The sequence below is a fragment of the Anarrhichthys ocellatus genome, unplaced genomic scaffold, assembly GCF_004355925.1.
Source record: "Anarrhichthys ocellatus isolate YVR2014 unplaced genomic scaffold, GSC_Weel_1.0 scaffold111, whole genome shotgun sequence".
In the NCBI taxonomy this organism is placed as follows: domain Eukaryota; kingdom Metazoa; phylum Chordata; class Actinopteri; order Perciformes; family Anarhichadidae; genus Anarrhichthys; species Anarrhichthys ocellatus.
Genome location: NW_022280141.1, coordinates 648197 through 719058, shown reverse-complemented (window position 1 = coordinate 719058; position 70862 = coordinate 648197). Strand labels below are relative to the sequence as shown.

The following is a 70862-nucleotide window of genomic DNA, read 5'->3' as shown; positions in this document are numbered from 1 at the left end:
TTGTAGATCAATCAAAGTTTACAGCAGTGATTCTCAAAGACTGGGTCAGGACCCACATGCTGGGTCGCAGGAGAATTTATTAGGGTCGCCAAATATATCTGCACAATTTCTTCCACAGTCTTTTAATTGAACATTTATATCTGCGGTTCACCTTTTGAGCCACACGGGGGAGCCTGAATGTTCATATTGTCCGTTTTAAGACACTTCTGTATGGCTTCATTTGGCAGAACCGGAGGTTGCTTCCTGCTTGGTGTCCTTGAGCAAAACACTGAACCCTAGAGGCTCCCCGGGGCGCTTCAGCCCACTGCTCCTAAAGGTTATGGGTTAAATGCTGAGGTCAGATGTCTATGTACCTGTACGTATATGACCATTGTCATAAGGTTTATGTTTTTTTACATTTTAATCAGGAGGAGACCATTGATGTGTGAAGGGATTTTGGCGACACTACAATGCATAATAATTAAGTTAGGGAATGCTTATCCCAATACAAAAAAAAAAAAAAAAAAATATGCAAAGCACATTTTTTTCTGAAATAAGTGTTTTAGTATAACCAGGAGGAGTTCATTGATGCAAGGAGTGATTTTGGTCACACCAAAGTTATTGAACATGTTTACCGTGTGTCTTTTCAGCGTTGCTCTTTGTGGACGGTCCCTACTCACTCCGCTCACCGCTGACAGAAACCAGTATTATTAGCTCCTTCTGAGGAAACATTAGGGTGGAGTTCATTAGGGCATCGTTAGTGTTTTAACAACATGTCGTTTATGAGTTATTATTATGAGCAAACTACGGCTGGATAGGCCCACAGCTAGATCCCTAACAATTCGCATACACACATCAGAGAGGCACTGATGATGATGCAACCAACAGTATAGTGCATAGTGACTAAACACCTCGAGAATCCAAAGGCCTTTGCTAGACTGTTGTTTGTAGACTTCAGTTCAGTGATATCTACACCTGAAGCTGCTGGAGGGGATGGCTGCTGTGGACCACCTGCTGATCGGAGGTCTGCTTTACCTGGACCACCATCGTGGAGGTAAGAGAACTAAATCCATGTTTCCTTACTTTCTTTCCTGAACCTCCCTGAGAACTGTGAAAGCTTCCTCAGCACAGAAATGAACACACTTGTTGAATCTAAAGGTGAAAAAGTATCAGAATATGTGATGGCCTGTTGGGTGAATCTCTGCGTTTTCTTGGTGTAAAATTAATATAAGTGTGTTTTAATGTATAAAAAGTTGTGGGACACGTGCATGTGTAATACATAAACAATGCATGGTGCAGGGATTTGAAAAAAATAAGATGGCGACCGGGCCGATTTTCATAAAATGAAACTATTGGGAGCCCAACGCAAGAACGTGCAGGTGAGGGGCCCCGTTCCTCTGTGTGGATGGAGCATCGGGTCCTTTTAGTTATTAAATATATAATCTGTTCATAACGTTTGAACTAAAAACAGCTTTTCTTTGATTATTGCTTGTTTTGTCACTAATATTTAAATGTAACAAGAAGCACTCGGGTCTTTCCGTGCGTTAACTTTTTGTTTCCTCACAGGTGTCTCGTACATCGTTGAACGTCCCGCAGCCGAAGGGATCCCCGAGGTGCTCAGGATCATCGGCGATGACGACAAAGGTAAGTACGAAGGTACGACGGCGAGCCAGCGGAGATCGTCTTTTACATCGAAGACAGCGAAGAAGCAGCCATCGGTGTTCCTGAGGTAGATGAGGAACAAGAGGATGAAGGTCAGGGCATCCACCATCTCCCCTTAGATGATGTAGGCAGCGATAAAGAGGATGGAGGTGATGAAGACTCAGAAGTCACAGATGACAGCGCTGATTGGTCTGGCAGGTCTGAAGCTTCTGACTGGATCAGCGAGATTCTGGGTTCGACAGCATGTCGTCTGAGGAGGAAGAGGACGCTGGCTATCGGGAGGATGGTTTTTGGAGTGATGAAGAGGAGTTTGAGTTTGAAGACAACGGCGACATCTTCAGAGCTCCTCGCTGTGGAGGTCTCCTGCGGGAACCTGACCAGCTTCAGCAACCACCTCAGCATCCAGGATGCTTTGAGGAAGAAGAGGACAGGTCCAAAAAGCCGACTCCCTCAACCTCCGGCCCTAGCTCCTCCACAAGGAGGAGCAGGGAGGAGGGCGACGAGGAGAGGGATCCCCCCCAAGAGACAGAAGACGAGTTCCGAGCATTGCTACGGCGATGCCCCTCCTTCGACGTCTGGCCTCGGATGCTCCGCAAACGGGAGATGGGCGCGATGCTGGGGGGTCGTTGCTAGGAGCCCGAACTGGTACGATGACAGCGACTCAGATTAGGATTTTAGCTCTGTATGCAGCAGGACTGACAATCCATCTGGAGACAGTCGCAGTCGCGTATTTTGCGTCCGGCATTACTGGTAGCACCCTGGGTCGCATCTTCCACCCCGGGTTTGGTTTGGTTTAATTTAATATTATTATTACTGGTTTGCTAATAATATAAAATATATATAATATTTACTTTACGGTCACATGGTAGTTATTCTTCCTATTCATTGGTTTCAGAATGTCAAGGAGGCGGGTCTTATCTAACAAAAGCCTGTCAGGGAAGACGATCTGTGACCCAAGAGGAGTGAGGAGACACAGCGCGGGATGAGTCCAACTCACCTTCCATCCTTCTGGCTGCGGCTCAGTGTAGAGCAGGTCGGCTTTTAACCACAAGGTTGGCGGTGCGATTCCCAACTCCTGCATGCAGGGAGACACCGAAGCACAACTGGCTCCCCGACCGCTTTACAGCATCCCACAACAATACTTAGGATGGGTTAGATATGGAACAATATGGAACCCATCGGTGTCAGGGGACAATGGGACTTCCATTATATTAATGGGACTACCTGTGCCGTGTCAATAATATAACTATACATATAGCAGATAGATGGGACCCTCCTCTCAGGTCTGGTCGTAAGAGGAGACCGCTCTTCCTGATCCAGGCCTGATTACATCCGTATCACTGCTCTTTTTTGTTGATAGGAGCCAGTAGAAGTATTAGATTGAAATATCTCCACTGGCTCCTATGTGTGCCATGTTGCTCTGAGGTTCAGTGGGTTTCCTGCTGATCCCAGATCATTTGGGGAAAATGGTGAGGACAAAATTCTGACTTGGATAGAAAGTGACCTTACATGTGATATACCTGTTTATTCATTTAATAGAACTCATAAGTTAAAGATCACTCACTCTTTTGTTCTTTGATTTCTTTGTTTGTTTTTTTACTGAGGTGAAGATATCTTGAGATACAGGTATGGAGATCATTAATAACATTATTAAACGAGTCTAATTATTAGTAGTTAATGCATTATTCATTATTTATCTTTCAATTCGTAATATTTTGATGTCAGGCCAGGATTCCTGTGTCTCCTGAGGGTGGATGTCAACCAACCAATCATCCCAGGAAGCTGTGGCAGCCCACTGAACACCAAACTGTCTTCCAGACCCCCATCAGCTGGATCCCTAAACTGCCAGCCCCACCAACACCCTACCTCCCCCCAGCAGTCAAGAGGATGAGCAGGGCAAACTGGACAGCAGAGATGTTTCAGTCCACCAAGTAAGTCATTTGAACTACACATGATGACATAACTGTCAGTCCCTGCTGCAGTAAAATGAGAGGTTTTTTAAAGGCGCTCAGACACACTACCGCTTTAGTCCACAGGGACCGCCAGAATCACAGACAATGAATGTTCTTCATAGTAGCTCATTACATCCTGTTTGTAGATTAAATATTCTACATATCATCATGTTATTGAATCACATATGTATCAATATTCATGATCTGTTTTTGGGTGTCAGGGCAGGACTCTTTTCCTGATGCACTCGACAGTCGATGTCAGCCAGCCGAACATCTCAGGAAGCTGCAGAAACCACAGCAGTCTACCGAACACACCCCCAAAACCAGTGTGTCACCATTGAGATGAAGAAGACGGCAGCCCTGGTCAGTAGGATGAGGAGTGCCACTGAGCTTCCTTTGTGGTGGCGAGTTTGTGAAGCTGCTCACACGCACCGAAGAAGCTCTCCGCATCGGCGCACATCGAGACGGTCAAGAAAGAGACACTAACAGACCAACATGTTCTTTGGGGCTGTGCAGTGCCTTCCTACGCATAATTACTTGCATCTTTGTTTGGTGTTGAATTCAATAAAAAGGTCAAAATGTAACATGATCCAGCGTTCTGTGAGATCCTTTACCCCCGGGTCGGGTTAACATGAAGCTTCTTAAAGCTACTACCAGGAACTTTAAAAGTTAGGCTTGATGGATCAGACTTTCACATCTTCACCCTGCTGATGATCAGCACTCTTTGTTTGTGAAATATCTTCTTTGGCCAAGTATGTCATGGATACATATTTGATGATCCAGAGAACACTTTGTTTTATTAGATACATGATAACAAATCTATATATCCATATATAGATTAAACTACAGAACAGCTCACTTTTATCCTTGCATAAGCATAAAGTAAAATAAATATGACTTAATAATCCATTCCTAAGTATATGAGCGATGCACATGGATAAATAAACAACAGCCAAGACTTTAACTATGCACATATTAAACAATGTGTACTTCAAGGCACACGTTATCACAGAAGAACTTCAATAACTTGTGTATGAGATAGTTAATAGTAAGTACAGTTAATATATATATACACATGACAATGCTTATATTATAAATATACTTATTTTTACATGACATAGTAAGAAAACAGAGGAAATGTCCACCAAGTACATCGATAAGACTTATTTTGGAGATTTACTTCATTTACCATTACACACATAACACTGCTCTTATTTTACAAATCCTTCCAGTACGCACACATGTGGCATGTAAACGCACTTTGGAGGTCAAAGTGCACAGCTGAGGCAGAGGTTATCAGTTAGTTAATTGCTTAAGGGCACATTAGCAGGGACTGTAGAAGTATGACTCTCACAGCTTCGATTTGTACGGACTTGCAGCCAATCACTGCAAGCACTCCTTCATTTAATGCGACGTGTGATTGGTCCACCACCGCAGCAGCTACTACCCATACAGCGGGCTCTGAACACCGAGACGTCAGAGTAGCTAACGGTGCTAAAGGCGCTAATATCAGTGCTGACAGAGCTGACTTGGGAGGTTGGGAACCGTTAACGGTGGGCGTTGAGTGTGACTCATGCTTGCCGCATTTCGAGGATCACGAGTGTTGGTGCGGCCAGAGTGCCGTCACACCATCAGACGCGGCCCCCTTTGATTTCTAGCTACGCGGGAGGGCGGGGAAAATGGAGAAGTCTTGAGAATGCGTGGTGTATAAGAGATCTAAACGTTTCCTCGTCACGATTCCACGTCAGCTCATGTCCGCAAGATCGTCCCAGCGGAAAAGTATAACCGAGGTTTTACGCTTCCGCTCCGATGCGGTCTGGGAATGCAGTTAACAGCAGTAACCTCTGTATGATCGCTGTGCAGGGCCGCGGCAATATGCTAGCCAGTGGGACACGCACACAGCATCCATTCATATGTTGGGTATCGAATAAGGTATTGGTATCGGTATCACTTTAACGGTATTGGTACAAGCGTCCTAATTTTCTAAATGACACCCAGCCCTGCCACAGAGTGATGCCTCTTTGCCGTCATTGCCAGCCGAGCCTCACAGATAGCACACTGCAGAGCTTCTCCGGCTGGCAACTCAGTATACCCTTCCTCTGAGATATGGTTGATCTTCAGGTAATGCCCCGGCCCGTGCAGAGCCACTGTATGGAGGTGTGAGAAGAGCAGTTGCAAGTCCCTTGTCAGCTTGTAGTGAGACACCAGCCTCAGCTCAGTGGGGATGTCCGCTTCCTCTGAGTAATCAAAAATGGCCGCCATGTACTTGGACAGGTCCTGGCCCCCGGCTTTGGCTCGGCCCACCTCCTCTCCGATAAGCTGGACGGCTGCGTTGGAGCTGAAGGCGTCGGACCCGAAGCAGAGCCCTCCGTCTGCCTCCTCGTCTACGCCGCCGCCATCGCCACCACCTGGAGGCTTCGGCCTATGGTTGAGGCCCGGTGAGCAGATCACCAAGATGAAGTCGCTGTCCCGGATCTGCCGGCAGTGCCAGGCCATGCTGCCCTCCTCAGCAACGCTCAAAGACTCCCAAAGGTCCAGGCACACCTGGGGAGCAAAATAAAAGAACATGGTCACAACAAAATAATCTAATAACATTTACATCATATTAAAGAAACAAAGAATTGAACAATATAGTAATTAGCTTAGTAAGATCTGTTTCTGTAGCACAATGCATCATGACACATCACGTCCGCTACCTGAGTGGCCATGTGCTGTTGTATGAAGGCCCCCAACTGCATGACGGCTTTGACGTGTGCGGGGCCATCGTAGCTGCTGTAGCAAATCAGAAGACGAGGAGGGGTCAGCCTCTTCCTGGTCAATGACATCACTTCCTCCTGAGTCCCGCTCTCCTGATGCTGCTTGATAACATCTGAATGGATGACAAACAGAAATTTGGTTGCTCGGTGATGACGAAGAGGAAAACACAGTCGTAAAAAGAACGGGTTTACAATTAATAACAATTACTTATTCAGTTAGCTTTCATGAGATGCAAACAGTGATTTTACACGAAGCACTTGGTTTGTCTTGGCACCTGGTTTGATGTCAAGTTTCTTCATCCAGAACTTGGGCCTCCTGGTGAGAGCAGCAAATAAGACTACAAACATGGCTACCACGGCCAGGGATAGTGGAAGAATCAGAGCCAATGAGGGAGTGACCGAGAGTGGCAGGGAGCCTCCTGAGGATGGGGGAGTTGAGATTACATGACAATTCAGTAACAGAGACATTTTGGGTAATGTGCTTATCTGATGGGACCGATCATACTCGTGTTAAAAAATAATGTTTTATATTTTTCGTTGCGAATGGCGCTCTTTATATCTCCACAACAAAAAGATTTATACATCGTGAGGATCAGCAGCAACCAAAACAACCTCCCCTACCTTTTTGAATGTGCAAGACTCGAACATTGAATGTTTTCCTCACGGCATCCACTTCATTCGCTGCAATCTGTGACATGAGAAATGTTATTCCTAACGTTGGACACCTTGTAGTTTGACAAAATAATCTTAAACCTGCATTCATTGATTATTTTAGGCCACTTAGCTGGAACACAATACTGACTTTAGAATCACCTTAAGTTGAGGTGGTGAACGTGTTAGCAAACAGTGAGAATTGGCGACTGCTTGTGACATTACACTTGTCATTTCATCGATAGTTAATACAAACATATTGAACAGTGCAGCTTTAACTCAAGGTCCACTTCTGGCGTCGTCAACCATATCTCATAAAAGGTGACATAATGTGAACTGGGCCATCTCCACGACACTTGAGGAAACTCCATCTACTGATGAAGTTCATCAAATGTGGTGGAAAGCTCCAGAAAAAAGTGGACCCTTGAGTTAAGATTATTTGTTTCGCAACGAGAAAGAAAGAAAGAATAAAAATGTATGACGTAGCATAGCCCATATAAAACATATATATGACACAAGTATTTTAATATCACATGTTTAATAGAAGGCCCCCTGAGGTTTTTATATAATATGCAAATATTGTCAAGCATAGCATTCATTTTACCTCGCAGGAGTAATTGGTTCCTTCTTCGAGGTCACTCAGCTGATAGCTGTGGTGAGTTTGGTTTTTGCTGGAATTCTAAGGAAATAAAATTCATAGCAAATGATTAGGTTCAAGTGGTAATCAAATATTTCTACAACACAAATAACAGACGCAAGGTATTCATTTAAAGTTGAAACCACTGACAGGTGTGATGTCTGTGTATTTCTTCAAGCCGTTCGCGTAACACAGTGAGAAGTAGCCTCTGATGCCCAGGTTTGGGGGAGCCAGGTTAAAGGTCACAGTGATGGCACTCCCTTCCTGCTGGACCTCGATGTTTTTGGGGTACCAGTCTACAACAACCAGGCCGTGAAATAATGACAGATGCAAAGGTGATCATCACAAGATGGCATTGTTGTACCAGTTTATTTGGGAACAATGAGAAACATATTCACCCTTTTTGCACTGCTCAAGACCATTCTTCTCTGCACATGCTGCGGAACCACAATGTACACATTGTTATAGATTCAACATTGTTTTGACAATAGTCTTAGAGCTAAAAGTTGCCTTACAGCGGGTGGAGAAGAACTCGCTGCGGTAGAACTTCTCCCACTCCTCAGGCACTGGCAGAGCCATGACGGTAACAGCATACTGGGACCCAAGGGAAAGGCCGGGGAAAGGGTCCGACTTGTACACCTGCAGAATGCAGCGGCAACCGTGACCTTGGTTTCAATTCAAACTTTTATCTGATAAGGAGAGTTATTGACACGTGCTTTATTAATGTTTTAGAACGGCATTAATGTGATAGGTCCCCTATCTTCAACTTTTAGGGCCACCCCCTGGTAGTCTATAAGTCGACTAATTGGTCAATTTGGTCTCAGTCATCTAAGATTTCTTTAGTCAATTAGTCGTTTTTTATGATGTTTAGTTGTTTTCAAGGTATTCAACATGAACTCAAGTGGACGTTTGTGACAAATTTGAAGAAATTCCCTCAAGGCGTCCGCGAGATATCATGAGCATGAGGCGGACGTTAGGCCACAGTGACCTTGACCTTTGACCTCCAAAATCGAATGAGATCATCCTTGAGTCTAAGTGGATGTTTGTGTGAAAATGTAATAAATGCCCTCCTGGGAATTTGCGTCCACAAGAATGGACGGTACGGATGGACAAACGTACGCGTGGACAGAGATGTAAAAAAACGTAAGGCAACAGAAAGGAAGTAAGTGGACAGCTAACTGTTGCCCAGTAACGGGCAAATACACCGCAACAATATAACCACAAGAAAAATCCAAGGCACTCTCTTTTAAGCACTTACAATTTCTCTATTGTAATGGCATAGTCATGTGAAACAAAAAGTTTTGACTCCCTGACGTAGGCCTGCTGCTGACACGCATTCCAGGTTTATTTTTAGATCTGACATGACGGCGTCTCTACGTCTCTCCCCTGCATTCCAAATATGATAACTTCCTTAATCCAAGATGGTGACGGTAAAGTCGCCGAACTCAAGGCTTCAAAATGCCGGTCCACATACCAATGGGTGACATCACGATGACTACGTCCACTTCTTACATACATTCTCCGGCTCCTACCGAAACATTTTTTGACAGCGCAACAATGTGTTTCTTTCATTGTCAAAGCTGGGATAAACTAATAATGTGTAATAATACTTGTACATAAAATACATTGAATTTCCATTATCATCACTATCACCTGTTAATATTGAGCGTGCATGTCTACCTTTGCCCTAGTTGGGATCTTATCCAATGGTGCATGACGTAGTACAGGACGTGGGACGTAATGTAAGGCAGTGGGAAAGATTAAGGATCCACTCTGAATAGAAATATATTTATTTGAAAAGTACGGTTTTCGAAACTTTGTTTGTAGCAAGAATTTGTGTCAAAAACAACATGCCAGACGGGGCCCTACCTACCCTTTGAGCATGTGAAGCAGGGAGGGAGAGGTTTCGGTGGAAGAGAAAGAGCTGGCAGGCAACACTGGTCCCTCCCAGGGCCTGGAGGGAAACCTGAAAGCCTCGCAAGAAGGCGATCCCTGCGCAAAAACACCAAACGGACAAAGTGAAATTGGCATCACAGACGTCTGCGGCAATTGAACATCCAAGTTGCAGATATATACTGATAATAATGTCAAATACGTAGGTGCGCTATATGTGCTTCAAACAGTTCAGTTCATGGTCTATTAAGCTTTTGACTTGACAGTCTGTTACAATGTCACCTGTCAAAGACCCAGTCATACACTGAATAATCAATGGAGCTGTCTCTCACACGTTGAAGCATTCTCACTGTGCGAGTCATACTTTTGTTACCTTTCAGTAATAACTCACTGTGTTTCACCTGAAATAAATCTTGTTTATGTCACCCTAATATGAGAAATTACTTCTGGTGAGGCAACTCGTCCCCGACATTATGAATGTGTTTTAAAACTGCCTAGACCAGGGGTGTCAAACTCATTTTCACTCTGGGCCACATCAGCATCACGGTCGCCCTCAAAGGGCCGGTTGTAAATGTAAGACGGTGTAAATGTAACTACTCGTAACATATTGGTAAATAACTGTCTCTGCATTTGATTATTGTTTATTCAAGTGTAAAAATATTGTACATGCAGTTATATAAATGTAAAAATATATTTAAGCACATTTCTGTTATTATAACTTAAATCCTTTTAATTTAGGGTTAAGAAACCCACATTACTCTATCAAAGATCAAACTATTAAAGAAAATAACAAAGACAAATATCAAACACAAGTTATTACAATAACTTTGTTCAAAGCTTAAAATCCTTTCAAGGGTGCGTTTGCACAATCCCACTTGAAGTATTTCATGTGTTTTAAAGTCACATTTAAAGTATCTTCAATGTACTCACAATACATTTACATGTCACGTGTAGGGTAACCAGTCAAAGAGCTGCTTCTATGACTGTGTTTAAGTATCTCATCATTTTGACTTTCTATCTCAGAATTATGACTTTCTATCATAGTTATGACTTTCTATCTCATAATTTCGACTATGGGGATATTTTTATTATCAAGTCTAACTTAATTAATTTTTTTACTTTTTTTTTTTTTGCTGGCGGATTTGCGGATTCACATAAAATGACGTGGCGGGCCGGATTCGGCCCGCGGGCCTTGAGTTTGAGACCCCTGGCCTAGAGACTTTAAAACCAACCGAACCACTTCATGACGTGCGTGCGTGAAACTGTCTTTGTCGATCCATAACAACATACCATAGTAGCTGGGCTTCCAGGAGACAACAACGGTGTCTGATTTGGGGTCTAGCTCATTTACTAACTCGACCTTCACATCATTCGGCGCTTGGACGTAGTGCTGACAGAGTTTACGGTCTTCTCTTCCAAGTAACTCAAAACACGGCCAGGGAATGCAACCTGAGGAGGAAAAAGCAATGGATACATTCAATGTCAAACTGTTTGCCATTCAATGTCTCAGTATATCAAAGCAAGAGTAGTCTGCAACCATGCTAGCTGCTCGGTGAGGCTGTACTTAATTGCTACGCCCACAATCACAATGTTAACATGCTAATGTTTAAACAGGAAACATTTACCTTGTTCATTTACATTTACCTAGCGACTTAGCATGCTAACCTTAGCTATTTGGCACCGAGCACAAAGTACAGCTGAGGCTGATGGGAATGTCAGTAGTTTTGCAGACCTTATTCTTAAAATACGTAAATATAAAAGTGAATATTTTGACCTGATTTTGGCTAGCTAGCGTAGCGTTAAACCATTCATCCTTTGAAATGTTAAAGTCTGAACTGAATTTCTTGGTAATACATCTAATAGTTGTTGTAATACATCTAATATTTTAGTTTGAACCAAAGTGGTGGACCGACCAACTAATGGAACCCAGAGAGCTACACAGCTAGCTTGGCTAAAAATAATCATGGGGTTGGTTAACGTGACTCCAGTTGGACCAAATGTTGTTGATCTTTGCATAAAAATAAAATATTAGCAGCATGGTTGCCAATGCCAGCAGCAGGCGGCAACCTCCAGGTCTGAAAAGTGAAGCTGATGCCGAAATGACTTAACCTTGCATTCTCTCTACTGGCCACCAGGGGGCGACTCCTCTGGTTGCAAAAAGAAGTCTTTTTCTTTTTACTTTTAGTACATACTGCAGCTACTCTTACAAATTCACTTGGGACATACTACTTCGTGATGCACTTTGAACTTTGACCCTCTTGCTGCGCACAAGATTGTGGGTCAGAATAGCCAGAAAAGCATGCTGGCTTACCATCCTGGTATTTTTCCTATACTGCATTTGACATACTATGTTTTGGGACACACTAAATATTTTTCTGGCATACTAAATAGTATTGTGGTACGGGTATTGGCACGTACAAAAAGGCTTCCAAGTTGTAGTCAAGAAGCTAATGGGTGGGGTCACGGTGACTGCATCCACTGCTTATTTCAGTCTATGGCCGGCAGCAACACACAAATATCTCACCTATAACTACCAGCAATTCATTTGTTTCTGTCGCTAGATGTAATACGTCATAGGCACAATCCAGCTGGCATTTGTTTATTATGACCTCAGGGATAACAAGAACTGGTTCTACCCTTTCTGTGTTTGCTATGGAGGTTAGCCTATCCAATCCTGGTATGAACTTGTGCAAACAACGTGGCATCTGCTCATTATGATGCAGTGAAGTGTCACTTCAGGTTATGGACAAAAAAGACTCGATAGAGAACATCTCACCACTGCCAAAATATGTTTACGCAATAAAGGATTCAGTGCATTGAAGGCTTGACAAAGCTGTGCAGTTCCAGTGCAGCCCGTCGGAATCAGACTTACTTCCAAACCCTTTGATGGAGTTAATGCCCAGAGCCCTCTTGAGATCAGCTCTGGTTATTCTGCAGTATTCACAACCAGGTCCTCCCTGCAGAGGCGAAAACAATAATTAATTCAGACTTAGCACTTTCAACTGCATTTTTTACCAATGCATATTGTATGTTGTTTGCAAATCGTGTCAGTTTCACGCCAGGTGAACAGCCTGGATGAACGAAGGTCAACACTAATGGAAACACAGCACAAAAACAGATATGCACACAGTCGTACGCCCCAAGAAAAACAGACACAATAATTGTGTTGAATTTTAACATCACCTTAATTAAACTCACATCAACACTATTCCAGGACTGAGCACATTCTTGTTCAGCTGCCAAGAGTAAGGAGGATTGGATCAGAGGCAAGATAGGAAAGGAACTCTGTTTATCCAAATGGGAAATTACGAATTCACAGCAGAAAAAAAAGAAATGAACAAAACCATATATTATGAAACATTGTTATAGATGTTATATTAGATTGATAAATAGCACTACAGGTAAGTGAAAAAATAAGAACCTTTAAGACGTGATCGGATGCCAAAAACATTAGCTGTCTCGGATCACAACAATCTCATAAACTGTGACGTCAGTGGATACACTACATGCACTGCAGCATCGGTAGGAACCGTGAATCAAGGTCTCTCCCGACTCCGGGTGGCTTGCTATCAGCTGGCTCCAGCCATCTCGGAATTCATTTAACAAAACATCTGAGAGGGACAGACACACACTGATCTGAGCTTTCGGTTTGCATTCGTCAATAAGACCTCATGATTAATAGAGGTGAAGCCTCAGGAGACCACAATCACAATGCCAGAAAACATTTACCTTGTTCATTTGCACTTACCTAGTCTATTAGCAAGCTAACATTTGCTGCTTAGCACCAATCAGATTATGGCTGAGGCTGATGGGAATGACTTGTAGTTTTGCAAACCATATTCTTGAAATGTGGTATTGGACAAACAAAACATTTTGATCTGAGCGTAGCTAGCAAAGTTAAATTATACCATTCATCCTTTGGAACATGAATGTCTGAACCAAAAAACAAAGGGTCTGTTTCTGAATGTTTCAGAAACAGACCCTTTGTTGTTCTAATTCACAGTATCGGGTTTCTGTTTTGGAACAAATTACATAACCTGAACTAATTCATAAACCAAAATATGATTCAGTAATGTCAGAATGTGCGAGTCAAACTGTTTCAAGAAGGAAACCTTTGTTCTAACAGAGTAAATATTATTAAAAGTACACTCGTGCATATTGCCGACTTGCCCTGCAAGTTTAGAGACGCCATAGCATATCATTACCATACCATTGACCTTAAATAGACTGACAGGTAGAGAAGATTAAAGAGGTGACAGAGAAAGTGTGCGTGTGCGTGTGTGTGTGTGTATGCGTGGTGGTTTACACAATGGCAGTTAACCTGTCAGGCTGGGTACTAACCGTCAACCTTTAAGTAGCCTAACTAAGTGCTTGCACGCAAGCCGACATCATTATAAATGTTCCTAGCGTGAGAGGCCCTCAACAGTCACACTCACAATGTGGGTGTTGCTCTCAATTAACAGGACACACATGGACGAGTGTGTCTCAAGAGTTGTCTGCCAAAGTAAATCTCATCACGTATCTGCGCCCTCTAAGGGGAAACAGGTTTTTTTTTAAAAAAACTCTTACACAGATGAATTAAATTTGATGTGCTTCCAACATCAGATTTGAACCTTGCGTACTTTTTTTCGTCTATTTTCTCCTCACTGAGGCAAACAGCTCTGTGCTGAAGGATCCAGCCCATGATGGTTGCTAACCTATAATAGCTAACCTATTCAAAACCATGTGTCCAACATGTCACAGAGAGGAGACCCGTTCTGGCCATACCATGTTTACAAGAAGAGGGGCATCTTGTCTGATCTTTAGTAAAGGGGGAGGTTTCGTCCTTGTAGATATTAGAAAATGACAAACACAAAATTGTTTAGTATCTGAGATGCTGGGAGATACAGTATCTATAACAATTGAAGTAGAAAAAAACTTTGGAAAGCACCTTTCTTCAGTGAAAAGAGATCTTTTAGACGTGTGAGTAAGATGTAGATAACACACCAGTCCCGAGCACATTTGAGATGTTTTCTGCAGAAACGTGCTTGCAATTCGAGATTTTGTTCTTCCTAAGCTTTCTGAGGACATGTGGCAATACATTAAAGATGATACAATCCTCTTTAGTTTCCTTTACAACATAAAGTAACACCATTTGAATTGGCCAAATTTAAACCTAAATACCAAATTAAATGATAAATTAACAGATTTTTTGGGCGATCTATATAGTTCAACTTATTTTCTGACATGTTAAAAATATCCGAAGAAGCTCCATTTGGTGCGGTACTGTGGCGTCTCCCAAAACACGATCATCTTTGATGAGCTCCTGGCTGGAGATTTATATCTTATATAGACGTATACAGCAGACTATCTGCGGAGGTCCTCAGGAGTGCTTCTTCAACTCTGTGCATCGGCATCAGCCATTTGTTATAGAGTGGTCTGCTGGGGCAGCAGCATCTCGACAGCTGACAGGAAGAGACTAAACAAACTTGTCAAGAAGGCCAACAGTGTCCTGGGGTGTCCACTGGATATGGCGGAGGTGGTGGGAGACAGGAGGATGCTGGCTAAGCTCTCATCACTGATGGACAACACCTCCCACCCCATGCAGGACGCCCTGGCAGCTCTGTGCAGCCACCCTGATTCACCCCCGGTGTGTGAAGGAGAGGTACCGCAGGTCCTTCCTGCCTGCCGCTGTCAGGCTGCACAACCAGCTGTACTCCCAGTGGACCACACAACACAAAAACATCTGTGCAATATTTAAAAAAAATACCGTGCAATAAAAGAATATTCTGTCTGTATATATAATATTTTTAGTTATAGGTTTTTACTCTTTTACTTATTTAATATTGTTTACCGTTTTATTACTTATTTATAATACTTGTTTTACTCTTGTTTCTTTTCTTACTGTCTCTTGTTTGCACTGTCCACTGTGCTGCTGTAATCCTGTAAATGTCACCGCTGAGGGACTAATAAAGGATTATCTTATTTTATACAACTGTCAATGTATGGATTAGAGATTTTATGCATAATCTAACCATAGAAACAATGATCTACCAGTCACATAGAGATGCCTCAGACATTATATAGAATTATATTCTATTATTATATTATATATAGATTTAATGTTTTGGTAAATTTGGTTCAGGGTTACTTGTGGGAAAGGATTTTGTTCAAATGTATGAGTCTGCATTTCATTGTATTTTGCACCACCTAGAAAGCTTGCATAGGATTACAGTACCCGTCTTCTAGGTTAGTAGGTCTGAACCATTTTTCTCTTGGGACCCTTTATAAAGTTGTGTTGTCCTGTTCAACCAAAGAGCAATTCTTCCTCCTCAGATTTGATGGATTTTTAAAAGGTTCGGGGCATCAGGACATGAACATGTCCAGTCATCCACAAGCAAAATCAATGATTAGAAAATAAGTCAGAGAAAATTATGTTACATCCTGAAAGATATTTCTTCTGCTCTCCCATTCTCGTCACTCGTGACCCTTCAGATTTCTCTCACGGCCGCGTGGGGGGCCCTGACCCCCAGGTTGGGAACCACTGCTCTGGGTTATAACTGAGTCGACCAAAGAGTTTATTTGAATAAGTCAAGTAGAATGTTCCGATAAGTCAAATGAATAACGCTTTGAAGAACATCGAAGAAAAAGCAGATCTACAGTTGTGTGAAAAAGTGTTTGCCCCCTTCCTGATTTATTTTTTTGCATGTTTGTCACACTTAAATGTTTCAGATCATCAAACAAATTTAAACATTAGACAAAGATAACACAAGTAAACACAAAATGCAGTTTTTAAATGAAGGTTTTTATTATTAAGGGGGAAAAAAAATCCAAGCCTACATGGCCCTGTGTGAAAAAGTGATTGCCCCCTAAACCTAATAACTGGTTGGGCCACCCTTAGCAGCAACAACTGCACTCAAGCGTTTGCGATAACTGGCAATGAGTCTTTTACAGCGCTGTAGAGGAATTTTGGCCCACTCATCTTTGCAGAATTGTTGTAATTCAGCCATATTGGAGGGTTTTCGAGCATGAACCGCCTTTTTAAGGTCATGCCACAGCATCTCAATCGGATTCAGGTCGGGACTTTGACTAGGCCACTCCAAAGTCTTCATTTTGTTTTTCTTAAGCCATTCAGAGGTGGACTTGCTGGTGTGTTTTGGATCATTGTCCTGCTGCAGAACCCAAGTGCGCTTCAGCTTGAGGTCACGAACAGATGGCCGGACATTCTCCTTCAGGATTTTTTGGTAGACAGCAGAATTCATGGTTCCATTTACCACAGCAAGTCTTCCAGGTCCTGAAGCAGCAAAACAGCCCCAGACCATCACACTACCACCACCATATTTAACTGTTGGTATGATGTTCCTTTTCTGAAATGCCGTGTTGCTTTTACGCCAGATGTAATGGGACATACTACACCTTCCAAAAAGTTCAACTTTTGTCTCGTCAGTCCACAGAGTATTTTCCCAAAAGTCTTGGGGATCATCAAGATGTTTTCTGGCAAAACTAAGACGAGCCTTTATGTTCTTTTTGCTCAGCAGTGGTTTTCGTCTTGGAACTCTGCCATGCAGGCCATTTTTGCCCAGTCTCTTTCTTATGGTGGAGTCATGAACACTGACCTTAATTGAGGCAAGTGAGGCCTGCAGTTCTTTGGATGTTGTTCTGGGGTCTTTTGTGACCTCTTGGATGAGTCGTCGCTGCGCTCTTGGGGTAATTTTGGTCGGCCGGCCACTCCTGGGAAGGTTCACCACTGTTCCATGTTTTCGCCATTTGTGGATAATGGCTCTCACTGTGGTTCGCTGGAGTCCCAAAGCTTTAGAAATGGCTTTGTAACCTTTTCCAGACTGATAGATCTCAATTACTTTGTTTCTCATTTGTTCCTGAATTTCTTTGGATCGCAGCATGATGTCTAGCTTTTGAGGATCTTTTGGTCTACCTCACTTTGTCAGGCAGGTCCTATTTAAGTGATTTCTTGATTGAGAACAGGTGTGGCAGTAATCAGGCCTGGGTGTAGCTAGAGAAATTGAACTCAGCTTTCCAAAGATGGGATAAACCACAGTTAATTTATGTTTTAACGGGGGGGGGGGGGGGGGACATTTTTTTTTCACACAGGGCCATGTAGGTTTGGATTTTTTTTTCCCCCTTAATAATAAAAACCTTCATTTAAAAACTGCATTTTAGTGTTTACTTGTGTTATCTTTGTCTAATATTTAAATTTGTTTGATGATCTGAAACATTTAAGTGTGACAAACATGCAAAAAAAAAAAGAAATCAGGAAGGGGGCAAACACTTTTTCACACAACTGTATATATTGTCACATAAATAGATGTTTAATAACTAGACACTTATTTTGTCTCTTCAGGTTTCTGGATACAAAACCGCTGAGTTGGAGCGAAGACTCAATCTGAGGCTCACGTTGTTGGAATCACAATGACATGTTAGATTAAAATGAAGCATTTATGTAATATATGTACTGCGGGATGAAAGCCAATTACAAATGAATCCCCAACGGCTGTGCAGATTCAGAAACGTCTACTTCGTCAAGATAAGAATTTCAGTTATTAAACTTTAAAGCACAAACACAACGTCCATGTTTGCTGTCTGAGCAGGAAGACAGCTCCTCCTCTGTCGACGGCAGGCCAAAGGAAGAAGAAGCAGCATGTTTTTCAAAAACTAGTATACATCTTAGCTCGGCATTACAGAAGACTTAGTCTGCGCGTATGTCAACGGCGTAACGCGATTATCCTGTTTACCTGCTGCACACAGTTTAGACTGCAGTCCTGGGCAGTGATGGCAGCGGCGGCGGGGACGTCATCCTGAGCCCGGAGCGGCCGACCTAGTGCAAAGAGCTGGTACAAAACAAGAGTCGTCTTCCACATGCTGCTACAGCCAGCGAGGCATGGTCCAACTGTGAGCACTGGAACCTCAAACCCACACACACACACACACACACACACAAACACACACACACACTGAGTGGACTAAGAAGCCTCACAGCTGGTGCGAAAGGTGGAATCTAAAGTCAGAGTGTCCTCGTGGTGCAGGAGAGTAAGTGACAGGAAGCTGGGAGGAAGCAGAAAAGATGATGAGGGGGAGTGGTGTCTTCAGGCTATGGGCGGAGGTAAAGCCTTCTTTCTGTTAATAGTCACGCTGCCTGACTTGTTGGTTTGTGCTGCGGCAGCAGGAGGCACGGAGTGGGTTCGAATCCCAAAAGTCTCATGGATAACAACAACGCGTTCTCACTTGACCTAAAAGTGTGAAGGAATGACAAACATCCTTTCAACGGGAGCCAAGAGAATCCTGAGCCAGGTTCATTTTATTACGCATCGATGCTGAGACATGTTCATGAGCTGTACACATGTGAGCGTGGGGTTTGTTTTCACAGGAAACATTGCATTGGTAGTTCAAATACATGTTGGAGGGAAAACTAGTATTTCAAATACCAAGTAAAAAAAAATAAAAAAATAAATCAATACTTTGATCAAATCCTGATAAAGCATTGATGAAATATGTAGAGTAAAATAAGAAGGACGTTAACAACAAAAAGTTTGCATCTGGGATTCCAGAGGCTGGAGAGGACAGCTGTTTCACCGGATCTGAAAAACAAACAAACGCAAAATGAGGGCTGAAGCATGTCACAGAAATATACACATCTAAACATATCTGTGCCCTTCTTCAGCAGATCTAGTCACGCCGACTTGAGTGTTTTTGATTTTATGTTTCCGAAGTTGACCTTAAATTAAACATTATTTCTTCATCAACAGGTGGTAGAAAAATCGTCTCTGTGTGTGTGTGTGTGTGTGTGTGTGTGACAGGCATCTGGGTGGGCCAGTGGTATGCCATAGCGTGCGCATGCAAGAAGAAGTTGGCAGCTCCACCACGCTGGGGAGCTTTCTGTCCTCACAGAACAATCGGAACGGACGGAGCGGTGATGTACTGCAACCACAGGGCTGTTACCCCAGTTTCCCCGATGAGAGCTTAAAAGTATACATTTCCATTCCTCTTCTTTTTCCTGACATGTGTAGATGTATTTCAGCCACATGCGTTTTTGTGAAAACATGATCTCAGAGTTTACCTCCGAGTTTGTAAGTCTGTCCTATATCATCATTTACAAAACAAGTACAGATGCTGCCTCAGTCCAGAGGGCCGAAAATCACAAAGCCTCAATCAGACTGGATACAATTAAATATAAAGCCGACTAGAGACAAAGGGAGAATTTGGGTTCTTTGAAGTTGGGTTATATGAGGTACTACTCCATAGACAGTGTATTACTGCCTACAGTAGTTTGGAGTTGGAGAATCAGACAGAAGTACCAGCATGGGAGCAACGTAATGTACTACCTACACACCTAAAACCAATCAGTTTAAATATACGCTAACTTTGGAATATTTCCAACGCTTAGACAGACAGCCCTTTGAAACCTTTGAAGATGGGGAACTGAAGCTGTTGTGGTTTACACAACATCACGAACAAACTAACCGCTCAAGGCAGCGGTAGACCAGCAGCTCTCGTGTCCCACGAGGTAAACTTACTGTTGTTTTTAATGGAGTCTTGTGGTATGAAAGAGAGCATGCTGATTCAGTTTAAGTGTACGCTCTAATACGAATATTTCTACCATTTTACCTTGCCGACGGGGAACTGATGCCGTTATCGATGCTCTCTTTAAGACTCCTTTGACATTTTCACCTCGCAGAACACGGGGGTTGTTGTTCTACCAAGCGGTTGGTTTGTTTGTGTTGCTGTGTGAAGCACAGCGGCTTCAGTTCCCCATCTTACAGGGCTGGTAGACCGGCGATAATATTGTAAACGTAACGTACACTTTCACTGATATAGATTCATTTAGGTGTCTAAAATACGTCTACAGCAGTACCATTGCTTTGCTTGTCTGTTTCTCCACCTACTGCAGGTAATACTCCGACTGTGGATAAGCACCTCAAACAACCACACTTCCAATTGCTTCTGTTTATGCTAATGATCAAATCTGACAAACGTGCACATCATCAGGTTAAAGATTTGTGCAGCTAAGAGAGACCAACCTCAACCTGTTTTTTTTCTTTTAAATGAGTTCTGGATAGTTTAATAAAGTGAAGACAGGAGGGTTCGTCATGGTCAACATTGTGATTGGTAACAGTTTCTAAATCCTCGCCATTTAAGTTCAACGCAAAATCAAAAAAAACAACGAAAAGTGCTTTTTATACATTCTAGACGGTGAGATCACACCGAGCTCGGAATCATCCAGAGATGTTAAATGACAGAAAACTCAAGAGGAACTGTTGAAGCCTGTTGGCTACACAGCAAGTCCAGCTGCCTTTGACTCAGTACTCAACGTGCACGCCACAGTGTCAACCTCAGAACAAACAGCTACAAATCATTTACTACGGAACATACGCGCCAGCCTTTGTACCCGTGTGAAAGATGAGATTTACGATCAGATGAAACTGGAATGATGCTTGAGGGGGAACTGGGTAAGGAATGCTGACATTTAGAGACCCTCACCGTATATTTGTCCCATTTCTTCTCTGGATCGTATGGCTCCCAGCGACTAGCGGGGAAGATGTGCTTGTTCTTCTCATACCAGCTCCTCAGCACCACTTTACCTGCATGAGACTTGAGGCAAAATAATAAGACTGGATTAGCTCTCTAAACGCAGAAACCCCAAAAAAAAGAACCCACACCTCAAGTTGAGACGTATGAACTGACCTACTGACATAAGATGACAAAGAAAACATAGTTGAGCGTCATAGTCGTGTGAGTAGCTCCACCGTGAATATGGACAGCAGAGAACTGTTTAGCAGGAATGTTACATTGACAAAAATATCAATCTAACAGGTGCAGCAGTCGATCATGAAATGTATAAAAAGAAAACAGCCAAATTCCTAAACAGATTTCCAGACATTCATCCAGCAATAAATAAAGCAGAGATATTGTAAGCCACTCACGCATTTGAGCCTTAAAAAGAACAGAAAGAAAACAGTGGTCTTGGTAATTGTTAGGGTTTCAGTGTTGGCCGTGGTTACACTCCTCTTTTTAATGCTTCTTTTGTGATCAGATGTGCCACCTCGACACAAGGCCTGGCCGATCGGATCGATCTGATCTCGGAGCGTACAGACTCGACAGTTAATGGTGATCGGACGACACGGGTCGCATTGAAAAGACAAAGTGTAACAACGGCCTTTGACCGATACGTAGATGTTCTGTTAACCATCTTTAGTTCCTTCGGACATCAAGGTTGGTTCAGTGGTTCAGATCGACCAAAAAATTCGGTTCATTTCTTCTCACAATCTCTTGTTTTTGCTGTAAAATAAAATCGTCACCTCGTCTTTCTCAACGGTGGCGTCGTTCACCAGTCGAATGTCATCGTGGACGTCAAAGCTGAAGAGAGGACCTGTGGGAGGATATACAGCTCAACTTCATGGTGTTCCATATATAGTACAGAGCAAATACTCATGGTGCAATGTTTGGTGTTCTTTAAAAGTGTAACAAAAAAAAAAAAAAATCACAGTTTAGTAAGAGAATGGGGCTGAAAGATGTTGTTCACTTACCAGATTTGCCTCTGGCTTTGGTTACAATGAAGTCGTAGAAACTGTGGTGCTGAATGAGAAACAGACAAAGACAAATTAAACTCTTTCTCTGCACTACAACATCCTCAAATATTTGGAATAAAAAACAGCAACGTCCACACAGAGCATGTCTTGAGGTATGTCGCCCTCCAATTTGCAAATGCTCCGTTTCAAGATGTTTCGGCTTTACTTTGGGGGAGCTGTCATGCTAGAGTCTATGAGAAACCCGCAGTCCAGAGTAGAAGAGTAATATAATGGATGTCACTCGTTTGAACAGTTCTTCATTAACAGGAATGTAGCACGACAGTAAAGTGACAGCAGTGCTTTGTTGATTTGATTCTATTTTGCTTCTAGGAGATGAACTGTGAAAGGGGGCCAGTCTCACTGTCTGCAATAATCCAACTGGCTATCTGTCGAGGGAACCACAGCGATGCTAGGTTCCTGGGTTTCCCTCCAAAGATACGTCATCTCTGCAGCACTTTATGTGGAAGTGGAATCTAAATATCTTGTCCCTAAAATCAATGAATAATCGAGAGAGTAAACGTGATCTGAATATGGATCAAAATAACTGTGATAATCATGTTGGTCTCCTGACTGAGAAGACAGTTTGCATCATGAATAACTCGAGAGGAGCCTTGCTGGTTAGGAGGGCTATAAGTAACAATGATGATGAATTATAAATTATTTTTAATGAACGAATTATTTGTTTTTGAAGGTTTTTGATGTTTATTTTCAGTTTGTCCAGTAGAGGCATGGGCTGGATGAGAAGGAAGGGGACATTGGGTCTTTGTTCATACTGTTGCTCTTTGACATCCTTTCAGTTCAACCTTCTTCGAGAATGATAAAAACATTTAGAGAAATAAACACTGAAGGTGTCGTATAAGCTGCAGCACCAGAACGCCAGACCAACCGAATCAAAACAAAGTCAAGCAGCAGCTGAGCCGTCGGAGCTTACATGTGGGATGATCAGATCCTCTTTGATGTACATCAGCTGCTCCACTCCTGCAGACCTGCACAAAGAAGAGATGAAGTCAAATGAATTCACACATTAATGTAGAATAAATGTGAAACGACATTTCCCCGGGTTTAAAGCCTCTGTGTGTGGGGTTGGAAGGTTATCAGAGACGTCGCTGTGGCAGACGACAGAGCTTGACGTCATCATTGCAGTGGGAGAAGGGGGAGACAGTCTGTGTGTAGCTGAGTGAGTTCTAGCATGTGTGTCTATCTATCTCTGTTATATGCGTTGGTTTGGTTTCAAATAAGAGTTTCAACTGCATCTGGAGGTTCTGAAGGACTGGGGTGAGTGGGAGAGCAGTTCTGGATGTATTGTAGTTTGTTGATGATGTTGGTGGATGAGCCGTACAGGATGCTGTTGCAATATAATAGTTAATATAATACGGTACGAACCATCTACATGCTTCCACTAGCTCAGATTATGGAAAACAACAAAGTGTGTTGTCATAATTATGCAGACGACACACAAATCTACAAAACTATATCACCAGAGGACTACAATCCCATAAAAGGGCTTTCAAGGATATTATTCAATTTCCTGCACGTTACTTCTTACACTGCTTTTTAGTGTTTCAATGAATGTTCTTAATTGTTTTTAAATCTCCCTTTTCTTTTGCCTTATGTTTTGATGCTTTTAATGGTTTTATGTGAAGCACTTTGAATTGCCTTGTTGTTGAAATGTGCTCTACAAATAAACTTGCCTTACGACATTTGATGTTTCCTCTCCTGCAACTATTCACTGATGTTGTTTTGACCGCGTGTGTTTGGTTGAGACTACTTTTTGTCCTCTCACCTGAGCTCGCTGAAGTCCTTTCTGAGGACCTCCAGCGCCCTCTGCAGGAAGTTCTGGATGGTATTTCCCTTCTTCATCTGCGGGCGAAAAATACACACAAAGACATCAGGAAGACTCAAAGAGAGTAAACACGATGTTAAGTGTACAGTGTGACCAAGGGACCGGTGGGGAAAGTGGGGAATCTGCCCGTACATGTCCCAGTTATCAATTCTCTTCACAGGGTTTACATCAGCTTCTGTGGCCTTTTACGAACTGAACAGTGAACCGGTGCTGCGGCCCGACGTGCTTTACCTTGACAGTCTTACGATGTCCAGAGCCGTCCCAGTAGCTGAACGTGATCTCAATCTCCTCACCTGGAGACAAAGAAACGTTATTTGGGACTGAGAGCGTGCATGTTTGTGCGTGTAAAGCGGGGAAACGACAGAAAAAGGGAGGAATTCTTCACAGCTGACACGTTTGACCACAACGAGACACACTGGTCACGGAATGTCTGCTTGTGATTAGAGTTACACTCAACTCACTCTTAATCTTCTCCTGCTTGAGCTCCCACTCCTGCCTGAGCTCCTCTCTGAGACGATTCTCCTCCTCCTGAACACAGAAAGCAGACAAAAACACAAGAAGTGAAAATGTAACCTGTTTTTTTTTTAGAGGAGGGCCATGTTGCATTCACAAAACATTAGAGAGAGGATACATGACAAATGAGCATCTCAACAGTTTAAGAGTGTAAACTTTACCGCTGTGTGAACTAGATGAAAAGACTCACTGAGGGTACGGCTTTAGGATGCTCCATACATACTATAGAGGCCGATCAGATCACACAACAACTTTGAATTGAAACGTTTACAATACTCGTTCGCTTGCTTTCTCGCCAGTAGGCTCGGGTGGCATTATGGTACTCCAGGGTGTTTAGATACAGTCATAAATAAACAACGCTGACCTTTCTATCATGCCGTATTGATGAACTGTAGTGCACCGCCAGAGGTCGGTCTCTGCGGTGTCATAGGCAGCTGAGCTCAGACAGATGGCAGCGTTTGGGTTTAGTCTTCTTCATTAGCTTACACTTTATAGTCACATCTACTACCAGCAGCCGCTCTGTTCAGCCCACTGATGTGTCGGTGCCTGTGTGTACATTAGCATCAGTGACGTTACAGCTGTGAGCTTTACGTACCTCAATGTATGATTCAAAGTTAGAGGTCCGTTACGCAGCATTTCGTTTGATCAGACGATGCTAACAGAATAAGAACAGTAGAGTGAGCCTGTATTTAACCCCAAAAGTCCTGATCGGAGCACCCGTAGAAAGGTTTTGTCAATCCAAGCTTTTTGTTGAAATGAGAGCCAAGTAGGATGGTTTCCCTCTAAAAATAAATAAATAAATGCATTTAAAAAATGAAGCAGAAGATTAATTCCCATTCGCCTCACCTCTCTGTCTCGATCGGGAAGGAAACTTGTGTCCACGTCTGGGTTTTTGCCCAGATACTTCTTCCTAGCTGGAGAGTCTGAGAGACAAACATCATGAGACAAACGTGTTATATCTTCTTTAATCCGTGCAAAACCAAAGTGTAAATACGACCAGATGACATTTTTGTTATTTTACAATAAATAAGCAACAAAATGACTAAACTATATAATATATATAATAAATATATATTGAGAAAGCAACTAATTCTGCAACATAGGCATGTTTTTTTAGAAGGAACAAATCATCAAATCTGACATTAAAAGCTCGGCTTGTAAATCTTCAAAAACAGTGATGTCATATTTGCTGATAATCTCATTACATTCCGACAGCAATCAATAAATCAATCGCTCTGAGAAAATAATCTAGAGGCCGTCGAAGGACTTTAATAAGCCTGAAATGATTTAAAGGGAAAATCACACAAGACACAAATCAAATGAGAAAAGCTTGAGCGAGGTACAGCACACAGCTGATCCTCTGCGTGTGTTTCCTGATCACTACGACGCAAACACTCACAGTCCAGCTCTTCGTCTTCGTTCTCCTCCTCCTCCTCCTCTTCGCCCTCGTCCTCCGGGTTGAACGATAAACTGGCTATCTTCCTCTTCTGTTCCTCCTTTCGCTTCTTCTCCTTCTGCTTCTCCAGCTTGCTGCACACAGAAAGGCGTGAGTGATGAACAACCACAATAGAAAGGTAGACGTACCACAAAAAAAAAAAAAAAAAAAAAAAAAAAAAAAAAAAAAGAGATGATGGCCAAACAGTCCTCATTTCAAACGGTGCTTTCGCGAATCTGGATCCTAAATTCAGAGCGTTATTTATCCCACTTCCTGACAAACCAGACATGGCCACTTCCTTCACTGCGGCTCTAAAAGCTGCCACAGCCTCTGAGAGACGGGGAAGTCGGCCCGAGGATGACCGCCTTCCACAAGGAGTGGATTTGAGGACTGCTCGTTACAAATCGGGAATTGACAACAACATCTAGCTCGTGAGGTTACGATTATGAAGTCTCATGCAACTTGGAAACAAAAGAAGTTGCGAAGAAAATCATCCTCGACCACATAACTGCTTATTAACGCGAGAAGCAGAACGATCTGTAGAAAGGACTCTACAGTCTACGAAACCAACTGCGTCCGTTTTACACAGTAAGAAACATTGACCTGTTATAGAACCTCTCTCTCCAGCTCTCTTTCGTCACCCTATGTTTTACAATATTACGTCAGCTCCCGACTTTTCAACTCTGCCTTCCAGAACAATAATATCGACACTTTACATTTCCACTGTGGTCAGACGACACGGCGCACTAAATAGTTCTGATAGAGTCTACCCCGACCATAATAAAGTTCAGCTTTTAGAGGTTCTCCACCAGATGTCGGCACCAGGCTGCTCCAAATTCAGCCACAAGGGCATTCGTGAGGTCCAACCGTGACGTGATGTAAAGCCTTTGATTTGGATTAATAAGGCCCGGCTCACAGCGAGCGCCCCGGTTCATCCTGAAGCTGCTGAGGTCAGCGCTATGTGCAGGCCGGTCAAGTTTCTCCACACAGAACCACCCTGGGTTTGGAACCACTGCTCTAAAATATGGTTGTATGCTGTAGCATTAAATGTAAGTTTTGTTTGTCTCAACATGGGCTGTATTTTCAAATGTTTTTGCTTATGAAGGACCAAGGGGGGAACGACATATTTTGAAATTGGTCCAGTATTGAGCGAAAGCGCCGAGACGACGGCAGTCGCTATATACTGTAAGTTGCAATGTAATGTAATTTACGTCCACTAAAGGTGCTTGTGTTTTGCCACTGACAGGCTCATACTGCTATTATAAGTGTCTGACAACATCATGGAAAGGGTCTCGCTACAGGAAAAGCCTCGATCTGAAATCTGGTGAGGTCAAGTGTTGACGGAAGACAGGGGCGGGAACGCAAGTGCCGGCTGGAGCCGAGCTTGTTGTGTTGGGAGTACAGAAAGCACAGCTCAGTGTTATCTAAAAGCAACCCCCCCGAGGAGGAACGCTGTAAAGACTGGGACCTGTTGCTCCCTGATATTCAGCTTTCACAACGAGATGTCTCCTTGAGCAGGACTTGGACACACTAACAAACAGACTCATGGCTCATGCCATAGGTATAGAAAATAGTATTTCTCAGTCGGGTTCTTTCCATTATGTTGTCAGACACTAACAATAACAGTCCGAGTATATCAGCGGCCACAACAAGCACTTTTAGTGACGTAACGTTACACCGACGCTCTCACAGGTGCCGGCTACAGCCTGCTCCCCAAAAACTTGACCTATTTCAAACAGTTGTTGTCCTCAATAGTCCCTTCGACACAAACACATTGGAAGAATAGGGTTGAAAAGGTTGAACAATAACAAAGTTACTCTTCCCTTAAAGGGGCCTTGCTCAAACCATGAAAAAACAAGTACACAAAAGCACAGCCCTGTCCACATAGTTTGGGCTAAATGTTAAATATCTGATTAAGATACAATCTGCAGGATTTGTGCTTTGGTGCTATTGTTTGGTCAGATATATTTTTGAACTGCTGGGAGCAGCAATCAATAGTTTGTCTCTTGCTACAATGCATCAAATTCATGTGCGTCATTTGTTTTGAACCGATGCAGAGCCTCGTGCTCTACATCACCAACCAAAAGCTTCTGGGCTCACAGCGAGCCAACTCACAGTTGGAGCTCCTTGGACTGCTCCTTCTTGGCCAGCTGTTTCTCCCTCTCCTTCACCAGCGCCTCCTGCTTGGCCTTCATATCATTCAGCGTCACCAGACCTGACGGAGGCACACAAACAAGTCGAACATCCTTTTTGGGTCACGTTGTCGGCCGGTCAAGGCATGCGTGTGTGACAGAATGTAGTGCAACTTCAATACATTAATAACACAAGTATAAATACATCTGTATGTGACTGTACATCTCAAAATGTAAAGGGTTCACGTGACGTCCAACAGCAACAGACTCGTACCAACTGTGCTGGACTTCAGCTCTGCTTCCACAGCATCGTAGTGAGCTGAGAACTTCTTGTCGATGTTGGACTTGACCATGTTGTCCTGTGAGGGGACAGACACGCAGCAGAGAGCAGGAGGTGGGTTAAGGTTGTCCTGCCACTTCTCTAAAGCAGTACAAGTGACAGCAGGGTGCCTATGGGAGACTGTACGGTATAATATATGAGCTTTACTTCACATTATCATCAACTGGACTCAAACGTTACGTAGGAGTTTGAAAACACAGCCACGGCTCTCCTTCACTGACGCAGCTCTCTGGCCCCTTCACGGGTCTCCATGCTATACCTAGCTAATTGTTTTGACAAACAGTCATGAGGCTGATTTATGAGGTATTTTAATAAACATGTTATAACTTAGGGTAAAAGGCTAAGTCGCAAACCTCTGCAATCTTCTGCTTCAGCTGTTCAAGCTGCTCTCTTTCTTTTTCTCGCTTTTTCATCAGCTGCATGGCTCTCCCAGCCTCGCTGGCAGCTCCTTTGTACTGCGCCATGTTGCTTTCTTTGCTCTCGACGCTCGCGAGAGCTGAGAGTTTAATCCACAATAAACAAAGAGAGACGTTAAATTCTGAAATAAAACAGATTGTTTTTCTCCAGAACTGTGAAGGCAGATGCAGACCTCCCCGGCACACCACAACAAGAAAAATGGCGGCGACAGAGTGCATGCTGGGTAGTTAAGGGGTAATTATATATGATGCCTTCATGTACCTCAGGAAACCTCGGAATTGTGCCGCCCCACAGCAACAGGCAAATGTATTTATGTAAAATTGAGAGAGACGAATAAAGATATGTATATTGGATTGTTCAAATCACCAATGAAATATAGAAACAGAAAAAAGACAGAAGAAAACTTAGAAGTCTTCCAACTAACTTTTATTTCCCTCATTGAAGATTGATTTATTAAATGATAAATTTAAAAAAAACATTTTATACAAATTAATTTAAATGTTTTGCTTCTTAAACGAAGACCAGAATTATACATTTCTGATTAATTTTCTGCTGATTAGCTAAAAAACTAAAAAGCAGTCATTGATTGATTAAATCAACTTTATTCTCATCTGTGAAAATATCTGTAAAATCCATTCACATAGTACAGAATAATAACAACAACAACAGTAATAATCATAATCATAATAATAATCATAATAATACAAATTATTTGTAAGAATTGGCTTTATATAGAAAACATTTCAAATGGCATTCACATTATGCAGAACTATGCCAATTAAAAATCACAATAAAAGACACAATCATTTCTCTCACTCACTCACTCACTCACTCACTCGATATCACTCGTCATGTCTCACATTCATACAGTCTCTTTGTCTCTCACTTGATGCCAGTCCCTGTTCGACAGTGAAATGGTGATTTGACTGCAGCAGAGAGCGAGAGACGTACAGAAGGGAGCGATGAAAGCATTCACAGCACACATACACAGGGACCGTAGGCATGGAAGGAAGGTGTTGCTCAGCTGTAGGCAAGGCACCACAAACCTAGAGCGAGAGAGGGGGAGAATTATTCAAAGGAATCTGTCAGGACATACAGAGGAGTTAAGACACAGATTTATTACTCATTATTTTGAAGGAGTGTAAATTATAGTGAGGCCCTTGTCGCCTAAGGTCAGGTAGGGAGCAGCGAGCGTATGTAGCATGCATAAGTTAATTCATTTGACTGTAGGTCACAAATCCCTGACCAGGCAATGCTTCTGGTGCAAAACATGCAGATTGTTAACCCATGACTCGATTTCTGCTGGTTGCTGAGCAAACCTCACGGTGATAACAAGACTCCATCTTCAACCAACATTTGTAGAGATTCAACAAACGAGATATAATGTGCCAACTCGTGAGCTTTAGAGGTGCTGGTAGGTGGCTTTTGTTACCTTTGGACAAAGCCAGGGTAGCTGGTTTGAGCCTTTGTGCTAAGCTAATCTAATCACCTGTTGGCTGTAGCTTCATATTACTATTACTATAATATCTGAGAGTGGTATCAATCTGCTCATATGATTCTCGGCAAGATGGTCAATTAACATGATTTCCAAAATGCTCAACTGTTTTAACAGCAGGAACATTCAGACACATTAAAGAAATACTATAATTTACACAGTTTTGAAAGAAAATGCTGCATTAGATTTGTCAGGGAACCAGATGAATCTGAAAGCTTTGTTTTCTCTGTTAGATGCAGATGGTCCTCTTCCGCTTTACAAAAATTCCAGCGGCCTTAGACGTGCTGAGCCAATCACAATTGTTTATCTGATATTGTGGCGTGTTTAAAACAAAGACTGTAAATAAGAGTGCAGATTACAAACTCATAAAACACCATCTGATCTTGGCACACTGTACTGTGATTGGCCATCTACACAGACAGACATGGCCGCTGGTTTCTTGCTAGTCTCCCATTGACAACACCCCTTGGAAAATAAACTGGGATGTTCCAAACTAGTTCACATTGGCAATTTGGTCTAGTGATGTCAGGCTCACATTGACGTAAAATTACTTCCATTTATGTTGAATTCTTGTGGCTGGATGACTGTGAAAAACTTGAGTTGTGCTTCAGGAAAGGAATCGTATTTGTAGCAGATTTTATTTGCCAGGCCTGGGAGAGAAGGCAGAATGTTTTGTTCAAGACCGAGCGGTGTAGTAACCTGTCATTTTGTAGTTGAATGAAACTTAATGGAATGTGTGTCCACTGCAGCTGTATTTTTGATGTCTTAGAAACCCACGAGGGTTGGGCACATTATGTGCATGACACGGAAAGAAAGATATCAATCATATAAAAGAAACGAAATCAAAATGGAAAACTGCTTTTTTTCGTGGTTGACTAAATTAAGATTATTTGGCTAAAATACTTCCGTGGTGGAATGTAAGCCGTTAGTTTACCAACAAGCTAAATGTTACATTGCATTTGTAGTTGAGTTCAAATGAGCAGCTGATTATCATTCATGTTAATGTAATGTAAGGATTGCATTGTGCGTTTTTACTGCATCAGCGTACCAGACGTGTAGACAGGCGAGAATGGCCAGGGAAATACCACATAGGAGAGCGAAGGGCACGGCAAGCAGCAAGGAGAGGCAGCGGTACGTCCAGATACGAGTTGTCTCGAAGCCAGCAACACTGTAAAGCCACACTTTGTCTATGCTGTGAGGTGTGGCCGGCTCCGCCAGCACTTCACTGACCTCCACCTACAAGCAAGGGACGAGAGAGTGTCGAGTCAAGTCAGTTTATTTATAGAGCAAGTGTTGACTGAAGTTCTTTTTGGCACAAGAGATTTTAACGTTTTGCTCTACGTCAATATATATTATCCTTCTAGTTCATTTTGAAGATTTTTGTTGGTGACCGTGGTGGAGTTTGTTTATTGCCCTAAGTTAGCTTTTTTACATTCACGCTTCAAAAATCATAAAAGTAATCTTCATTTGTGAAGATTATCTTGCTGAACTGCAATAATTTCCAGGACAGAGGCCCAAGGAGTTTGCCTACACAACTAGTGAAATCTATGCAACCGGTGATTAAGACCTCTATCTTAAAATGTTGGCCGTTGACATCTTCAAGACAACTTAGTAGTGACTGAACATCATGTGTTTTGCTTGGTTTTAAGGGAAAATAAAGCAGCTTGTCATGAACTTAGCAACAATAAGGGATGGTATATTTTCTAAAAAGCGACTCCAGTCAAAGCAGATACAATCAAAATAAAATAGGGCCTAAAATGGAACCCTGGGGTACACCCAACACGTCCCCATACCTAGACGACAGACTACGTCGTTTGCCGATGACTCACAAAGCAACATAGATGTGACATTAACATTGTGAAATTGTGTTTTTAAACACCTGCTTGTCATTGTGAAACGGAGCTACTGGGTTACATTTAGGGGAAAGATTGTGGTTTGTGACCTAGTTATCACGTTACGTGACGCAGTACATGACATGGTTACGTACTAACGTAGTTACATACGTACTAACGTAGCTACATACGTACGAACATAGTTACGGTCGTACTAACGTAGTTACATACGTACTAATGTAGTAACATAGTACACAACTTAAAATAATTACGACGGCCACCAGAGCTCGCCACCTAACAAAAGAACGTAAATACGAGTTGTAGTAAGCTTCTTGCAGAAATGTCCTATACCTTGTGGACGTTATTTTCGTTGAGACTACACCACACGTGAAAGCAGCAGAGGGGGATGAGAAGTTATTATTTGATATATTATTATACATCAAACCGACTGCTAACACTGCTCTGGAATACAAAATAGAGAGAGGGTGGAAAAGGGTGAAGCGAACCTTTAGGTGCTGGTTGATGCCATATGGGTCCCTGTTGACAGGAAATGTTGCTGTGGGCCTGGGCGTGGGTATGGGCGTGGCAGGGGCCGTGGGACTGGGCGTGGCAGGGGCCGTGGGAGGGGTCGGAGGTTCAGGCGCTGGGGTTGGGGCTTTGGACGCAAACTCCGGGGGAGGAGGAGGCGTGTTTATCTGTTCTTCATCGCTGTCATCATCAATCTTACACTCCACCAGGCAGTCGTCGCTCACCATCATCATCCTCGCCCGAGGGAAGAGAGAGGCACACGTTTGTTTTCACACGAAGATAGATGGAGGTACAGAGAATTAGACACATGGGCAAACCTGCAGTCGCCCTCTCCTGGTCTCGTCTGACATTGACATACACACATTCATACCGCAGACCAATGCACATGCACACACACACACATACACAAATACACTCCTGCAGCAGGCATGTAGCGTGTCACAGTGAGCCGAGCGCTGCCACCTGTTCTTTAGCCCCCCAAAAAAGAAGCTATACCAAAGTCTGTAAATAGCTGCTGGTCGTTTTAAAAGCTGAATTGTGTTATTTTTATCTTGAGACATGGTTCAAAGTCTTTTACAGCTTGCATGAAAGACTTTTAATCAAATCGCATGTATCAGATTTTATACAAAATGTGCATGAACCGAAAGTGTAAAACTGTATTTGCAACTCATACCCTCATCGCAGCAGACCTACAACAGGGTCAGCAGCAGTATAAATGATGAATCTTGTGTCTGACTTACCTTTCTCAAAGTGCTATCTTAATCCTGTATCAGTGACAGAGGCCTGCGGCCAGAGGGGAGCCCTGCAGAGAGTGCTAATCTGAAATGTCAATGAGATCAGTTCAACCGCTTAATCACAAATGTCCCTCAGAGCTGAGCTGGCTCATGAGAGCTCATACAGAGGCACAGAGGCACAGACACACACACACACACACACACACACACCAGAAGTGCTAATGTGTTTCAGTGCTTCTTATTCCATGTGTGTGTATGTGTGTGCGTATGTGTGTGTGTGTGGGTGGAAGGGGTTATTTTAGGAGGAGCGGTTGGGCCCGGAAAGATCGCCTTACAGCACTCGGGTGCCGTCGTACACAGAAATTTAAAACAATCAACACACACTCCAACAATACAGGAAACAAGTGTAAATTCAGACTCAGATTTATCCAGCCATACTTCTTTTGTGTGTGTATGCTAGCTAACGCTGCATGCTGCTCTAAAGTACTGACTTACTCCATAACAGTCAAGATGTGAAATTACCTCTTGGTTCAAATCTATGTTTTATATTGTTGGACCATGTTTTTATTGATTAACAGGTAGGTCACTTGGAAGTATATTTATTTCAATATTTGCTTTTTTTCTGAAAATAATCGATCTCCTTGCACAGTTACAGTGCAGCTTTGTCTCGGCAAGATCTTCACCAAAATCCATTCACTGAGAATAAACGCTCCAAAACCTTTTTACTATCTCTACTCGTCACACCTCGGCCTTATTGTCCAAGGTTGCATTGCATGTCTCAGCTCAAATCAGAGTGCGTGTTTCCTTCTTAGATTGTGTCATTTGAAGAGTTTTAAGAAAGTGGGCAAATTTCCAGTATTTCGTAATAAAGAGGCAAAGAGTTGAGAGAAGTCAGACAAAAGAAATCTATATTTTCTTATTTTCAAACGTTATTAATGATCTTGAGACTCCTCAGATGTAACATCAGCGTGCTCCCGAAATGCAATCACTGCCCTAAGCATTATCAGATCAAACCACAGACTGTATGAGAAGTAGTCACTGTGATGTTATCCATTGGTTTGTGGACTGCCATTTTGATGCCTCGACTTCTGCGATTTGGCCGTCGTCATATTGTTTTTTTGCAACTAGAGGTGACACGAGAGGGTGGAGCTAAGTAGAACAGAATGCTGAGTAAGACCTTTTAGGAGACAATAATGTTACAATTTACTTTCATGAGCTGAAAACACACTGTGAAAGGGGAAAAGTTCTAAAAGGAAAACACATACAACTCCCACACTGGGAGCGACCGGTCAATCACAGTAAGCCCCGCCCTAAAGCATACTCTGCTTTATGGTCTATTTGACTCTAAATGGACCATAAGTTACTAAATGAACATCATGCTGTGTTGAAGAAGACTTGAAACTAGAGATTGAGACCATAAACTCATGTTTACAATGTTTACTGAGGTAATAAATCAAGAGAGAAGTAGAGTCATTTTCTCATAGACTTCTATACAACCAGAGGAGTCGCCCCCTGCTGGCCAGTAGAGAGAATGCACGTTTAAGGAACTTCCACATTGGCTTTACTTTGCCACCTGGTTCAACGCGACAACTTTTGTTTAACATTGCAACTGCGCACCTGCAGCTCCTTGGCGTTAATTAAGATCAGCTGTTTTCCAAGTCACGTGTAGTAATGAACTGGAGTTACATAAAGAAAGTTGAGGAATCATCCCCAGCTCTGTTGTCGCAGGCAACTGAACTCGATTGAGATAATGAACAAACTCTGAGTATTGAATCCAATTTAGCATTACATTCATTACTGACTTGGATTTAGTTTAACTTTACTCAAAGAAGTTCTAACTTCAGCTCAGATGCAGGAGCACTTGGGGCTGGCTCACTGGGGGATGTGACTGTGCAAGTCCGGCACGGTGCTGTGCCCAGCATTCATTGCCTATTTTGGTCCTCTGGACTACAGAAGCCCAGTGAGGCCAGTGAGATAAATACATATTCTGGTGATCTATTATCTGAGTGTGATCTAAATAGTTTTCTTTCCTGTGTTTATGACTTAAGAACAGGTTTGCCAGAACAATCATTCTAAGTTCCTGCATGTTTGAAAAAGATGGACGTTGCTAGGTGTACAAAAACGTTTTGCCAAGATAATTTTTCTAAGTTACTTTTCTTTTCCATCTGCACCATTAAGCCATGTTCCAAATAGGACGGCACATAGCGCTGATGAAAAATGTATTTCTAGTCAAATGAAAGACATGTCAATAGTGTTACATAACTTGCTAGCACACAAATGATGTACCTTGTGTTTAGAGTGCATGGAGGAATTAAAACATGCTTTTAGTCCTATTTAGAACGTGCTGCCCACTAGCCGTGTGTTCCAAATGAGTATTACATCAACAAACAGTTAAAAAACACAAAAATCACCAACACCAAAAAAACATTTCACCTGGTTTTACGGAAGAAAATTAGGCAACTTAAAAACTTAAAAACTAAATAACTTTTTTTTCTTCACCTGTTTCAGAGATGGAAAGAAAGGAAACAGGAAATAAGGAAAGATGATCCAGGTAAAACCTTTTTCTTCACCTGTTCTTAAGTCCTAAACTATTTAGATCAGCCTTAGAAAATTAGGGTTAGGGTTAGCCTCTCAAGGCTTCCGTACTGGACAGCTTAGGTACGCAGTGATGACTGAATATTGCATTATGTTACAATTACAGTTTTAGGAGCTAAAAAGCTGAACACACAGGAGAAGTGTTTCCTTTATGGCTTTCTACCAGAAAAGGTTTATTTTCTTTCGAACCATGATCCTTTCTTGAACCTAACCAAGTAGATTTGTTGCCTAAACCTGAGGAAATTTCTGTCAGGAAGGGCTGAAGCCAAACTTGGCCCCCTGCACATCCTCTCCTGGAATACAGTCGTTAAAATGTTTAAATACACGACAACCCTTGATCATTCATCTCTTTATCATCTTTATTGAATTTAGTTTCTTTTTTAACCACATATACAATTGGACACAGTCAATTTAGTGACATTATCAAACAGTGATCCAGAATAACAGGGTGTTTTAATCACAGGGGCAGAATCGATTTTAAAAAAGGATTCTACTTCTATGCTTCCAATACTGAAACAAGACAGAGGGGAGATGCCATGAGAACAAAGTTAAATGTACACCTCACTGCAAACATCCTGAAACAAGGAGACCTGTGGACGGTGCTATAGATCTATCCAGAGCGGGGCCAAAATGTGTGACAAGAGTTTCCAAAGTGGCGACAGAAATGTCGCCCGTTGCATTCACAGTTTAAACCAGAGGAAGCCACTGAATCCTCTCTGGTGTGGGGGCCGTTTTTTGGCTCTTGAGGCTATAGGGCACATGTTTCCAGTTGAAGAGCGAGTCAACCAAAGCCCTGAGTGTAGAAAGTCGTACTTGTTCCTTTCGAAGCCAAACCTGAGTTAGCCCGGCTCTAACTCTGCAAAAAGCCCTGAGTTTTGGCCTGCTTATCAGGCCATGTATCACATATGAAGGGGATGTGTTTTCTGTCTTTGTGTGTGTGTGTATGTGTGTGTGTGCTAACGCTGCATGCTGCTATAAAGTACTGACCGAACTGCTAACATCTATGGGGCGCCAAAATGTTCAATATTAAATAAATAAATCATTGTGATATAAATATTCACATGAATAAACTGTGTAAGATATATAAATAAAACAATCATCTGTGATATCATGACTAAGACATTATTCTTATTATCATTATAATGAAATGTTATGTCATCATAAGTGATGAAATATCAGATTTTTATAGATTGCATTGGCCCGATAGGTGGGAGGGCATCGACTGCACCACCATCGTGAAAGGTGACATGAAATTATGAAATGTGACTTTATGAAATGAAACTGTAAATGACACAATAGTGTCATCGGGAAAAATGCCACCATGAAATAAAAGCAGACCCTTTTGATACAAACATGTCCATTATAAATTATATCCAATCAAATTAAGTTTTTATGAAAAATGAATAAATGGTGAAATAGCATTTTAAAATAATGACTTGACTTTTGAAAATGTCTTTAATTGTTCCATAAAATTCTGGATAATTTCCTAATTTTACATAGTTAATTCATATATGCTTATTCATTGCATATTGTCTTATTTATTATTGAACACTAGACTTTTTATTAACATAATACTCAGAGCTCAAACCTACTGGATCTCTTCAGGTGGAATAAGAGTGAAAGACGTGAAGGCACTCAGGCCCCCGGATCAGTTTTCTTTTTTTTTTCTCAATGAAGCAAACATCATCAGGGGAGAGCTGATCTCACAACCTGCCACTAGGGGGCAGCTTAAGTACTTTGTTGCTGCTCGAAGTATCATGGCAACCGCTTTAAAAAGTCATAGTGATGTCACATCCCTGATTCTCCAAAAAGAAAAAGAAAAGATCACAAAAGCCTGGAGAACAAAAAAACGACCGGAACGTAAAAGCAGCTGGAGAACAGACACACGGGACGCACAGTAACACGGCACCGACACTAGTGGCACTATGAGATGGCAGCGACGCAAATATCATACATGTGTCAATAAAAAAGAAATCAAGATCTTCACCAAATGTATCATCATGTATCAGCATAATCAACGTTAAACAATGAATCAGCAATTCCAACCTCTCCCCCTCTCTTAGTCCATCGGCCTGAAAAGGGCCCGTCCTCTGAGGCCGAATCCGACTTTTTTGGCAGCGGGGGCAGCTTGAGGAAGAGAGGAGGAGGAGGAGGAGGAGGAGGAGGAGGGAGCAGTGGCGGCGAGGGCGGATGACGGCATGGCAGGCTGGCGAGACAGGAGCTCCTTGAACACGGAGTTCATCTGACGGCTGATTATGTCCTGAGAGGGAGGGAGAGAGGGGGTGAGGCAAACAGTTAGGGGGAGACACATGGAGGACAACGAAAATGTAGCATTAAAGCATTTATATTCAAGTATTTCTGTTATTTAGAATCATGGCCTTTGGCTCAACCATCACAACAGTTTCAATGTGCAAAGACAAAGAGCCGAGCTGACTCGCTGAACTCTTACTTTTAAAACGCCGTCCTTGGATAAAAAGTGCAATCACATGACATCAGTCCTCAGAATACACAGAGCTCACATTAGCACATGTTTCAGTGCTGTTGTACTTCCACACACATCACTGTATTAATGCAAACCATACAAACTGCTTTTTTCGTTTCTTTTTCTAGGAAATAACTTCAATTACTGTTAATGACTGCCTGCATCACAATACAGTGCTGCTGTGGCTTACAGCTCCAGCCCCACCCCTGAAACTGGCTTACAGCTCCAGCCCCACCCCCGAAAGTGGCTCCTAGTCCTCAGCCAGTTTTGATACAATCGGCGAAGTTAAAGTGCCCTGCCCTTCCCCCACCTCCACCTCGGCTCCACAACCATCCTCTGTCTCCCCTACCTGATAAAGGCAGGGCAAGGCAGGGCAGGCCGGTGCGGAGGACTCGGAGCTGGAGTGATGTGATCCACTATCTTGGATGCTATGATTGATATCTTCTGGGTCCAGGCTACAAGGCTAATGACACCAATGACTCTCTCCAGGAAAAGTCGGGGCCCTGTATGCAGCTAGGCTTCTCAATTCCTGTTCTGCTAGTTTATAGAAAAAGAAAGGTGAGGCTGCGAAGCAACAATAGTAAACCTGCAAACTTATCAAACTTAACATACTGTACATTCCTCGTCAGCCTGTCCAAATAAATTGGGCAAAGAAAGCTTTAACCACATTAAACTTAGCTTTATTAAATGTCAGGTCTCTGTCAGGAAAAACATTTTTAATCAATGATTTTATTGTTAGGCACAAACTGGACATTTTGTTTTTAACTGAAACATGGTTAAATCAAGATAACAGTGCAGCTGTTCTTATTGAATCAACACCTCACAACTTCAGTTTCATGAGTGAAACAAGAGCGCATAAGAAAGGAGGTGGAGTTGCTATTTTATTTAATGATTCTCTTCAATGCAAGCAGATGTCCTTTGGTCATTTTACTTCTTTTGAATATGTCGCTCTGAATTCCACTCGAGCCTTATTCCTAAACATTTACAGACCGCCTAAATACTGTGCAACCTTCTTTGATGAGTTTACTGAACTGCTGTCTATCATCTGTATTGATTTTGACTGTGTTGTTATTGTTGGTGATTTTAATATCCATGTTGATAATCCCCAGGACAGAGGGTCTATAGAACTATGTGGTGTCCTTGATAACTATGATCTGACTCAGCATGTGACAGGACCCACCCACAACAGGGGGCACACTCTGGACCTAATCATCACCAAAGGTGTAAACATTTCCAAGGTCGCTGTGACTGATGTTGCACTCTCTGATCATTTCTGTGTTTTCTTTGAGAGTGCAATCTCCTTGCACACAAATGTCCAAACCAAGGTTGTGACGAAGCATTACATCTCTGAAAACACCAGTGAACTATTTATTCAGAAGTTCTCCTCCTCACCAGCCCTCTCTTGCATCTCAGTCAATGAGCTTGTAGATGGCTTCAATTTTAAAGTTAAAAATATTATTGATGCCATTGCACCCACTAAAGTGAAGGTTGTCTCGGGTAAGCAAAGATCTCCTTGGAGAAATGCTACGCTGGTCAAAATAGAGAAACGAGAGTGTCGGAAAGCTGGTGGCGAAAAACTAATCTCCAGGTTCACTGTGACATCTATAAAGAGAGACTTCGCAATTATAATTTGGAACTTAGAAATGCAAGGCAGTCCTTCTTCTCTGACATCATAACCAAAAACAATAACAATACATATGCCTTATTTGCTACCGTCGACAGGCTACCAAACCCTCCAGTGTCGGTAGCTGCTGAGCTCCAATCCACCTGGGCATGCAATCAATTTGCCTCCTTTTTTACTGCCAAAATTCAGAAAATTAGACAAGCAGTCAGTGCCTCCACACCAACCACAGGATGTGTTGTCCCCTTCTCTAAATAACATCCATTCAAATATCATGACACAATTTCATTCAATCGACCGTAGAAGCCTAGAAGACATTATACAACATCTGAAGTCATCCTCCTGCTGCTTGGATATTCTACCAACACACTTTTTCAAAAATATTTCAAACTGCATGACCACTGATCTTTTACAAATTGTAAACACATCCCTTCTCTCAGGTGTCTTCCCACAAGCCCTAACAACTGCAGTTATTAAACCGCTCCTAAAGAAGGCTAGTTTAGACTCCGCAACAATGAAAAATTATAGGCCAATATCAAACCTCCCATTTTTAAGTAAAATAATTGAAAAAGCGGTCTTCCAGTCAGGCTTTCGACAGCACCACAGTACTGAAACTGCTCTTGTTTAGGTTTTCAACGACATCCACTTAAACACAGACAATGGCAGAAGTTCAGTCTTAGTATTACTGGATCTCAGTGCTGCATTGACACGGTTGACCATGCCATACTCCTAGAAAGACTAAAAGTCTGGGTGGGACTCTCTGGCACAGCACTTAACTGGTTTGAATCCTACTTGAAGGACCGAGAATACTTTGTGTCTGTAGCTAATTACACATCAGAGCTGACTAAAATGATATGTGGTGTTCCCCAAGGTTCAATACTGAGGCCTCTTCTGTTCAACATCTACATGATTCCACTAGCTCAGATTATGGAAAACAACAAAGTGAGTTATCATAATTATGCAGACGACACACAAATCTACATAACTATGTCACCAGGGGACTATAATCCCATGCAAGGGCTGGGTGAATGCATTGAACAAATCAACAACTGGATGTGCCAGAATTTTCTTCAATTAAACAAAGATAAAACAGAAGTAATTGTTTTTGGTACCAAGGACGAACGATTGAAAATCACCGCTCAGCTTCAATCACTGATGTTAAAACCCACAAACCAAGCCAGAAATCTAGGTGTAGTTATGGATTCAGACCTCAGCCTGAACAGTCATATCAAGACAATTACAAAATCAGCCTACTATCACCTGAAGAATACATCAAGGATTAGAGGACTTATGTCTCAACAGGATTTGGAAAAACTTGTCCATGCATTTATCTTGAGCAGACTGGACTACTGTAACGGTGTGTTTACAGGCCTCTGTAAAAAGTCTGTCAGAAAGCTGCAGCTGATTCAGAACGCTGCAGCTCGAGTCCTCACTAAGATCAGGAGGGTGGATCACATCACTCCAGTTCTGAGGTCTTTGCACTGGCTTCCTGTCAAACAAAGAATTGACTTTAAAATCCTGTTGTTGGTTTATAAAGCACTGAATGGTTTAGGGCCAAAATACATCTCTGATCTGCTGCTACCTTATGAACAATCCCGACCCCTTAGGTCGTCTGGGACCGGTCTACTTTCTGTTCCCAGAGTCAGAACTAAACATGGAGAAGCAGCGTTTTTCTGCTCCACATATCTGGAACAAAGTCCCAGAAAGCTGCAGGTCTGCTGAGACCCTCAGCTCCTTTAAAGCAAGATTGAAGACTTTTCTGTTTGCTGCTGCCTTTAATTGAACCAGATTCAATTAATATATGAATCAATTTCCTGCATTTCTGCATTTTACTACTGTATTTTATTTCTTACACTGTTTCTTAATGTTTTAATGGCTGTTTTTATTGTTTCAATGAATGTTCTTGATTGTTTTTAAATCTCCTTTTCTTTTGCCTTATGTTTTGATGCTTTTAATGGTTTTATGTGAAGCACTTTGAATTACCTTGTTGTTGAAATATGCTATACAAATAAACTTGCATTGCCTTGCTCCATTTTGAATGATTGAACTAAAACAAAAGTCTCAAAGTTATGAAATCTTGGATAAAAATGAGTGGGTGATAAAGAACAGAAATTGTAAAAACTGATGCATAATTAAAACGTCTTAATAACAATGTTTTTTTGCGAATTAAAGGACTTGTTATGGCCAGAGCCTCCATGCACTCTAAACACAAGGTATATATACTGTGTGTTAGAAAGTGATGTAAATAAAAACTCAACTGGAAGAAAACATGAATGCTTTGAGTATCCTGAAAAAAATAAAATTCACCTGTGAAAAACGTTTTCCTACCTGTTTCACAGAAGAAGAAGCTGTTCTTGAGTCATAACAACACAGGTGAGAACAGATTTGAATCAGACCAGAATTGTATTTTTTCACCGAAACTTTTCATTTCGGTCAATGTAAAAAAATATATAAAATGTCTCTCCTCTTAATGGAGAAGTCCCCTGGTAGCAATTCATTGCACCATATCGCTGATTTCCAGGCTGCTGGACCCTGAATACAAAGGTTTTGAGAGCAAAACTAGGGCCGACAGAATTTACGGTTTCTCAAGATTCGAGGGCTTCACAGGTGTGATGTGTCAGCCTGCAGAGTCCAGGACGAACCACCAACCTTGTCGGCTGCTGGTCTCTCCGCCTGACCAAATGGAGGTTTGTCTGTGGGTCTGAAGGTGCCCTGTCTCACAGTGTCCAAAGTGTGTCTTCGCTCCTGAGACCTAAAAGACAAGAGGCAACACGGGTTAGACAAAACCACGAGTGACGATAGATGGAGGTTACTGAAGATCTGATCTGAGCCATGTTTCATGTTTTGAAGAGAGAAGCTTTTCTCCATCTTCTCACACAACAAAGATAACTCACATCACATCAGATCATGGCAACTGTTCACATTTCAGTCAACAATTGAGTGCAGAATATCTTTTCCTGTATGTGTTCCTCTGTAGCAGCTTAATTGGCACTTGGCAAGACTAAAGCTTTGTTTATCCTCGCGCTAGGCGCCATAGCACGAGCTCTGAGCATGCACGGAGGCGTTTATGCTCTCTGCGCCGCATTAGTCTCTGAAAAATGCCAGAGGGCAAACAAACAAAATAAACTGTGAGGAACCAAACAGACAACGAGTGTAACTCATAGATATGCCCATAGACTGTAGGTGTAACCGGCAAAAAGCCATGAATCAACCTCCACCATAGTGTTTCTGTAGTGTCTGTTTGAACTATTTGTGACAGTCACGTGATCGTGTGCGCCAACTTACAATAAATCAAAGGTGCACGACCAAAGCACCGCGGCCACTTTTCCCGCACGAGTATACTAGGTCGAGTACAAACTGAGCTTACCGCTGCAGACCATCTAGTGTTGATGCTGTGTGCAGGACTGTTAGGGTGCCTGTTATTAGCTGGTATGATGTCTGATTTCCATTAACGCCCTTTGATTCTAAACCTGCAACAATTGATTTTTTGGTCACTTGTGGGCGGCGGAAACAAGCTGTGAACACAACACTGACGTATTATCGACTTACAAAGTCGATACCATGAGTCGTTGTTCTGTCTCTCTTTTAGCTCTGTTTGGGTCTCCACCAGCCCCTGAGGGAAATACCTGGCTGTTTTAGCTGCTTCAATGCTAAACGCTTTGTTCACCAGCTAAGGCCTGACTTTGGTCTGACCGCTGTGTGGTGCTGCTGGGTAGGTAGCGTACAGCGGGTTCATCAGAGCATTTTCACTGAAAAACGACACTGAAAAGGACGTGGTGAGGGTGAACCAAAGCAGTAGAGTTGTGGGTCGTTAAAAAAACAAAACAATGAGCTGAAAGACACTAAACAGACACATACAGCTGAGCTGAACCGCGGAGTCAGCTGATGATTGTCTGTGGGTTCGCCGATACGAGCGACCCCTTTAAATACACGTAGTCATACGACCCATTGTCCATTAAAAACATTGCTCACAGCTGCTTTCAAGTATGTTAATAGAATGTTGTGCGTTGTTTGTCTGTTATTCTTCTTTATGTTGATTGTTTCCACATAAATAACATTTATCCCCTATAGCTCTCTATATATTCCTATATGTAAGTGTCTATAAACCTCTTTGTATTTGAGTGATGAGTCAAGCACAGAGTGTTATACAGAACATGCATTGCCTCCAAAGTGCATGTCAGTCTTACACTGGCAGGTGTCGCGCAGCAGGAGAGGTTGGCGGCTTTTGACCGGGGCTCCCCTCGCTTCCTCTCTGTCTGCCAGGCAACGAAGCGCTGTCGCTGTTCACCCGCATCCTGTCGAGACGCACACAGAAACTTTGCAAATACTTGTGTGCATCCATGTGAGTTTGCTCGTGTGTGTGACCGTGTGCAATAATGAGAAAGTGAGTATTTCTGTCTTTGTGTGTGTGTATTTTGCTGTCCACATCTATTGTGCCTGAATACATTCATATATTGCAGTGTGCATTCAAGTGCGTATGTGTGTACATGTGTGTGTGTGTGTGTGTGTGTACCGGGTTGGGTTCTCCGTCTGTAGATCGTCTGCTGTCAGGTTTCCAGTGCTGCCTCCGCCTCCTCTGTCCTCTCTTTTCCCTCGCTCTGATCTGAGGGAGGAGAAGAAGAGAGACACATATTCAGAAGATAGTTCACTACGAGAAATATGGGATTAGGGTTGAGTGACAGAATAACCGTAGGTGGGAGCAGGAGTGATATTAAACGTGACCAGATTTTTATACAGAAAATTTTGAAGATGAGACAGAAATCTATAGCGAGTGGACAAAATAATGGCAAATAAAATGCAATGTAACAACTCTTCAAAAACACTATCTTTGTTAATTTGTCCACCCCTTGTTTATGCAACCTGCTCTTTCTCTGTACAACACATAGACTGTATATAAGAAGTGGATGTAGTCTTCCTGACCTCACCCACTGGTCTGTGGACTGCCTCCGGTTCTGCCGAGTGAAGCCAATGCAGAAGTGTCTTAAAACCTGCATTATCTCTACTGACCAGCAGGGGGCGACTCCTCTGGTTGTATAGAAGTCTATGAGAAAATGACTCTACTTCTCTCTTGATTTATGCTTTAGGGCGGGCTTACTGTGATTGACAGGCCTCTGCCGCTACCAGAGACGTATACGGCGTCTCTACGTCATTCCTCCACATTCCAAATATGATAACTTCTGTTCATTGGTTGCAAAAAAAACAACATGGCGACGGCCGTAATCCAAGATGGCCATGGCGAAATCACCGAACTTGAGGCTTCAAAACAGCAGTCCATAAAGCAATGGGTGACATCACGATGACTATGTTCACTTCTTATATACATTCTATTGTTAGCCCGCTACAATGGTCGCAATGGCAACGGTAGACATGAAAAAGGCCGGCACACCTCTAACCATCCGACTACGTTGATTTGAATGAATTTGTAACTTCCGCCGGTTAAAAATAACGCATCAGGTCTTTGCGAACAAAAACGAAGAAAAATGGATGTAAATTTCAAATTCAGACTCTGGTCTGAGAGGCAAACACAGTCTTCTTCCAAGACTCAAATAAAATGTAGTGTCTCAAATTGGGATCGAGGCCTTCGAAATCCACTTCAAGATCCGCTCCCCGTCATAAAGGAAGATCGTCTTGGCAGCTGTTCTGGATGAGTCTCGCAGTGGTCGGTGAACAGTTGTGAAGTGGAAATGTCACTCACCCTTCCAGCACGCTGATGTACTTGTGAGGGATGAGACCCTTAGCCCCTCCCACTTCACCTCTCCACCAATCACAGGAGGCCTTGCTGTGAAGGATGAGAAGCTCCCCTTGCTTGAAGGACAGCTCTGCTGGAGATCTCGCCGTGTAGTCAAACATAGCCACCGCCTCCCACTCTGCACACACATGCAGGGTTACAATCAGCTTAGGCCCAACAGATGTATTCTTACGAATCCTAATCTTAAATCTTTGTTGTACATTTATGTACAAGTATAGGGAGTGATGCATAGCCTATGTTTAATGGATTCCGGCCTCTGGTAAGTGTGTGCATGTGCGTGTGTGCACTGTATGTCCTCACCGTCCTCACTGGGCAGATGCTCGGTCTCTCCGTCTCCCTCCTCTGTGATTGGTTCACTGCGGACAAGCAGAAGAACCAAAGTCTGTGGTCACTGCACAGTTCCTGTTGTGTTCGACACACAGACCGACTTTCAACCACTCATGAAATGTCACATAATATTTCACACTGCTGTGAGATTTCTCAAATGACAACTAACACCTTCAAATCACTGATGATGCTCTGTCAAATGTCAAAAAGTGTAATATATATAAATATTCAGGAAGAAAACTGACAGTTTTAGTGAATTATTCAAGAGCTGATTTTGGCGTGTTAGAGGTTTCTATGGACACATGGAGGTTTGTTTTCAGTAGTGAGCAATCAGCTCAATAGTATTAAGCTGTCTTTACACTAGCATGGTATGAAATTCTGTTTCAAGAGGATGAGCCATGAAAAGAGGGGCAAGGGGGGGAAGCTTGGAACCATCTTTGTCTTGAACTCTGACATGACCAACAAAGCTCTGGGGCAACGTGAGGCTGTTGCCCAGTCATTCGTTTATGAAGAGAAGACAGAGATGAGTGGAGGTGACATTCTATTTAAACGTGAATAATGGAAGCCGGTTTAATCACATAGTTAGATTAATTCAACGATTCAACCAGATTTGACCAAAATACATCAAGACCATTTTCGTACCAAGCCCCGAAACTGACTAAATGTTGCATAAGATTATTAAACAAGTCAAGAACATAACGAAAAAAAATGAATCTAGAATATAAAGAAATAAAAAGCTTCAGAATTTTTCTTTAACCTGCAATGTTAGTTCAAAAGCAAAACGCTTTTAATATTTGTCTTGCTACTATCAGTTGCTAAATTGAATTAGCATTAGCTAGCTCACACTTTTAGCCTTAGCTTGCCAGCTAAAATAATAATATCTTTTTTATTAATATTGTAATTTATTTTATCAATCAGAATTCTGTTGGCCTCCATTTTAATTATTTAACAATAAACATTCATTATTGATTCAATTATATTTTTGACTTGTCATATGATTTTACTAAATGTTGTCACTTTGGGGTATGAAGCTTTTGGCCGAATATTTGCAACAAATGATGTTGCATTGGCATTTCATCACAACAAATACCACATCAAAGACTACTCGTCTCTCACCAGTACTCCTGCTCCAGAGTCATGTGCTTCTCGTAGACGGGGCCCGGCAGCTCTGATTGGCTGGGGTAGATGATGTCATGCTGGAGGATCATGGTTTTGACAAGATCGTTGACCTGTGGCTGCCTGGCAACGGCGTCATCGGAGTCCAACCCCCTCAGCAGGCTCGGACCGAAGCAAACGGCCAGGTTGTAGGGCTGCATCATGTTCTCGTCGCTGTACTGAGTCACACTGGAAAAAAACAGATTGTTTTATTTGTAAACTTTTATGACCATAGCAGGGAGTGCATGTGATAGAATATCCCACACTGGGTTACGTTGTAGCTTACTGATTGAGGAAAGCAAAAAGGTAGCGCATCACGATGAGGAGAGGCCGCGGGAAGGTGGAGATGATCGCCTTAATCTGGACATCTTTCTCCGTCACCCCTTCGATTTCTGATGATGATAGAGAGGAGAGGAGCAGGATGAGTAAAGATTCAGCTTGTGTTTGTTGCAGTCGCAGTCTCTCCATGCCCACAGCTGTTAGAAACTGTGTCACATGCATAAACCCCTCAAAGTTCAGACTTAAATAAAGTAAGTACTTAAACTACTGAGGTTGCAATGGCTAGGTTGACTTAGTATGCAGCTGACGGGAAACACAAGCATTTATGGGGAGTAAACAACCAGCGGGCAGGTTCACAACCCTGATTAGCTGTGCTGATTCTGACTCAGATTTTCTGTTTTTGGAAAACAGAATTGGGCCTACAGGAATAACGGAGGCAGTGAGAGAGAGAAACAGAGACAGTGCAAACAAGACAGTGAGATGCACTGGTAGACAGAGGAGACGTTGCACCATCTTGCATCAACAGTCAGTATTTTGCAGGGGAGAATTGCCTCACCAAGTAACTTTGTGCTTGGAGCGTCAGTAAAGTGGCATCCGCTGTGTGAGGCTGCTACTGTAGCGACGTATCCTCATACAACAGGTCGTATGATATCTTACGAAAAGTTAATTTTGGATTTGTGCATCCAGCAACACGAGCAATCAGCCCATGCAGAACCTGTTTAGTTAGGTTTCGAAAAAACATGGTGGTTTGGGTTAAAATAAGTATGTCTCAGTGGTGTCCCCAGCTAAGAATTTAAATTGAATGGTAAATGGACTTGAATTTGTTTAGCGCCTTTCTAGTCTTCCGACCAGTCAAAGCGCTGGGCCATTTTTTCACCCATTCACACACTTTCATGCACTGATGGCAGAGGCTACCACGCAAGGTGCCACCTGCACATCAGGAGCAACTAGGGGTTAAGTGTCTTGCCCGAGGACACTTTGACATGGACTGGAGGAGACGAGGTACGAACCGCCAATTTCGCGGTTGTAAACAGAACGGCGACCGCTTTGATTGGCTCTGTGGGTACAAGAATGGGACCTTCCAACGGCGGCGCGCAGTGAGGCGGAGAGACGAGGGGTGGGCTAGCTAGCTAATGCTAATTCCTGTCTCATCCATGTCTCATCCATGTAGGCCTACCGCGCGTACTTTATCGTAAAAACACACAAAAAAATGAACGCAGACAACAAGAGTTTTATTCATATGCTATGACACATATAGTCAATAGGTATCTTGTGTTGGCTATGTGAGGACATTATTACATTATAACCATCAACGGATGAATAGCGTACTAGCTTTGTTAAGCTAGCAAGCTAGCTAGCTTTGTTAAGTTTGTCCCAAATGTTTCATTAAAGTCACAAACAATGTTACAATTTTTTATTTAAAAAATAGTTAAATCGTACTTAAGACAGCATAGCCACGAATTTGACTGACACTAACAACCCGATAAAGTTGCTAGGCTGAAAGAGAAAACAACTAGTCAGTCGTTAATGGGTGTTCATTGGTGTCTATACACTGTAGCTTCTTTACATTCTATTAGAATGTAAAGAAGTTACATTCTAATAGAATGTAAAGAAGTTACATTCTAATAGAATGTAAAGAAGTTACAGTGTTGCCTTTTCTTTTCTTTCCACAAGAACGTAATTTTGTCAGGTTGATAAAAAAATGTCACTTTACTTCCTGACATTATTGTTATTTTACCCACCAATGATCCACGAGGGGCTCCATGGCTGGAATCAGACCCATCTCAAGCTCAATCATAATTAGCAGGATTATGCATTTGCACAAAGGTAGGAGTGTACATGAGGAGGCGGATCAGCTAAATGGAGGTAGACTATGCAGCCTAAATAACCGAGTAACCAAAAGAAACACACACAGACATCGAGGTCGTATATGGGGGACTTACGGACACACTCCAGCAGCTGAGAGTAGCTGTCGTAAGGGAAGAGAGGAGGCTCAAGGCCCCTGAAGTAAAGCTTCAACACACCGGCCACAGAGTCCAGGTCACACTCACTGTCCGACAGAGGATCCTCTCCTACGGGGAGTTTAAAAGAATGTTAGTCACTTGAATGCGTTAACGTAGCAACAGACGCTTGTGTACACTTTTTTTCGTGCTTAAAAAAGGATTGCAGAACAACAAAAAAAGACGAATAACAAGGAAACGTGATAAAAATCATAATAAAAATTAGGTTTTCTCCATCAGAGGAAAAAGTGATGCAATTTCAGAAGCTCACTTACCTCTCTCAAATGCATCTCTGATGTGGTTAACCTCCCTCTGTGACCCAGGAACTCTGAATATCCCCTCATGGTGGAGGCCTGAGACACACAACACATTGCATGTTCGTAGATGCACGATGTTCCATACAGGAGATAACATACAGGATTGATCACGGATACACAAATCAAGTGCTTCCACCTTCTCATTCTGTGTGTCCAAAGCTCTCTCAACATAACTCATTGCTTCACCATAAAGACGGACTCACCGTGAAGGTTGATGAAACGGATGCAGCTCTCAACCACCACAGGAATCTGCTGCCCAGAGCTCTGAAGACAGAAGATGAGTAGAGAAGGAGAGAAGGAGAGATGAGAGCGCGGATAGAGATGCCGATAAAGACAAAGGCAAGGTCAACGTAATAATCAACAGGCGTAACAGCAAGAAAGGAAGATACGATGCAAGGGAAACGGTGCTTAAACAGGAGTTTCTAAAATCCCCAGAAAATAAGTTTGGGAAACACTGGGCAAGGTATTTACAGACAAAAACATAATTTATCATGCACTGATACAATTGGAGATTTTGGGCTATTTTGCTTCCATAATTTGTCTTGTTTCAGACTAGTAGAAATAAAACATCCAAAAACACATTCAGGTAATTAAAAAAATACCATTAGATAGTGCCTCATTTGCATATATAAAACTAATGTAAGTAATCAAGTGAGGAAATGTCCTGGTGATATCGTTTCATTACTTTATTTACCCTGTTTTAAGTCTTGCAAAATATGTCATTTTACAGTAAAAGGCCGTTTTCTCAAAATGAGTTTTTTCTCAGACTCTGAACCAGAAGTCTCCACTTCAGCAGCTCCTACATCCACCAAACTTTCCACTTTCATTCCTCTCTATATTCTGAAGGTTTTTACAGAGAAGTTTGTTCTAAAAACACCGCAATTGTTTTTTTTTTTAATGGATGTTGAAAGTATTTTCTGATTTCTTATTCTGATCGAAAGTAAAAAACCTTGAATCTAATATATTCTTTCAGTCTTTGTGCTAAGCTAAACTAAACAGATTATTTATCAGATGTGAGAGTGCTGTCATTCTTCTTATCTAACTTTCGGCAAAAAAGACGCATGTCTCCCAAAATGACAAACCATTCCTTTTTGTCTGCAGAACGTAACCCCCCCCCCCCCCCCCCAAGGCTGCTAAACCCAACGTTCCCAGAAAACAAATCCAGGGCCTCTAAGTGGTCACAGTTGGGGTTCGCTACCTGTGTCCGAGACATTCTCCTTCTTCTCCTGTAACCGAGCCGAGCCAAGCGCGGCAAAGAGGAGACAGAGAGAGAGAGAGGGGGGGGGGGGAAAGCACGGATCAGAAAAAGGCAGAGTGGGAAATAAGGGGGAATAAAGATTTAGCAGTGGGAAGAGGCGCACAATAAGCACAGGCGCTCTCAGAAGAGGAGCCGAGAGAGGAGGCAACAAAGAGGCCAGTGCATTTTAATCCCCTCCACAAGAGAGGAAGAGATAAAAAGGAGGAGGGGGGGGTGGGTGGGGGTGGGGGGGGGAGTGGATTTAAAGGAGAAAAAAGCCAGCAATAAACTATAAGCATCACCATGCACATGAAGGCACATCGCGTGCATGTGCTGCAAGAAGCCCCCGCCAATTCCTCTGCTTCAGTCTGACAGGATTTACTAAATCATTCCCTTCTGAGTGTTGAACAGCAGTGCAGAGCAGCAAGCCAATCAAAAATGAGGTAAAGACAAGGGATGTTTATTTATTTTTCTTATTTGCATGTGTGTGTGTGTGTGAGTGTATGTTACCTGTATGTAGGAGAGTATGTCTGTGGTGAAGAGTGTGTGGCAGAATTGGGAAACAGGTCTGGACTTCCGAATGCGCACTGACCGAGCACATTGCATTCTGGGAAATATAATAATAATAAAATGCATAATGCCATTTTACATCTTACATGCAGTGATTTGCTAACTGTTATTATTAGTTACACTACACTTCACACCCCCCTCCCCCTCTTTCTCCAGAAATCAGCTTTTTTTTTGTTACATAATAGGAAGAATTGGCCAAAATGGCATTTGTGGTTCCAATTTGGGTAGTCTCTTCCTCTCCTCCTTGTCCTCTCTGCTACCTCCTTGTCTCTACACCTCTCTCAGTCACACTGGCTTTATTTCAAGCTACGTGAAGACACTGTTTACCTGGAGGGGTCACTGTCGACAGACTCAGCTGGAAGAAAGAGAGAGAAAACAGGCAAGAGAATGAGGTCTGGTTCAGGGTCAACAAGTCTGTCTACAGTTTGTTAAGATACGGCTCTGGTAGAGACCTGTCAATCACAGTAAGCCCGCCCTAAAGCATACTCTGCTTTATGGTCTATTTGACTCTAAATGGACCATAATTTAATAAATGAACATCATGCTGTATTGAAGAAGACTTGAAACTAGAGATTGAGACCATAAACTCATGTTTACAATGTTTACTGAGGTAATAAATCAAGAGAGAAGTAGAGTCATTTTCTCATAGACTTCTATACAATCAGACTTATCTTTACTGCTCAGTAGAGAGAATGCAAGTTTTAAGACACTTCCGCATCTGTTTCACTCGGCAGAACCGGAGGTTGGCGCCTGAAATGACAGAAGTCTGGGTCGTGGCTAAAGGTTACTAGCACAACAGACTCAAATCTCTGAACTGTTGGCCACACCAGTTGCATTGTAGGTAATGTAGGCACCAGACTTGCAAAACTTAAAAGAACGCTTTCTCCAGTTGTGCTGGAACGATTTTGATGTTTATTTTTTGAAACCGACGAGTCTGATGACATTATAGTGCAGTGCCACATCGGTGGAGTACACTGGCTTTATTTGTAAAAACCAATCACAGATTCAAACAGCGGCGACATGAGAAGACATTTGCCCAACCCGTCATCTATTGTATAGTATAAGAGCACCTTTCTGTATGGCATCTTGTAGAAGGTCGTGTTTGGCTTGAAGTTTGAAGGTCAGAGAACTGCTGATGAGGAAGTCTTTCACTTTCTGAGACAAAAAACAAAACAAAGTATTACAGATTCCCCTCGACTGCTTCAACACAGTTTCTGAAACTACGTTCAAATTCAACACTTTTTCATACATTTCATTTTTCCAAACATTTAACTCATGTGTTAAGCGTAAACACATGAATCAATCAGCAGCTCACCACCAACAAGATTATATTCCCCTCTATCATTGCTTAAAGGGTAACAGTATTTTTTCTACCTGGACCTTGGATTTTCTGGGGACTAATTGCGGCAAACAAGGATTCAAATTGGTCCGGTGTTGAGTGACAACGCTGCAGCCGCTAAACTGTCTGCAATGTAATCATATCGGGCAACTTCTCACCGTAGATGTACCAATGACTCATAATGGCTCATATTCTTATTCTAAGTGTCTTGACAACATTATGGAAAGAACCCTACGGAGAAATAAAACCGTTTTCTTCACCTTTTAGCTTGATCTGGTTTGTTTGTTATTGTGTCCAACAAAGTCTCTCTCAAGGAGAAGTCTTGTTCTGAAATCTCGCCTCACATCCACATTGTGGAAATCACACTAAATATTCAGCCATGATGTTGAAGATCTTTCAGATAACACTAAGCTACGCTCTCTGTTCTCCAACACAACAATCTCTGACAACACGGCACTCCCCTCTTCGACTCTCACAAACGTTTCCACCGTTGTCTCCCAGCAACAAGTCACATGACACCAGAACGAACAGACTCAATCAAGCGATAGGTAAAGAAAAACGCTTTTATTTGAGTGCAAGAAAACTGAAGAACTCTGGATTTGACAAACTCAAATGGTGTTTTGAGAATTCTAATTCTCATTCAAGGGTTGTGTCAAAGCAAATGAGAAATGAATCATTGTCAGGGTGGAACCCCATAGAAATGGTGTTAATACTATAAAAGGACATTTAAATGATCTCCCAACCCATGTCCACCTTTAGCCAACTGCAATGACTCACTGTAAAGTAGTAGGTCTCTGTCTCCTGCTGATTGGCTCGACGCTTGGCGAGGGCAAGTTTTGGGGCGGTGTTTCCTCCAGGCAGCTCATGCAATAGGCTGCTGGGCACGTCGGGGGAGGGGTTACAGTCGCTTTCACACATATTTTCCAGCAGGGCTGCGAGTGTGGCTTTCAGCGTTTTACTGACCTGAGAAAGGGAGAGAAATGTCGATTGCTTAAGTCAGTTAATTTGTTTCCTAGATACAACTTTTTCGTTAAGGTTCATGGCTGACGGATTTAAAAATAAAAAAAACAGGCGGTGAGAATAATTCTGCTGACCTCCTCTGTTTCCAAGGTAACGGCAGCGAGTCGAGACTGAAGCTGCTGGAACCTGGTCTCCAGCTCGTATCTCACCTGGCTCTCCGCACTCACCTCGCACACCTGAAATACAAAAACAAACATAAAATACTCTTCCAAGTTCAAACCACTGGGATGTTGTCCCGAGAGAGATGGGAGGTGCAAAGGCTGGGATTCATTTCTGGTCAACCTCACAAACACCAATGAGTTAGACAGGTTTTTGTGTGGGGTTGTAAAAAAATCAATATTACTTTAATTGTACGCTACATTTAGACTATTTTCAACACCTTGCCGCCAGACAACCCTCTGAACTGAAGCCGAAAGACTCCATTAAATAACAGTAAGTTTACCTCGCAGAACGTGGGAGTTGCTGGTGTAACGCTGGGTCGATCGGTCCGTTTGTTTGTGTAGTTGAGTGACTTTGGTGTTTTAAAGGATTAGTTCGGATGCACCAAAGTCACACAATAAGACAAACAAACTAACCAGTCGGGGCAGCGGCAGACCAGCAACTTCTGTGTTCTGCGAGGTAAAAATACCTGTTTTTGTCAATGAAGTCCGGCATAGATGATACAACGGCTTCAGTTCCACGTCGGAGAGTGCTGTCTGATGGCAAGTTAAAGCCATGAATACATTCTAAATATAGCTTACAGATATATTTATATAGCTTTTTTTCTTTTTAGGTGGTTTTAGTCTTCAGGTGGTTTTGCTGCGTCCCCTGTTTTCCCCTCCAGTCTGTGAGTGCTGCGCAGTAATTCTTTTTCTCCACCTGGTCTCCCTCGTGCGGATGGTAGCTGAATCTGAACGGCAGACAGAAGGCGGCGTCGTGTTGCTGCAGCAACGCATCTCTGTCTCCACCCTGGTCCAGGGACGTCACGGCAGCCTCCAGCTGCTTAAGACCCGTCTCCTCCGTCTTCTGGATGCGCCCCCTGCTGGTCAGGTAGCACTTCATCACCCTCTCCACGGACAGATGGAAACCCAGGTCGCAGCACTGCCAGGAGCAGGGGAGGAGGGAATGGAAGGGGGCGGTGAGGTAGGACGAAAAAGGGAGGAGGAAACGGGAATGGAGGGGAGGTAGGAGAGGAAGACAGGAAATGATGGAGAAGGGAGGTAAAAACAGAGAGGGAAAGGAGAGAAAGAATTGTTTTTAAATGTGGGATTGTGGGACAAAGAGAGAAACTATTCTTTCTCCCAATAAAAGATCTACTTTCTTCAGATAATAACAGGAGACAGTGGCACAAATGGGTAGCTCTAAACCACCAAATGGCACACACAGACAATCGCACAATGCAAATCTCATGTTTCTCACGTCGATGAGCGTGCTGATGTCCTGCAGGTAGTACTTGTTCATGGCTGCGTTGGCCGCTGCAAGATTCAGCAGGTAGTCGTTACGAGCCTTGGTGCACTTAAGCTGGTTCTCCTGCACTCTGCCGTGCCTCTGTGCACGCACAAACACACACGAGGAAAGTGAGAGAAGATAAGAACACAGACGACCACGACATGCCCCATCTCACTCATAAAACACGCCTAGAAGAGATATGCATTTACAGAAGTAAGTTACGTTTTTACACACTCAGACAAAACAACAGGAACAGGAAAGGGTTTGTTGTGTGGGAGAAAAAAAAAACCCAGTTCAAGACTTCCTGTGACTCACACACACATGCCAACACACACACACACACACACACACACACACACACACACACACACACACACACACACACACTCACTTTCTCCATCAATCTCTCCATCTTCTTGACGGAGCTCCGCCTCTGCCCTCCCAATGGGCCGGGGCCGAGCTCGGCTGACTTGCCGGTGTGTCTCTCCTCCAACCGCTCGGCTTCCTTCAGCTTCCCCTCGGCTGTCAGACAGTCCATGTGGTACAGGTTGTACGTCTTCAGAGCCTTCAGTAGCACACATAATGGAGACATCCACATCAGCATTGTATGCATTTTTCATTATAGCACGCAAAGACGACAATATCGACACGCTCACCGTCTGCATTTCAGTGGTGACCTTCAGCAGCTCATCCTGCATCTGGATGCCAACTTCTTTGCTCTGCAATGTAAAGAATATTTAAACACTTTTGAGACTTGCCAATTGCTATTATATTAAAGCACAGTTCAAAGTGTGAGCAGTGGTGATGAAATGTACGCATTAAACTCAAATCATATGGGATCTATTTCAATACTTTTACATTCAATAGTTAATACACTACTCAGCTACTGTCAGGTTGGGAATGACAATGACATGATTGGTTGCACGGACACTAGTGGCTCATGACTAGTGTCCCTCAATCGTATGCTGGCTACCCAATTTGGCATTCAGTCAGTCATCAATGTTGGACGTTTTGGGATGTACACATCTAAGCTTTATTGCGGAGAGTAAGATGAGAACATCGATGCAACTCTTGTGTGTTATGCGCAAAATACATAGGCTGTATATAAGAAGTGGACGTAGTCATTGTGACGTCACACATTGGTTTGTGGACTGCCGTTTTGAAGCCTTGAGTTCGCAGATTTTGACGTCGCCATCTTGGATTATGGCTTTTTTTTTTGTGCAACCAATAAACAGAAGTTCCCATATTTGGAATGCGGAGGAGTGATGTAGAGACGATGTACGGCTCTGGTAGTGGCAGCGACCTGTCAATCACAGTAAGCCCCGCCCTAAAGCATACTCTGCTTTATGGTCTGTTTGACTCTAAATGGACCATCATTTACTAAATGAACATCATGCTGTATTGAAGAAGACTTGAAACTAGAGATTGAGACCATAAACTCATGTTTACTGAGGTAATAAATCAAGAGAGAAGTAGAGTCATTTTCTCATAGACTTCTATACAACCAGAGGAGTCGCCCCCTGCTGGTCAGTAGAGAGAATGCAAGTTTAAGACACTTCCGCATCGGCTTCACTCGACAGAACTGAAGGTTGGCGCCTGGCTAGATATAATATTAAGCTTAATCAAGTGACATATTATCAGCTTTTATTAACAGTACTCAAAACTTTCTTTCTTGAGTTTTACTTTGAGTGAAGGGCGAGATAGAGGCGTTATCAGCATAATATACTTAAATTTACTTAACTTTGTCCAAGGTGGAGCTTTAAATTGTAATATGATGTTAGATAGTTTAGCGAATAATAATGCATTATATTTTACTTCTTACATTTTGTGAGCCAAATCTGAATCTGCAATGTAACCAGCAGTAGTTGTACATTGTAGTACAACATTGTTTTCCTCTGAGGTAGAAGTACACAGTAAGTACTGTAGTATAAAGGTAATAAGCATGTTGGTTATTTTTAAGGGCTTTGGAGGCTTTGGCTTTTTATTAAAGTTATTTTGGGGTAAAATGAGTTTGTGTAGTAACATCATTCAGGCAGCAACACCACAGGCTAAGAATTCAGCCCCTTCTGAACTGTCCTGTTTTAAACATCACTCAGTTGAATAACGATTATTTCATGTTTATTCTAATCAAGCCATCATCACTTGTGTTTGTACAACTGCATAGAACTACTTTGATGGTAGCAATAATAGAGAAGCTTGCTGTGCTTGGCGTCGGGCCTCTTAGCTGCTCTGAAATGACAGTTGTGGCTTAATTGATATTGTGCTCACTTTTCATCTATGAGAAGGCACAGAGTGTGTGTCTGACAACCAGTAATTTGAGTCAGATGAGTCTGTGTGCTGTATAAAATATTCGAGACTGCAGATGCCACTGCAGTACCGGGACAGATAAGAAGACTTCATTGAGTTCAGTTATGTGTCAACTTGTTATTTGAGTGTGCTATGTTACAAAATGAATGTGGCAGAAATCCATCTTAAACAATTTATGCATTGATATGCTTTGGCATAGAGGATATAGAGCTGATAGAGTAAAGTGTACAGTAAAGGACTTATTAAAGAAGAATCCTTACAACATAATTTTAACAGTTTCTAGCATGTGGGGCAGCCTATATGGCACTGCACCTTCTTTTCTCCACTGGAAGGGCAATTGATCATGTTTTTTCTTCTGTAAAGGCACCCTAAAGGTTACACAAATCATGTTTTCTCCACTGGAAGGGCAGAGGGCACTCCATCATGTTTTATCTACCATACACTTTTGCTGTGTTTCTTTTGAACAAGGCGAGCAGTTGACCTCAAAGGACAGGAGTAACAACCCTTCAAAATAGGTCTTGCATGTCTAGTGCGTCTGTTTCTGCGAGCATGTGGCCCTCCACCAAAGATCCACTCACCCGTTTGTGCAGACGGTGTGTATCCTCCGTGCTGTGAGCCAACCGCTGTGTGAGTGTGTTACAGCAGGTGTCACCCAGCGCTGCATGTTCCCGGCTCTCCAGACGAGTCTGAGTCAGCAAAACAGACCAGACCTGACACACTGACTGACCCCACTGCTCCTTCCTGCAGAAAAACAGACGACCTTGCTGAATTACAGCTTAATGAAACACTTTAAGAATCACCTGAGGAATAGAAGAGACACATCCACACTCCCTCACATACTGTGGACACGCTTACTTCTTGGTCTTGTGGGTGAATCGCTCGGTGAGTTTGTCAAGGGCGCGCGCGTATTCAGCCTCGATGTCGCCTCGGCGCCGGAGAAACTCAGAGAGGTCTGAGAGCTGCTGCTGTTTCACCTCCACCTGGGAGTCTAAAATCTTTATCTGGTCTGTCAGCTGAGCCCGCAGGTCTGATACAGACAGGGACAGACAGAGATGGACAGACAGAGAGAGACACGTGGAGAGAAAGAGGACAGTTATTCAAGTAAATGTGTTTATAACCCTGGAGACATTCTGAAATTTAACGATAAAGCAAGGAATCTCTGTCAGTCTGTCTGTGTGTCCTTCGCGTGTCACGAGAACTTGTTCATCCGATTTACTTCACACTTGGCAGGTGTACAGATGGGGACCAAAGGGAGTGCCGTTGCGAATGTGGACTCAGGACACGTTCGATATTAATAAACATTGGATAAACAAGCGAACGGCCCTCTGTTCAGCAGTAGGGGGGCGGAGCTTCAGAGCTCTGCAGACTGGTGCCTGAGTCTAGCATGTCGTCTGCAGAGGGGCTGACTTACTTTCCCCGCACTTCCTTTTGCTGCTGGATGCTGGATGCTGGACAACGCCTGCCAACGCTACATGGATGCTAACGTTACAATCGGACTCTTCTTCACTTCAATGAAGTGAAGAAGAGCGTATAGCCAACTGGAAGCAGAATGGAACCCGACTGTATTCCACCAGTGTGAGACTTGATACAAACTAATAACAATAATGATGTAACCCGAGAGTGAAATACCCTCGCTAATTAAATCCACGCTCTACTTTATAACGGTGGTGGTTGAGTCAAAACAACGGCCCCTATATGCAAGGAACGTAACATGTCAAACAAATGACATAAGTATTGCCATGAAACTGTTTCGCCTGCTGGTTTTTGGACATCACAATAGAAACAATACAGCAAAAATATAATCAATAGACATTTTTATATCATATCACATCGCCAAGCACTAATGGCGGTGCAACACGGCGGACTCCATGGAAGAGAACCTGCTCCCTCTGTAGATGTGAAGGGAACATCCTAAGCTAACGGACACGATTCATAGCTTTAGGTCATTATAAACTAATGAAAACAGAGTTGTGAATATTATATTGCATTTCTGCCGATAGATTCCCCTAAATTCTACACACTGGATCTTCAAGTAGGATTTTGAATGTGGGACTTTCTACTCAGAATCTGAGTGCTTCTATCACCAATCCTCATTGGGAGTTGGGATTTTATGACACACGCGGATATGCATGAATATGTATGGAACCCCGGGGTGTGTATTTTCCGTCTGGCTTGTTAAAAATATGAAAAAAAGAGTCATGCATATCACACCTGCTCCTTCTCGCAGACATAAGGCGCCTGCATAAAGTCTACAAATGAAACACGTGCAGACAGCACATGACTCCCGCTGCTGTGTTTCTACACCTGTGGGAAAAACAACGGCGCCTGGGGACACTCATGGATCCATGAGGGAACAGATCATTTGCGCAGCAATTTATCTAATGAGTAGTTATTGTTAGAAGTATTAGAAGAAAATACGACAATGTCTTTTCTAATACCACATTTTCCAAGCAGGGAATGAGAGTTCATAAAACGCCGTCCGTGCTGTCATTTGCTACCGATTTACTGAGACGGCAACGTATAGATTTAGTACGCACAGCTTGTAACAACCCAAGTATACATGCGTGCGCACTTGTGTGTATAACACGAGGCCATGCATTGTACACACAAGCTTAAACGCATCCAACCCGCTGCACTTTGGTTTGAAAAGGCCAATACAAACATCGCTCTCTCAAATAACCCCGCCTTCGCTTTGCTCTCTCTCTCTTCTTCTTCTCTTACCTGTTCTTGGCCTCTCTCGTTCTTTTCTTTCCTCGCTCACCCAGCTCCCCCAGCTCCCCGGCCCACCCAGCTCTCCTCGCGCTCCCTCTCTCTTTCCTATTTACTCGTCTTCTCCCGTCTCTGTGTGAGCACACGGCCCGGGGCTGACTGGATGTGAGGAGACAGCATCACTAATACTGGCTATAAATACACCCTTGTAGTACAGTAAAGAGAGCCGCCCGGCCACGGCATGCACCCTACAAAAACACACACACACACACACACACACACACACACACAGACACTGCTGTTGTCATGTGAAAAATCCTGTAACGCCAACATCGGTCACGCTCATGTTTTTTACTGTGATTGAGGTACGCTGCTCTCTCCTGTTGGCTTCTAGAGACTCTGCGTGGATCCTCATCCAGCTCCGGATGAGGGGGGGTATTTGGTTTGTGACGATGTGCATTTTCGTCCATACATGCAAACATGGGGCACGAATACGTTCAGTGAGAGTCCAGGGCTCAGCGAGCGTGCGGAGCAGCTGCAAACACTCATGCATGCTATTTTGTCATGCATTCATGCATGTAGGTGTGTGTGCAATAAAGGGCACGGACGAAAACACAGAGACACACACACTCTCACCTTTCATCTGCGACTCGTACTCGGCCAGGCTGCCCTTCTCCCTCCTCAGCTTCACATGTGATGTCATCATCTTCGACCCCCGGATGGTCCCCTGTCACTGATGAGACCTTCCTCCCCCGATGTCCCGGTTCCCCTCGTCGTCTCCCCTCCCGCCTGCTCCGGCTCTGTCCGTCTGCGACCTTTTTCACCCCTGACCCCCCTCGGCCCTTCGCTGCTCTACGGCTGCGTGCGGCGCATCGGCGTTGGTGTCGCCTGGCTGTGCTCCGCAGGGATGTCGGTCGGGTCGATGCGCTTGTGGAATCCCTTAGGTTTCTGGCGGGGATGCTGATCCACAGGTGAACTGGCCTGAGCAGCAGACAGAGGGTTAGAAGACGAGGGGGTGAGGAAGGATGAGAAGAATACAGCAGAGGGTTGACCAGAGTGGGAAAATGAGAGAGCCAGGTGGGGGGGGGGATGAGGCCAGGACGACGAGACTGAAAGGGAAAGTGACACCAGAGAAGAGAGGTTTAATAGGAGGGACAGCACCAAATGGACAGTAAGAGGGCAACATGATGTGGATGTGAGGGAAGGAAGGGTGGGGGATGGGAAGATGAGAGGTGATGAGTAACAGCAGTAGTGAAGGATATTCAACGCTTCGAGGGGTCGGGGGTTTGCGACGTCCATTACGGTAATCTTCAAATACACGAGCAAATGTCTCCAATTATGCTTTTTTACACAAACTGTACCAAGGTCAAAGAGTCACAGTAGGATGTCGTAAAGCCTCTTGTGTGACCCATGTAAGACTGGCCTGTGATCAACGTTGGGTCCTGACTTTCTTGATGTAATAACAGTTTTTCACAGGTGCTTTGTGTTTCTCACGGTTCGGATCCTATCACGGATCAACACAAAAGAAAAAAGGGAGAAAATATAACTTCTAGAGATCCTGATTTTTGCCGCTGATACTAATTGATGATCATTGATGATCCATATTAACACTGACAAAGAATAAAAGTAATTATATTTTGAAAGAATTTTACAAGCTACAGCCTTCTCCGACTAAGTGGTCCACGCAGACAAAAAAACAACGCTGGGAAACTGGATTGAAGAGGAGGAATTTAAACAAACTACAGCCTGGCCTGGGTCTTGCCCAATCGGGTTCAGGAAGAAAAATAAAGTTTTTACTTTGATGATCTCCTCAACAGTTACTCAACATAGAAACATGCAAGATTATCCGACAATGTAATCATCCCATAAATTTACGCTATGGCCGCCAGTTTTAATTATTTAAACTTTGTTTCATGGCGGATGGGTCGGAATACTACAATACCCATGAGCCTCAGCCTCTGTTGCTATGGACAAGAAGACAGTAAATGGCGAGATTCAGAGCTGTTGCGAATCTAAAACACTTTGTCGACGCAGTTGTGAACTTAACATTGCCAAATTGTCATCTACAGAACAGTTTTTAAATGTACTCCCATTTTACATGTCTGTCTTACTTCCTTTGAACATCTTGGTTTTATAGTAAACTCTAAAGATCCAGTGATCATTTTATTAATCTACAGACCGCCCAGACCCACCTAACAGTGTTTTTATCCAAGAATTTGGTGAGTTACTATCCCATTTTACATCAAAGTATGACAAAATTCTTATTTTAGGTGATTTTAACATACATGTCTGCTGCCCTTCACAGACTTTCGTCACTGATTTTATGGATATGCTGGAATCTTTTGAGCTCACTCAGGCTGTACAGGAGCCCACACACTCAAAGGGTCACGCCCTCGACCTGGTTATTTACCATGGTCTCAGCCCTTACAACTTTGAGATGAAGGATATCTGTGTGTCTGATCACAAAGCCGTTTTATTCAATGTGGTTTTATTCCATCCTCGACCAGTTATTCATACTTCACATGGTTTTTAACTCTATGTCTGCAAGCATGTTCTCTAAGCATTTTACCATGGCTTTTTGAACTGCCTTTAATCCTCATTATACAGTAACTTAGAGGAGCTGGTCTTTTTGATCAAACCTGTCAGACTGTCCTGGACTCTGTTGCCCCCCTGAAAGACAAAAGGTCAGATATAACACCCCAGCCCTAGCTAAAGGAAACCACCCGTGATTTAAAGAGAGGCTGTAGGAGAAAGGAACGAAAATGGAAAAAAATGTATTTTATGAGAGTTGGCAAGATGCAATGAAGCAAGAACTTCCTTCTTCTCCAACTTAATTTTAGCAAATCACTCGAATCTGAGAATTCTATAATGAACTCAGTGGTCACCCCCTCCTCCCGTCATTTTACTGATGCCTCACAAGAGATGTCTGAGCAGTTTTTAAACTTTTTTACAAATAGAGTCAAGGACATCAGGCAACGAATTCTTTTTATATCTACACAGTCTAGACTTTTTATCAAAGAACCGGGTATGTTGTACCATATTTGTTCATCTTTGGCACTGACTCTGTGTTCAGACTACTCTACATGGCAAACCTTGAGGCAGCGTAACTGCATATAAAATCAACAGAAATATAGAATTGGATAAGAATACTCCAGGAAGTGACAGTGAAGACACATCCATGCAAATTACAAATGTTTCAAACTTGAGCGCCAAAATGTGCGTGTGTCCCTGGTCTTTATAAAAGTACAGAGGCAAGAGGACAAAGGAGAGACCGGAGCGATATAACAACAAGTTTGCGTTCAGCCACAGACACGGCCGAGGCCTCTGCTAGCTAGCTTACAGTTAGCATCTGAAGAGTTGGTATGTAACATTGTCTGGGGAGAAAATTAATGGGACTTTTATTACCCGAACAAGGGGCGCCCAACACTGCTCTGTGCACTTCACAACTCTATTGGAGCTTTAAATGTACAACTTTGACAATCAATTCAAAAGACATTGGTGTTTACCAGGCAGAGTGTGTGTAATGACAGTAGGCATTCAGATCCATTATGGGAAGTGTAGGCTCAAGAACTTGTGGGACACAAATAAGGACGAATGAGGATATCTTGGCCTCTGCTGCGTCAATTTCAACTGTTCTTTTTTTTTAAAATCTATCTAACGCATTCATTATATGATCATTATAAATCATCGGAGTAGCCTTTTAAAAGGCAGAGTATGCCATCTTTTAAATGACTTAAACAGTTTGGATGCTGTTAAGTGAGAGAGTTAGCTTTGTGAGACAATAAAAACATCTGTGTGCAGTGGATAGTGAAAGCCAAGCCAGCCTACATTTATAAAGATTTAGCAAATCAGTCCTACACATGACTAAATGCTTACATCGCACTAGACATAGGCATTTGCATGGTTGTGTATTAGTCAGCGTAAACTGTACTGAAAAGGGGACTTCACACACACACACACACACACACACGCACACACACTGTGTCTTGCTTTTTAGTTTCACACAGGCAGGCAAGTGCAAGTACACACACACTCTCACACACACACACACACACACACACACACACACACACAGACAGACAGAGGCAACTTCATGTCCCACATCCTGTGTCAGTTTCTCAACGGGTTGTCTCAAAGTGTGTCGCTTTCACTGGAAACTTTGTTCCTCAATCAGCCTCTGGGGTTAAAACCCACAACGGTAGCTGAAGTGAAACACACTCACTCCAACGTCAGCCAGATTTAATGTGGCCTAACAGGGTCTCCTGTATAAGCCTTGGCGCGGCGGGAAAAATGTGATATTGTGGATGGAGGTTTGAAAGCATGAGGGCATTGTTTTAACAGCTCTATACCGGCAGAAAGCTGCTGCATGTATCGGTTTCATCGTAACTAAAGTCTTTCACTCAGAACTACTCAGGTGCTGCCATTGCTGCAATTGAATACCTGTCATTTCCTCTTCCAAAACGCTGTGCGGTGGATGTGGTGCAAACACACTGTTCAGTGACGGTTTCAGAACTACGAGCAAATAGAGAAGTGCATGTTCGGAGATGTTTCCGAAAATGAGACTGTGAGACCTCGGAGGCTTCGGAGGCCTTCATCAGCGTGCGACCTTAATCTGCGCAGAACAAAGCGAATGTAAATGATCTGAGGAGCGAGAGGAGGGGGTTGTGAGAGCTTTAGCGAAATATCGGGGGAAAAGGCTGATTGAGGGGGGGGGCAAAAAGGGCAACGGGGGCAGAGAGATGGAGGTTATCTGGGAACAGTGTTCCATACTTAAAAGTCAAGGGCATTGACTGAAAGAGGAGGTCGTGTGGCGCACAAATTGAATACAAAGTAGATTGACGACAAGTGCGATGGATCCGTATTGCTGCTAAGGGGATTTTCTGCTAATTTCCTCTGAAGGAAAAAAAATGGAGCACGAAGCCGCAGTAGCACAATTGGGATATTGTGTTTGATGTTATGACCGATATCATATGGGGATTTCCAACCACACTGTGCTACGCTGAGCCGGTCAACATACAAGACGTTATCTTGCATCATGTGTTTTGCAGAAATGCTTTTTTTCCCCTTCCAAATTCTTACAGCTGCATTGTTTCTCAACAGCTGGGAATAAAACTGTCCCCGATCCCTGCGAACCACGGGTCAAAGCCCAACCGTTGCTAACATATGGGTGTCAATGGGACCCTCGGCCAGATGATCTCACTTCCTGGAAAGTTGTACTTTTGGGGAAACGGTGAGCTGTGACAGCACGCACACAGGCTCATCCTTATCGGTGCGGTGCGATCGCAGATTAAGCGCTGAAATGTTAAAAAGGGGTGCGTGAGAGTGTTGAGCATGATCCCCCGTGCTGTGAGATGTACTACAGCAATACGTTCACTGCTCTGAACACAAGTCAGGTAGAGTCAGGTGTGACACTCGTCTAACCGATGGACTGATTGGAGAGGCTCTTACAGACTAAAACACCACTGGGAGAAGATGCGTGTTGCCATCAGGGAGATAAACAACAGGTGGAAGAACACAATGAAGTAGGATAGGATAGATGTCATCGGAGGACTACTGAAAACAAAATGGCTTTAAACAATCAAGCAAACAAGAAAATAAATGAATGAAAGAACTAGAAGGGCACAGACCTCTGCCAGGGCACAAATAATGTGTGTATATGCCTTGGCTGCACAAGTAGAAATATATAAAAAGGAGTAGAACGGACATTGAACTGTCTTCAATGGTCGTTAGACTAGAACTAAAGAAAATGGCGATTGCTGTTAGTTGTTATGGTGACAACGCACGTCAGTGGGGCCATAAAGGGTTGTCGCAGATCGCCGGGTGGCTGGCTAGTTAGCTAGGTAGCTTGACCTTCTCCGGAGCGATTGGGGAGCGAGGTGAAGGGACCGTGCCACTGGCTACCAGCCTGCTGTTCGGCTTGTTTTCTGTAATGAGAGCTGCATTAAAGCATGGTGGAATTAACACGCTAGCTAGCTGACTAGCGGACAACTGGCTAGTTAGCTAGCTAGCTTGCTAATTCTACGATACTTAAATGACATATTGGTTACAGAAAATGAGCTGAACAAAGTTGTCACTCATCCGGTGATAGCAATGATAGCTTTCCTATGCTGTGACAAGAGTGTGGAGCATTAAGTTGTTAAACTTTAAAAATGGCTGCCACTCTGACCATCCTACAACATTGATTTGAATGGGAATGTCCCTTCTACTCCTACCCTATATCTTTGGCTACACCCTCCCAACACGTTTCATGAACATTAGGCCAGTAGTTTTTCAATATTCCTGCTGGCAAAAAGACAAACCAACGAACCAAACTGAAAACATAAGCTTCATTATGATGCATACTGTATGTGCACTGTTATCCTGTTGTGGGGGAGTTTACTGTAGGTGTAGCACCGACATGAAGTGTAATGGAATTAGCTTTAATAACAAGCGGCAGACCAGACCTGTGCTGTCAAAAGTCACAGCTTACAGCAGCTTGTGATCTACAGAACTCATTATGACGTGTAGAGCAACAGCATCTGTCATGTCCTTTGTTTTCTTTTTTAATTATGTTATCTGGATGGATATACAGTGTCTGGCAATACTGTTGTAGGTCCCTACAGCGAAAGCTATAGCTCATTGTCAAGTTCATACTTGTATTTGGGGTTTCTACAAGAACATGTTTACGTGCTTTATTGTTCAAAAAACACATTATTTTTCTCATCCTGTCGGTCTGACTATACCTGCATTCACTCTTTGTCTGAAACGCTCTGTTTTAGCGCCTGTTTCTTTAAGATCCCATCACAAAAAAAGCTCAGTATGCTCCGATTGGCGATTGGAAAAATGAGACCGGTTATTTTCTCGTTAGTGATGTTGGTGTTTTTCCAAAACATAACTAAAAGGCTTTGCTGCTTGAACCTAACTAAGTGGTTTTGTTGCCTAAACCTAAGTTTACGTACTTATTTTAAGCCCAACCATGATGTTTTTCCTTAACCTAACCAAAAGGTGTTTGTTTGAATTCACAACGTTAACGCACGTGTTTACTGTGACCGTGCGTTAGAAAGCGACCCTGACACAGCTTCAGTATGCGACGAGTTGGAACGAGAACATGTTGATTACACACAACCGATCACATTCTAACGCCACTGCAAAACACCGATTCTGATCCACTTTGAAACCTCAGGAACTGAATCGTCAGCTCCTTCGTCGGCTGCCAGGCTGCAAAGCAAATCTGAAAAACCAGCTCACACAGCCAACAGGTAAATCCCGTGAGATTTGAGGCCGATGCAAAATTAGCCACGCAAAGTGGCTAAATCCAAACTCGTCACACCATTGATAAAAGTTTGCTTCTCACCAAATTCTCTCTGCAGTCTTCTACATCCTTCTCAGCTGCCGCCATAACAAAACAGGAAACCATATTGTTGCATGCTGCCACAGGTATTTTTACCCGCGGACCAACTGCAGATAATTACTCTGTACCTGCAAATCTCACAGAAAGTCTTCAGCTTAGTCCCGGTTTCCTTCAGTGCCAAAACCCACACATACACACACACACACACACAGACTGCTTTCAAGGTGGCAACGTAATGCATCACATTAAAGAGAAGTGTGGCCACCAGCGACGTGACATTTACAAAGAAAAATGGTGGGATTTAATAGTATTTGGCATTGTGGTTGATAAGGTGCCTTTCAGATTCTGGCATGCTATTTAATTGCAATGGCACTGAGGGCAGTTTGTAACGGACAGACTACAAAAAAAATGGATGTAGAGGATCATTTACGGGTAATGTTTGCAGAATGCATACCTGTGCGTCCTGGCGGAGAGCATGAATGAGGGGAAAAAAAAGAGACGAATGAAAAAAAGTCTCGGACAGTCGGGCGCTGTGAGGGTCCGAGGGGCCGCCAGGTTGGCCACATCCGGGTCCACATGCCCTGCTGAAACCTCCACCTCTCCACCAGCACTTTCCCCTGGACAGCGCTCAGTGGAGGTCAATTCAGATGCTGTTCTACTGCCAACTCTGATCCCAGCTCCTACTGTACTACAGGACGTATGAGTGAATCCTGTAATATCTTAATTCATTCTATTTTATGCTACTCCATACTTTTACTCCACTACACATATCTGATCTCTTTAGTTGCCAGTTACTTGATACTGATTAAAATGACATTAAAATGATGTTCACACACATTAATGCATCAATGGCTATAAAGAAATAATATACATTACTCTGACATGGACCATTCTACATGATGAGTACTTTCACTTTAGGCAGTTAAGAGTATATTTTGATATTACGTATGTTCTTATTTTGGCAAAGATGTTTGTGGTGTTTCTACACACAGTGTTATTTCTGTTTTTTACTGAAGTAAAAGAAGTTACAGGATGAAAAGAAATGTCATATCTCTGCTCGTGTTGTTTCAAATGTCATGTTTAAAGGAACACGTTAACAACAAAATGACCTTTTATACATTATGTTATCTTTGATTTTGAAGAAAACCTTTTTCTCGCATGCCTCCATGAGCTTGAAGTTTATGTTATTTGAAACACTTTGGACTCTTGCGGCTGTTTGATGAGAAGTGTTTTTAAATTGTAAGGTTTCAGCGAAGATGCAGGTGTTTGAGAAGTAAGGGAGACACCTGCTTTACGGATAAACCAGTGTTAGATTCAGATCAGAATCTGCATCGCTTCATGCACCTCAATGCATGTGCAGGGTCAAACAAAGAAAAGAAACAAATACACACTTTTGCTCCTCGCTGGTACAAAGAGGATTCTGCCTCTTTTGTTGGCTATTTTTCAATTTGAGGAGTTTGTGTAAAAAAACAACTGGTTTCTCTGTTGTTTTGATGCAGCGGGGGCTGTGTGAGCTTAGGGGGGTCTGCATGGTGGACCCTGAGACGGGACTTGTTTTTCTGTAAAAAGTACACTATAACCTGTGAGCTGCATTTTCTATGATTAAAATCCAGTACGCTCACAATCTAAGCACCAGTATAGGTTTAAAATAACGAAAGTCACAGAGAGCTTTCACAATGACCAGGATGCTGTGTCACATTACCATCGCAGTGTGTTGCTAAAACCAACGGCACAAAGGAGACTCTGCTCTTCATTATGTTGTATAATAAGGGAACGTGAATTAGCTGTCAGTGGTGTTCAGGGGTGGTTGAGTTATACACCAGTAAACCACCCCATATGGTCAAGGCGCTCCACACAATGGCCACGCAAAACACCACAGCATGTAAACACACACACACACGCACACACACACACACACACACACACACACACACACAGCATCAACACTAAAAATGGTGCACACATATTACATAATTGATAACAGTCTGCATCCATTTGTCCACTTAGACCCCCCCCACACACACACACAAGTGAACACAACGCGCCTTTAAAAAACTATATATAAACACAGAGACTAGCATGCACTAGCATGCGCACACTTTTACACACGCGCATATACACCCTGTAGGCTACACGAACACACAGGTTGTTATTGGATTCACGAGCAGCGTGGCAGCCGTACGTACCTCACTTTGTGCTCCTCTGCTGTCTCTTTCTATCTGTTCCTCCTCCTCTCCTCTCCTCTCATCCCTCCGTCTCTCTCTCTCTCTCTCTCTCTCTCTCTCCCTCTCTCTCTCTGTCACACACACATACAGACACGCGCACAGAGAGAGCAGTGTGTTTGAATCTGACAGATTTCTCTCAGCTCAGTACCCTCCCTCTCGCTCTCTCTCATTTCTCAGGCAAACACACACAAACACTCAAAAACAGCCCTCCCTCCCGTCTTTCTTCCCTCTCCTGCCAAATAGCCTCCCCTCTCTCTCTCTGTCTCTCTCTCTCGCTCTCTCCTCCCCTATCCCTCCCTCTCCGCCTCGTGGAGCAGCAGTGCGAGAGCCGCGGCCCAAGCCACGCCCCCCTGCTCTCCCCTCTCCTCGGGCGGCTATAAATACCGCTGCTGCTATGAATACACTGCCTTTTCTCCCTCAGCATCCCTCGCTCCTGCTCTCCCTACCTCGCTCCAGTCTTCCATCTCTCTCTCTCTCTCTCTCTCTCTCTCTCAATGTTTTTCTGATGACCTTGTATTCTTCGCCCCCTTTACAATACCATCACATGACAGCATCCTGCGAGGTGCAACCGTTGCCATGCATGCGCACACGCACACAGACCCGCATCTAAACACAACCATAGAAGTGTTTTTTCGTTGATAACCGGTCTCCTATCTGCTTCCTGTCTGTTGAGCCGGATGTGGTGCATCTTTTATTTTTTTTTACCTTTTGACAGCTGTGAAGAAAAACACACTGATCGAGAGACAGGCGTTCAGTCACTCCTTCACCAATGAATCCGACCTGCATCACTCATTCTATCAACACCTGCTGCTG

The 70862-nt window shown here is 43.0% G+C and overlaps 4 protein-coding genes and 1 long non-coding RNA gene across 10 annotated transcripts in view; 1 reads left to right on the top strand and 4 right to left on the bottom strand.

Annotated features, from left to right (window-relative positions):
- The window catches only part of LOC116399411 (uncharacterized), a 4627-nt gene extending 450 nt beyond the window's left edge, over positions 1-4177 (top strand). Inside the window, exons 1-3 of one of the 2 annotated variants that reach the window (XR_004213832.1) lie at positions 1-2422; positions 2537-3572; positions 3815-4177. The exon at positions 1-2422 is cut by the window's left edge and continues 450 nt beyond it. This is a non-coding gene — a long non-coding RNA (uncharacterized LOC116399411). Of the gene's footprint in view, positions 3573-3814 lie in introns of both variants that reach the window. The other variant, XR_004213831.1, reaches the window with a different exon arrangement.
- Positions 4178-4369: 192 nt separating this feature from the next.
- Positions 4370-18398, bottom strand: LOC116399408 (interleukin-17 receptor D). Its single transcript, XM_031876558.1, has 12 exons — positions 18260-18398; positions 12403-12487; positions 10821-10979; positions 9511-9629; positions 8153-8276; positions 8036-8074; positions 7788-7933; positions 7605-7679; positions 6971-7037; positions 6625-6768; positions 6290-6462; positions 4370-6137 (listed from the first exon to the last, which is right to left on the bottom strand). The coding sequence occupies exons 1-12, from the start codon at positions 18383-18385 to the stop codon at positions 5577-5579; spliced, it is 1818 nt and encodes a 605-aa protein (XP_031732418.1). The 5' UTR covers positions 18386-18398; the 3' UTR covers positions 4370-5576.
- A 15-nt stretch (positions 18399-18413) lies between these two features.
- fam50a (family with sequence similarity 50 member A) lies at positions 18414-28967 on the bottom strand. Its single transcript, XM_031876560.1, has 13 exons — positions 28707-28967; positions 28288-28372; positions 27997-28096; positions 25846-25976; positions 25293-25369; positions 24395-24461; positions 24165-24226; positions 23874-23950; positions 23022-23076; positions 22049-22097; positions 21821-21891; positions 21003-21113; positions 18414-19102 (listed from the first exon to the last, which is right to left on the bottom strand). Exons 1-13 carry the CDS (start codon positions 28815-28817, stop codon positions 19094-19096), a joined length of 1005 nt encoding a protein of 334 aa, XP_031732420.1. The 5' UTR covers positions 28818-28967; the 3' UTR covers positions 18414-19093.
- Positions 28968-29632: 665 nt separating this feature from the next.
- Positions 29633-32858, bottom strand: cav4b (caveolin 4b). The gene is made up of 3 exons (XM_031876539.1): positions 32604-32858; positions 31314-31501; positions 29633-29816 (listed from the first exon to the last, which is right to left on the bottom strand). The coding sequence occupies exons 1-3, from the start codon at positions 32856-32858 to the stop codon at positions 29633-29635; spliced, it is 627 nt and encodes a 208-aa protein (XP_031732399.1).
- A 3437-nt stretch (positions 32859-36295) lies between these two features.
- LOC116399405 (SLIT-ROBO Rho GTPase-activating protein 3-like) lies at positions 36296-70052 on the bottom strand. 5 transcript variants are annotated; one of them, XM_031876551.1, is made up of 24 exons: positions 70011-70052; positions 61131-61475; positions 58641-58812; positions 58364-58526; positions 56135-56197; positions 55870-56043; positions 55449-55577; positions 54909-55130; positions 54125-54226; positions 53808-53993; positions 52762-52846; positions 52019-52046; positions 51632-51728; positions 50088-50148; positions 49843-49920; positions 49511-49639; positions 47575-47680; positions 47250-47477; positions 46107-46162; positions 45753-45924; positions 44571-44660; positions 44245-44352; positions 42707-42809; positions 36296-38214 (listed from the first exon to the last, which is right to left on the bottom strand). In XM_031876551.1, the coding sequence occupies exons 2-24, from the start codon at positions 61198-61200 to the stop codon at positions 38014-38016; spliced, it is 2823 nt and encodes a 940-aa protein (XP_031732411.1). In that variant the 5' UTR covers positions 61201-61475; positions 70011-70052; the 3' UTR covers positions 36296-38013. The 5 variants fall into 5 exon arrangements, with proteins under 5 accessions (XP_031732411.1, XP_031732409.1, XP_031732412.1 ...); XM_031876549.1 differs by having other exon boundaries at positions 61131-61603; positions 70011-70037; XM_031876552.1 differs by lacking the exon at positions 70011-70052 and adding an exon at positions 68279-68287.
- Positions 70053-70862: the final 810 nt, after the last annotated feature.

Excerpts from the sequence above, each read along its gene's own strand:
- fam50a (XM_031876560.1), bottom strand. The coding sequence starts at position 28,817 with ATGGCGCAGTACAAAGGAGCTGCCAGCGAGGCTGGGAGAGCCATGCAG. Across the intron at positions 25,977-27,996 it reads CAGTCCAAGGAGCTCCAACT|CAAGCTGGAGAAGCAGAAGG; the intron begins GTGAGTTGGCTC and ends TTCTGTGTGCAG. Across the intron at positions 23,951-24,164 it reads GACATCGTAAGACTGTCAAG|ATGAAGAAGGGAAATACCAT; the intron begins GTAAAGCACGTC and ends TTTCGCCCGCAG.
- LOC116399405 (XM_031876551.1), bottom strand. The coding sequence starts at position 61,200 with ATGATGACATCACATGTGAAGCTGAGGAGGGAGAAGGGCAGCCTGGCC. Across the intron at positions 56,198-58,363 it reads CACACCGTCTGCACAAACGG|AGCAAAGAAGTTGGCATCCA; the intron begins GTGAGTGGATCT and ends TTTACATTGCAG. Across the intron at positions 44,353-44,570 it reads CAGACGGAGAACCCAACCCG|GATGCGGGTGAACAGCGACA; the intron begins GTACACACACAC and ends GCGTCTCGACAG.
- LOC116399408 (XM_031876558.1), bottom strand. The coding sequence starts at position 18,385 with ATGTGGAAGACGACTCTTGTTTTGTACCAGCTCTTTGCACTAGGTCGG. Across the intron at positions 12,488-18,259 it reads GTCTAAACTGTGTGCAGCAG|GGAGGACCTGGTTGTGAATA; the intron begins GTAAACAGGATA and ends TCGCCTCTGCAG. Across the intron at positions 8,277-9,510 it reads CTGCTTCACATGCTCAAAGG|GTGTACAAGTCGGACCCTTT; the intron begins GTAGGTAGGGCC and ends TGCATTCTGCAG.
- cav4b (XM_031876539.1), bottom strand. The coding sequence starts at position 32,858 with ATGATGATGGTGAGCGACGACTGCCTGGTGGAGTGTAAGATTGATGAT. Across the intron at positions 31,502-32,603 it reads GCATCAACCAGCACCTAAAG|GTGGAGGTCAGTGAAGTGCT; the intron begins GTTCGCTTCACC and ends CCTTGCTTGTAG. Across the intron at positions 29,817-31,313 it reads CTCGCCTGTCTACACGTCTG|GTTTGTGGTGCCTTGCCTAC; the intron begins GTACGCTGATGC and ends CTCTCGCTCTAG.